Here is a 72,089-nt window from a genome sequence, read left to right as displayed (position 1 = left end):
TGCTTGGAAGTGTGGCAAATCGGTTTCAAGGTTGTAAGTGTGATAGAGAACTTACAAAGCAAGGATGTCCACATACTTTGAACACGTGATGTGATTGTTTATTTCTTTAATTGTTCAAAGTTATTCCTTAATACCTAAAGGAAGAAAATCCCAGGATCGAAACACAAGTAAGTTAAAAATATTTTAAGTAAGGTTATTAATATCATTTTGTAGGGAAATATAAGAATTAGTAATGTGCATTTACTAATTAGATCTTCCGAGAGATTTTAATCATTATTTTTGGACATAGCATTTCCAGGAATTATGGAAACCGAATTTGTGCTTTAATGAATATCTTGAGAATATTTTCGGTTTTGGAAATTCCTTGGTGTCCAAACTTCCTTGTCTATAAATACTTGAAGTTTGCATTTCTAGCAAACTAATCCTTTGTAACAACAGACTTCCTCTTTTGTTGTTGTTACTGATGTAGCCGCCTATTCGGAGAGGAGAGTAACCTAATTTGGCGAAATCTCTTACGGTCGCTCAGTTTAAAGTCTTCTTTGAGATTGAGAAGCTCTAGCGTGTACCGTTGGTGGGAAACTAGATAATTGCGGTTTATCTTTTATTTTCGATTGATTTGATTGATTAGCGGTGGTTGAAATCTAATTGCACCTAGTTTTTTTATGCTTGAGGATCTTCTCTTCTGATATAACTCTCACTCAAACTAGTTTAGAGTTTCGTCTGGGATCTTTAGACTGTTGTTAGTTCTAAAGACGATCTTGTGATAATCCATTGTTAACAGACTCCGTTCTGTGCGTGATTGATCACAAGAGATTCAAGTGATTATGTGCAGGTTTTTATGGAAGATTTAAGAAGATTTGAAGACAAAGAAGATATTGAATATCTGACTTGGGTTTATAATCTTTGGTGTGCACAATACTTGTTTTGGTAAAAGAGGATCCGATTAATAATCGGTTTATCCTTGTGGTAGATTGGATTGATTAACTGAGTAGATCGACATCAACACAATTCTTTGGATTAAGAATGTTGTTGGCTTAATCTTAAACGATTACTTCAGTAATTGAACATTCGATAGATCTAAGGACCTGATGAAGGAGTTTATGTTAAAATAAACGGAAAAGCCTTTGTCCGACTCATAACACATGGTTGAACAGAGTTGATACCAAACAGATTTTTTTTTCCTTTACTGTTTGGAATACGAACCAATAGAATTGTTCCAAGTACGTGACCTATTTATAAGTTTGAGGCGTGGGAATACAGACGGAACTAGGTGAACTATAGGTTTTGTTGCTTGGTCTCAACTATACGAAGTTAGGTGTAATTTTGTGTAGCGGCTTAATCCTGAGAGTATTCAATTCATGAAAAGCGCCTGGGGTTTTTCTGCATTTGTGGTTTCCTCGTTAAAAAAATCTTGTTGTGTCCTTTACTTTATATTTTCGCATTATAATTGTTTTATTATAATTAAAGTAAATTACACAAACGTTAATTCCTATTTACTTGATAAGCAATCCTATTGTGTTTGGTTAAGTCCGAACCTTTGTATTAAGTAAACATACTTCGTTGTTGCATTGTCTCGATCTCGTATCCATAGATGGTCACACGAAGTGTGAATCGATTAGCTGTATTATTTCGACTCACTCCATAGACAATCACTTTCGGAGAAAGGACTTATAGGTATGAAAAGTTTTAGCTTGTGGTATATTTGGGTACCCTCACCTTTTCAATTGGTATCAGAGTAGGCAAACACGAAAAGATCTAACAAGCTGTGTTTGGTGCGATCCAACCTATAAGAATGAACTCGAGTTCTCATGAATCGACTTCAAATAACGTACCGCCAAGATTTGACGGAACAAACTATCTATGGTGGAAATATGCTATGAGATCTTTTCTTCAATCACGAGACTTTAATACTTGGCTATTAGTCGTCGATGGTTATATTCGTCCATAGATAGAAAATTCGGAAACTGATTTTAAACCCTTAGTAGATTTTTCGAACGAAGAAAAGGCACTCGCAAAGCAGAACTCAGATGGTTTGAATGCTATTATTTATGTTGTAAGTCGTGATTTACAACATCATGTGTCAACATGTCAAACTTCGAAAGAAGCTTGGGATAATCTTCAGATCGTATTCGAAGGAAATTCATCGGAGAAAGAAGATAGACTTCAAACTCTCACTTCTGATTAGGAAAACCTTCGAGTGGATGACAATGACACTTTTGAAGAGTTTCATATTAAACTCTCTGAGATAATCAATGCTTTTTTCTCGTTAGGAAAGACTATTTCTGAAAAAGATATAGTATGCAAAATTCTCAGATCATTGCCATCTAGATACGACTCTAAGAAGCATGCAATCATAGAAGCAAACAATCTTTCAAATCTCTCACGAATCACACTCATTGGTAAGTTAAAGATCTTTGATCATGAATCACAGTCTATTCAAGGTAAAGGAATTGCTTTTAAAGCTGCAAGAATTCTGAAAGCTCCAATGGAAAGGAATAGACAGATGGATGATTCAGATGAACAGATTGCAGAAAACTCTGATGATGAAATTGAACAATCATTATCATTGATTACTAGACAGTTTCGAGATCTCTTAAAAAAGCGAAATGAGAGATTCATTAAAGATACTCATCGATCATCTCTCCCACATGATCGAGTTCCTGTCAAAAAGGATCATGAAGATGATGATGAATATAATCCGCAGTGCTTCAAGTGTAAAGGGTTTGGCCATATTGCTAAAGACTGTCCCAATCTTAAGAAATACACCGGAAGCAAGGCATTGGTTGTAACTCTAGATGAGACCTCTGATTCATACGATTCTGAAGAAGAGGAAACATCTAATATTGCATTAGTTGTCAATCTTATTTCTTCCTCCTTCATTAGTGATTTATGCATTTTAAAAATGGACATATCTTCCAATGTTATTAAATCATCTAATGGAAAAAGGAAAAATAAGACAAGATGCAAAAACTGTCTTAAAAACATAATTGCTAAAAGTTGCACATGTAATTCCAGTCTATCCCAAGATACTTCGCTAGTTCGAGGTAACAAAAGGAGATCTTTTCATACTATACTAGATCAAGAACACTCTGGTTGTTCAAAATTCCATAATGAGAGAAAATCTCATACTAATGCCACTTGATCGGTATTAGAATTCTTTCCTCACCTTGTGTGCCAAATCTTTGAGTGAGGAAGAAGAAAAATCAAGGCGCCTTGTGTAGATTATGGAAATAATATCTAGTATTTGAAGATATTTGATATATTCATATTTTTAGGAATATTATATTTTCGGTAGTATGAAAAATATAAAAAGATTCTTCTCCTATTTTGATCATTCCTTGTCCGAACTATGGGTCTGGATCAAATGGTTTCCCTGGAGAAGATACAAGATCAGAAAGATCATCTTAAGACTAAGTCTGGATTGTTTCTTGATATTAATGGTAAAATCAGAAATGGAGTTTGGCTTAGCAAGAAGGAAAGAGCGAATACTCTGAAGAAAGATCAGTGTATTGAGGCATTGAAACACTTTTGTATTCAATCAAAGACATAATTACATGCTCTTGCAGAATCCTTCACAAAAAATTTCTCATCTGCAAGAGATTCTGGTCAAGCAACAAGGTTTTCTACTTGAATAAATTCAAAAGCTGAAGAGTAGTAATCCACCTTCATTCAGCTTTGACATGAAGGACTAGGTTGCAAGAAGAATAGACATCAATTTTTGATTTCTTTCATTGATTGTATTGGTCTATTACGAATAAAACTATTATGAATAAAATTATTTGATTGGTAATTTTTCTTGTGATAGTTTTCGGTTTACATAGCCTGTGCTTGAATGTTTTTATCTTATTGCTATGTATGTTTATGGGATGTTTGATTTCGGTTTTACTACCTTAATATTCGATCTCATATTTTGTGAACCCTTGTGGTTTGGGTGACTTTATGATTTAGCAGGATTAAGTTCTATCCCATGTTGGTAGGCTTTATCAAATAATCATGAGGGGTTCTGGTAGAAATAATATGTGAAAAAGTCACAATATGTTGAATCAGTTTTGGTTTAGCATAAAAGCATATGTGTTTCGACGGTTTTCAGCTTTTGCTTGCAATTGTTAAAACCGATTTTCAACCTTTCTATGATAAAGATTGGTTGTTTTTGTTCTTTTGTTTATGCATAAGGATGGCAACATGATGATATTTCGATATCAATTCTCCCTGGACGAAGATACAAACATATTGGAGAAGTGGATGCGAAATTTGAGGTAACAATCTTGTTAGTTAATTGTTTTCCTGTTTAAGAAAATCCTGAGTTTATATCATATATATTTATTGCTTTTGCTTAAAAAAAATTCGGTACAATTGATGTTTATCCCGTGATGTGTGTGTGGATGTGTGTGATTCAATTGGTTCTGGTTAAGGAAAACTATTGTTATCTTGCTTTATTGTGTGGTATCAATTGTTTAGGCTTACAAAATTTCGGTACAATTGATGTTGTGTGTGATTCAATTGGTTCCGGTTAAGAAAAACTATTGTTATATTGCACTTGTATGGTATCAATTGTTTAGGCTTACGAAATATCGGTGCAATTGCGGTGCTTTTAGTGTCTATGTTGTTTCAATTGCTTCCGGTTGAGGTGAATAATTATGCAAGTTGATTTACGTTAGTTTGTATGAATTATTTATGGCTTAACGAAATAAAAGGTGTACGGGATGAGTTGTTTAGTCCAATTCGATTCCGGATAAGAGAAACTAAGTTAATTCTGATCTTAGTTAGACTTATCGAAGTGAGGTTTCGGTTATTCAAGTCTAATCGAATGCCTTAACAATAAATTCTAGTTAACTAACCTAGTACTTGTCTTGTTTAAAATTGAAAGGTATAAGTTTATGGATAATTAGAACCTGATGAGAAAAATAGAGTTATCTTTATTTTGGTGTTATCGAATTAAGCGGTTGTTTTTGAACAATCGGTTTAATAAAGGGACTAAGGTGCTTAATTGATTTGTGTTTTGCTAAACTAAAGTGGAAAAATTGTTTCGGACAATTGTTTCCTTGGTAACATATCAAAATAAAACTACTTGTAGTTTCGGTTTTGATATTGGTTATCAGAACATGATGTGTGGAACCCTCGTGCCTAATTCTACAGGTTCCAAGTCTATTGAGATTTGTAAGATTCTTTTCGTGTTGTCCTTTATTTTTCGTTTATTTGTCATTTTTGTGACAAAAACGGGGAGAAATATATGGAGTAAACAGGTGATACTGACATTGATTTTATATTGATTGGTATCGCTAAGGAAAAGAACATTGGTGCTTAAACATTTATCTTACGAAAGAGTGGAAGCACAGACTAAGGGGGAGTAACATGTCATATTAATTGGTATAACAAAGACGTGCGGATTGAATATCTACCTATCTTACTTAGGGGGAGTAATAGCTTTGTTATTATAATGCCAACGACGACATTTTCAAGGATAGAATGTAAGCAGTTTTACTGTGCTGTTGAATCGGCAATCAAGCGTATGTGTATTGAATTCTTGTAATTTGTTTATCCATATGATGTAAGATTTTTGTCACTAAAATTGACAAAGGGGGAGATTGTTAGAGCATTGCTCGGTTGAACCCACCAAGCGTTGGTATGTCAAGTTTGTTTGTCATATTTTAGTGAATCAAAACTCATGTTAAGAGTCGCTTGATTATGTACTAGAGTCAACTTCGTATAGGTTAGCTTGAAAGTATTAGGATATGAGACATTACAAGTATTGCGAAGACTTGAAGATGTGAAGAAGCAAGGAGCTACAACGACAACAATCATCCTTCCACTTGAGGTTAGTGATATTTGACTTGAACTGTTTCGTTCCCTAACGTATCGTTCAAGTCGTGCATGTTGAAAACATAACTGCGAAGCATATTTGAACTCTAGATAGACATAGTATTAAGGAATACAATACGAGGTTTATTGCTTAACCATTAAACTTTGTAGATAAGACATCGTCATAATCATTTGAATGCTATTGTGATTATGTATGGGTATGAGGTGAGGATTTCATCCTGGGTAACAATGTTTTACATGTGTTCTAAGGAAGTAATTTCATAAACTTGTTTTTGAACAGAAAAGGAAATTTCCAGGTGCTATTGGTTTTCTTATTCATTGCATATCTTATCAACAACCAATAAGTGTGATTGAGTATAACCGCTCACAACTTGTTTGTGTTCTTGGTAGAACTATTCACAAAGGCCTGACTTATGTATTGGTATGACTTTTATTAGTGAAACCGATCTTAAGTAATCACCTGATATGGTACGATCGGGTTTGTGTTATGTCTGACCAAATTTGGGAAAGGGGAACCGATCCTAGTAAGAGCTGCAGTACATCACAAAGGAGAACCGATCCTTGTATGAGGTGCAGCAAGGTTTATAGTAGAAAGGGGAACCAATCCTATGGACATGTGCAACATGTTTTTAGGCAAAGGGGAAACGATCCTATGGATATGTGCAACACATATAAGTTAGATACCATATATATGTGGGGAACCGATCCTATTACCTAGTCAACCGAATTTTTGGAAAACTAGTGTGACTATGCACAATACTCACATGGAGGTAGAACCGAAACTTGTTTTGGTAGAACCGTTAAACCGATGATTGTGATTGAATGTTTGTTTGATCAATCACATAGTTCTTGAAAGTCAGATGAACCAATTCTAAACTTGTTTGGAAGTGTGGAAAATCGGTTTCAAGGTTGTAAGTGTGAAAGAGAACTTACAAAGTAAGGATGTTGACATACTTTGAACACGTGCTGTGAATGTTTATTTCTTTAATTGTTCAAAGTTATTCCTTAATAGATAAAGGAAGAAAATCTCAGGATCGAAACATAAGTAAGTTAAGAACCTTTTAATTAAGGTTATTAATTTCATTTTGTAGGGAAATATAAGAATTAGTAATATGCATTTACTAATTAGATTTTCCGAGATATTTCGATCATTATTTTTGGACAGAGCATTTCCAGGAATTATGGAAACCGAATTTTTGCTTTAATGAATATCTTGAGAATATTTTCGGTTTTGGAAATTCCTTGGTGCCCAAACTTCCTTGTCTATAAATACTTGAAATTTTCCTTTCTAGCAAACTAATCCTTCGTAACAACAGACTTCCTATTTTGTTGTTGTTACTGGTGTAGTCGCTTATTCGGAAAGGAGAGTAACCTAATTAGGCGAACTCTCTTACGGCCGCTCAGTTTAAAGTCTTCTTTGGGATTGAGAAGCTATAACGTGTATCGTTGGTGGGAAACTAGATAATTGCGGTTTATATTTTGTTTTCGATTGATTTGATTGACTAACGGTGGTTGAAATCTGATTGCACCTAGTTTGTTTATGCTTGAGGATCTTCTCTTTAGACTGTTGTTAGTTATAAAGACGATCTTGTGATAATTCATTGTTAACCGACTCCGTTCTGTGCGTCATTGATCACAAGAGATTCAAGTGATTGTGTGCAGGTTTTTATTGAAGATTTGAAGAAAAAGAAGATGTTGAAGATCTGACTTGGGTTTATAATCTTTGGTGTGCACAATACTTGTTTTGTTAAAAGAGGATCCGATTAATAATCGGTTTATCCGTATGGTAGATTGAATTGATTAATTGAGTAGATCGGCATCAACGCAATTCTTTGGATTAAGAGTGTTGTTGTCTTAATCTTAAACAATTACTTCGGTAATTGAACATAAGATAGATCTAAGGACTTGACAAAGGAGTTTATGTTAAGATAAACGGAAGATCCTTTGTCCGACTCATACCACTTGGTTGAATAGAGTTGATACCAAACAGATTTGTTGTTCCTTTACTGTTTGGAATACGAACCAAAGGAATTGTTCCAAGTACGTGACTTATTTATAAGTTGGAGGCGTTGGGAATACAGACGGAACTAGGTGAACTATAGGTTTAGTTTCTTGGTCTCAACTATACGAAGTTAGGTGTAATTTTGTGTAGCGGCTTAATCCTGAGAGTATTCAATTCTGGACAAGGTATCGATGTTTTTCTGCATTTGTTATTTCCTCGTTAAAAAAAATCTTGTTAATTCCTATTTACTTGATAAGCAATCCTATTGTGTTTGGTTAAGTCTGAACTTTTGTATCAAGTAAACATACTTCATTGTTTCATTGTCTCGCTCGTATCCATAGACGATCACACGAAGTCTGAACCGATTAGTTTTGTTGTCTCGACTCAGTCCATAGACAACCACTTTCGGAGAAAGGACTTATAGGTAGGAAAAGTTATAGCTTGTGGTATATTTGGGTACCCTCGCCTTTTCACTATATAAAGGAGAACTTTAGCAACTGGGAAACCTAATCCCCACACCTTCTGTGTGTTACTAGTTTCATAGCTAGAGTCGATTCTCCTTTAACCTTAGGTTTCTATCGAGACCCTGTAGGTTAACGACTTCAAAGACTTCATTGGGATTGTGAAGCCAGACCCAACCATTTTCTTTGTAGTTGTGTGTTCTGATCTTGCCCGATTCTATCGTATTGAGTACAATTGAAATAATTGACTCGAGATTAATTTCTCCGATAGGAAAGATAAAAGTAATCACAAACATCTTCGTCCCATCGTTTGTGATTCCACAATATCTTGTTTCGCTAGTCGATTAAGATTATTGTGAGGTGATTCATAATACTAGGTTGTTCTTCGGGAATATAAGACTGGTTTATCAATTGGTTTATGTTTACCTTGATTTATCAAAAGAAGGAACAAAAACTCTTGGGTATTTCTGTGGGAGACAGATTTTTTCAAACTATAGACTTTTCTGCTTGAGATAGATTTTTTTTATCATGTCTTCGACTTTGGGTCGTAGTAACTCTTGGTTGTGGGTGAGATCAACTAAGGGAATCAAGTGCGTAGTATCCTGCTAGGTTCAGAGACGTAAGGAACGCAATTGTACCTTGAATCAGTGTAATATTGATTAGGATTCAATTACAGTCTAGTCTGAAGTTAATTGGTAGAAGGCTATAGCCTTTAGCGGCTTAATACAGTGTGGTGTTCAATCTGGACTAGGTCCCGGGGTTTTCTGCATTTGCGGTTTCCTCGTTAACAAAATTCTGGTGTCTGTGTTATTTCTTTTCCGCATTATATTTTGTTATATAATTGAAATATCACAGTTTGTGCGTTAATATCAATCAATTAGAATATCCAACCTTTGGTTGTTGGTTTACATTGATTGACACTTGAACATTGGTCTTTGGTACAGTTCAAGTAACTCCTCTTATATTCAATCAGGCTCGCATATTTCTATTTGTTGATTACGGATTGAATTAAGAGTTATAGATATTAAACTCTTTGATATACTTTACTCTAGATTGAGTCTGAATGTCTAGTTGATTCTCCAGAAAGTGTATTGAAGTAATTCTTCTCAGATTTCCAAACGAATTGTTGGGTGTGGTTGTTAGACCCCCGCATTTTCAACAATGTCATAACCACCTAAAGGCATGACATGTAAATCAGCTTCAAAGGAATGGCCCTGCATTTGCCACTATAATTTGGAACAAACCCCTGAGCTTGTTGTTCTCTCACCATTTGCAATTGTGACTAGCATGTTTGATGTGTGTTGGATGTCACAACAAAGTCTTTTAGTTAAATAAGCATCAATGAAGCTATGTGTACTACCTGTGTCCACCAAAATTGCAACTGGTTGTTTCTTTAGCTTCCCTGAAATGCGTATAGAATCACCATTATGTTGGCCAGTGAGAGCATTGAGATAAATCTCCATGTCAGTCTCCACAATGGTGTTTGTTGGCTCTACCTCTGGTGAAGGTAATTGCCTCTCTTGAGAAATATCATCCTCAGCTGATACCATATATAGTTGTTGTGTTTTGCATTTATTCCCATGCACATACTTCTCATCACAGTTATAACATAAGTTTTTAGCTCTTCTTTGAGACAACTGCTCTTGTGTGAGGCGTCTAACAGGGGGAACATAAGGTGTTTTAGGTGGTGTCGGTGTTGGTGAAGGAATGATTGGAAGGGGGTTAGACTTGTGGGTGTTGGATGGTTTGGGAAAATAAGAAGAAGTGGTTGGTTGTTTAGTGAGGAGGGTTTTAGATGGTTGAGTAAGACTTTGTTCTTGTAATCTGGCTAAGAAGAAAGCCCAAGAAAGGGAGGTGGGGTTATGCATTCGAACTTAGTTACTAATTTATTGTTTGAGTCCACCGATGAAACTCATAACAAAATATTCCTCATATAGGCTAGAGTTTTTTTCAATCATGAGAGCCTTAAGTTGTTCAAATGTTTGAAAGTATTCCTCCACAATAGTAATTTAGGTGAATTTGTTAAAACAACCAACATAGTTATCATTTGCTAGAAGCAGATGCGCAACAAAAAGAAGAAAGCCCAAGAAAGGGAGGTGGGGTTAAAGCATCCATTATTTTGGTTATGCAACTACTAAAACGATGTATATATTTAAAAATAACATTCCAACAAAAAGAAGAAGATGCGCAACAAATTATGCGGCCACCACAAAGGATGTGTAGATTCTTATTCAACCATATCTTAGTTCATGCATTCACTAATTTCGTTATGGAACCACTAAATTGATGTATATGCCTAAAACATAAAATTCCATAAAAATAAAGAGGCGTAAAGAACTATACAGTCATTTTCTCGGCTTCGTTACAAGTTATGAATCCATTTTTATAGATGTTTGATTTTAGTGCTTGGAAAAAAAGTTGATGCATAATGTATACGCAACCATATTTTTCCATGCGTATCAAGTTATGCATCTATTTTCTCAGACATAAAAAAAATTATGCAACAACTTTTATATTTCAGTGCTAACAAAAAAAAAGTTAGATAATGCGTTATGCAGTTATTTTATCTAGTGCATGACAGATTATGCAGCTGTTTTTTTGGTTGTTTTCAGTGTTAACAAAAAAATTGTTTCACAACACGTTATGAAGCTATTTTCTCGGATGTATAAAAAGTTATGCTTCGATTTTATCGGATGTATAATAGGTTATGCATCGATTTTAACGAATGCTTAAACAGATTATGCATCCATTTTCATAACTGCGTAACAGGTTATGCATCCAATTTGACGACTACACATGCAGTTACATAAACACCTTAAAAACAAGATATATAAAGAAAAGAGGGAAAAAATGTAAAAAGCTTGTAGCTGCAGCAGGAATAAAATGCCAAATCTGCCTCCCTACTGAGTTAGAAAGATGATTGAAATGTTAAAGAATTTAAGAGCAGGTTGATGATGCCCAATACTAGTAACTGACTAACCTCTGTGGCATAAATGTATAAAACAATAAAAGTTCCTGAAATACAAAAAGAGCTCCAAACAGAAGAGTCGTGGTTAGATTCCCAGGCTGATGTAGCGTTAAAGGAAAGAGGAATATGCAACAAGTGAAGAACATTGTTGATAGCACGAGCTTGCGACCTATCCTATCTACAATGGCTGCCGCAAATAGAAGCCAAACTTTTGAATAAAAATCTAAGACCAAACAGTCAAAAATTAAGAAAAAGTTCAAATTTTAGTGACTATAAAGTATGGGAAACTGTCATTTCATGCTTAAATAAAGGAAAACCTAGTAGAACTTATTAAGCATCCAACATTTCAGTCCCAACATTACAAGTAAGTGAACAAAAGCACCAATAAAAAGCAAAAAGTTACAAGGCAGAGAGAGAGTAACTGAAAGTGATAATATCTACATCCTATCACATACCTTGAAAGAAGAAACCGGAAGATAGATAATCTCGTCTAAAGTAGAAACAACACAGTAGAAAATATGTAGTGAAGCTACGGGGGTTGGTTTCTAGTATCAAACACCGTGAATTGCAGTTCCCTCTCATTCGTTTGTTTTACACATGCTTTATGTGAAAGTAAAGAAAATATCTAGATATAAAGTATGAAACATATCTTTGCAACATCCATAAAGGTTCTAGAATTTACACATCGTCATATTAAAAAAATTTGTCAACAAATCAAATACATTATAATATTTCATGTCTGACAAGGTCTTTATAAAAAAGAAAAATATATTAACTAACATTTCTGACAAGGTCACAGAACAAGACTATGAAGGAAATCTCTAGCTCTGGAAAACAATGGAACATCTGGCGTTGCATCGATGAATGATATTAAGATTAGAGAAACTTGCATTAACTTGCTTGGACTACTGTTGTATTCTTGCTAATAAAGATTTTTGAGAAGTGAATAACATTAGAGAGTACAGTGGATATTATTCTATTTGTACCTTTATTATCTCTTATATAGAATCTGTGGAAAAAAAACATGAAAAATCAAAGAAAAATTGAAGAAAACCTTACTAGATCTACATCATGATGGAGATGATGTACGTGTGGATCAATGAGAATGAGGTCGATTAAGATATTTATAATTGGGGGAATGAGTCCTGACCAGTCAGCACCAACATAAACACAATGATTGTATATCGATCAATACTAATCGTTACTCTCACTTTTTAAGTTTAGATTTTGTGACTTAGAATTACAATTATGAAAGAGGATGATGATAAACATAGAAATTGCCCCTCTTTATGAAGAAGAGAAAATAAATCTCGGAGAAAAAATAATTTTAGAAAATATCGGCCTATGATGAATTTTTTTTACCAGAAGTGGGTGTGCGCGTGAACTCTTCCACCCGTGCGTTTGATGCTGAAAAAAAGTGAAAAAATAGGTCTAATAGTAGTTTCTACTTGTTATAACACTGCTCGGTCGAACTCGCAAGTGTTGCTATCTCAATCTTGTTTGTCAAGTTTAGTTGCCAAAACTATAAGTTTTGATTTCTAGTCTACTTATAGCTAAGTCTCATATTAGGATAGAAAGTATAGTTGAGCTTTAGATTTCACGACGTTCATCGAATGAAGATGAAGAACTACTCAAGGGAACTTGTGGAACTTCATCAACAAAAGGTAAGACTTGAACTCATCTATCACTCAAAAGTCTATCTACTCTATCTCCTATTTGAGACAAAAAGTCGTATTGCCATATAGACTTCAATTATACACATTTGGTATTTCGAGCTGAGTTTATCTCGCTTATCTATTTCTCGAAAGATGTGTTGGTAAGATCTCGCTTTAACCAAGTTCATCTTTTATTCTTGATGAAAGTCAAAAGATTATCACGTGAAAATCGCCTTGTAACATCTTACATGATTCATTTGAGACAGTCATTTGATGTAGACTCAGAATGTTTCGTATTGATAATTCGATCATTTGAAAATTTCTTTGAAGCTAATAGTTTGTGTGCGACAGCTACTGTCGTCTTCCAAGAATGTTTCAATGATTGAAACGAGGGTTTAGAACATGTAACCATGATTGGATATAAACATAGTGTGTATTAACATTTGTGTAAAGTACATAACCGAGAACCATGGTATGCGAACCCGTACGCGTACTGGTTGGTTGTTGGAAGTCCGGGAACTAAGTATGCGTACCCGTACGCGTACTGGCGGAAGTTTAAGTCCCGTGAATTTCTGCTAGAGTTTGGAAGTGTAAATGGTATGCCTACCCGTACGCGTACTAGCGTAACCAAACTCATTCCGGCTACTTAGGTATGCGTACCCGTTTGCATACTTAAGTAGGTTATGTTCTAAAATCGGTTTTTTCATGAACTAATACATTTATATAATAAGGAATGCAATCTTTTGCAAACCTGGCTAAAATGTTCATGAAACGATTCGATAGAATCAAAATCGATTTTGCTTCAATTGTGTCTTGTATACTTCTATGAGAATATAAACAATCGAACAACTCTCTAACTAGTTTCATTTGAGTTATTTGAACTAGTTATGATAAAGATGAATCAGGTTGATATGAAAGTGCTCATATGGATAACCATTGGTTAATTATTTTTGAACCAACTAAGTGTACACATTTAGGTACGGGTTACCTTATCTAAATGATGGTATATTTCATTTGTGTATAACAAGCTAATTTCAATATAACGGTTGAAAGATATTAGCTTGAATCTAATCAGGTTTTCATCTGACGGTGAATATGGAATGCTTTGTTAATAAGGTAGCATTGATTGCAAACCCTGATTTGGAGACTATGTAAAGGAGAACTCTAACACCTGGGAAACCTAATCCCCGCACCTCATGTGTGATACTTTTTGCGACTAGAGTCGATTCTTCTTTAATCTTAGGTTTTTCACGAAATCCTGTAGGTTAACGACTTGAAGACTTCATTGGGATTGTGAAGCCAGACCCAACTATTTTCTTTGTAGTTACGTGTTCTAATCTTGTTGTTTTCTATCATGTTGAGTACTATCTTCTTTAAGATTTGCTCGAGATTTATTCTCCGATAGGCAAGATTGAAAAGTAGTCACAAACATCTTCGTCTCATCGTTTGTGATTATGTTAGAGCATTGCTCGGTCGAACTCGCATGCGTTTCTATCTCAAGCATGTTCGTCAATGTTAGTGATCAAAACTATGAGTCTTGATTTCTAGCCTATTTAGATGTCTCAGAACTAGGACATAGATTGTGTCGTTGGCCTTTAGGCTTCACGACGTTCATCTCTTGAAGACGAAGAACTACTAAGGGGAGCTTGTGGAACTTCATCGACAAAAGGTATGTGGAGACTGAAACTTTTCTATCACTTGGAAAGTATATTCTACTCTATCTCCTATATTGAGACAAAAGTCTTATTACGATATAGTTTTCTATTATACACATTTGAGATTTCGAGATGAGTTTATCTCGCTTATATATTTCTCGGAATATGTACTGGAAAGCTTTTGCTTCGGCCGAATTCATCTAACATTCGTGACGAAATTTCGAATAAGATCATATGAAAATTTCTGAGTTACATCTTACATGGTTTGTGTGATACAACCATTTGGTGTTCTCTTGGAATATTTCATTATGAGAATTTCAATAACTTGAAAATCGCTTTGACGAAAAATAGTTTGTGAACAACAACTATATAACGTCCTTTAAGAAAGTTTCAATGATTGAAATAAAGATTTTAGAATCATGTAACCATGTTTGGATATAAACATAGTGTGTTAATCACAATAGTGTACAAGGACATAACCGGGAACCTGAAGTATGCGTATCCATACGCGTACTGGTGGTTACTGATGTCTGGGAAAGTATGCGTACCCGTACGCATACCGGCGGAAAGTTCACGTTTGTGAAAATCTGTTGGAGTTTGGAATGTGTTGAAGTATGCGCACCCGTAAGCGTACTGGCGTAAATAAACTCAAGTCTGGCTACTCAAGTATGCGTACCCGTTTGCGTACTTGAGTGGGTTAATTTTTAAAATCGGTTGTGTACATGAACTTCAAAAAATTTATAATAAGGAATGCAATATTTGCAAACCGTGGCTATAATGTTCATGAATTGATTCAAGTGAATCAAACCGAATTTTTTTCGATTCTGTTCTAGTATACTTCTATGAGAATATAGCAATTCAACGACTCTTTAACTAGTTTCATTTGAATCATTTGAACTAGTTATGGATAAGATGAATATGGTTGATATGAGAGTCATCATATAGCTAACTTCATTTGACCATTGTTGAGCCAACATGGGTGTACACGTTTGGGTACGGTTACATAAACCTAAATGAAGGTACATTTCATTTGTGTGTAACAAGCTAAGTTCGATCTAACGGTTGAAAGATATTAGCTTGGTTGAATTAGGTTTTTCATCTAACGGTGAATATCGAATGCTTTGTTACCAAGGTAACTTAGAAGAGTGCAAATCCTGATTTAAAATCTATATAAAGGAGAACTCTAGCAACTGGGAAACCTAATCTCCACACCTCCTGTGTGTTACTAGTTGCATAAGCTAGAGTCGATTCACCTTTAGCCTTTGGTTTTCCTGAACCTTGTAGGTTAACGACTTAAAATACTTCATTGGGATTGTGAAGCCACACCCAACTATTTCTCTTGTAGTTGCGTGTTCTGATCTTGCTCGATTCTATTGTTTGAGTACTATTTTCTCTAAGATTTTCTCGAGATTAATTTCTCCGACAGGCAAGATAAAACGTGATCACAAACATCTTCGTCTCATCGTTTGTGATTCCAAAATATCTAGTTTCGCCATCATACGATTTATATTATTGCGAGGTGATTGATAATACTAAGCTTTTCTTCGGGAATATAAGTCTGGTTTATCAATTGGTTCTTGTTCACCTTGATTTATCAAAATACGGAACAAAAACTCTTGGGTATTTCTGTGGGAGACATATTTATTCAATCCTATAGACTTTTCTGTGTGAGACAAATTTGTTTATCAAGTTTTCGACTTTGGGTCGTAGGTCGTAGCAACTCTGGGTTGTGGGTGAGATCAACTAAGGGAATCAAGTGCGTAGTATCCTGCTGGGATCAGAGACGTAAGGAGCGCAACTGTACCTTGAATCAGTGTGAGATTGAATAGGGTTCAACTACAGTCCAGTCCGAAGTTCATTGGTAGTAGGCTAGTGTCTGTAGCGGCTTAATACAGTGTGGTGTTCAAACTGGACTAGGTCCCGGGGTTTTTCTGTATTTGTGATTTCCTCGTTAAAAAAATTCTGGTGTCTGTGTTATTTGTTTTCGGCATTATATTTTGTTATATAATTGAAATATCATAGGTTGTGCGTTAAGATCAATCAATTAGAATACCCAACCTTTGGTTGTTGATTTATATTGATTGACACTTGAACATTGGTCTTTGGTACCATTCAAGTTTACTCTTCTTATATTCAATTGGGCTCGCAGATTTCTATTTGCTGATTGCAGATTGAATCAATAGTTAGAGATATTAAACTCTTTGATATACTTTTATCTAGATTGAGTATGACTGTCTAGTTGATTCTCTAGAAAGTATATTGGAGTAAGTCCTCTCAGATTGCCAAACGAATTGTTGAGTGTGGTTGTTATACCCCTGCATTTTCAGATTCCATAATATCTTGTTTCGTTAATCGATTAAGATTATTGTGAGGTGATTGATAATACTAGGCTGTTCTTCGGGAATATAAGTCTGGTTTATCAATTGGTTCCTGTTCACCTTGATTTATCAAAAGACGGAAAAACTCATAGGTATATCTGTGGGAGGCAGATTTATCTATACGATAGACTTTTCTAAGGGATTCAAGTGCGCAAAATCCGGCGTGGTTCAAAAGGCGTGAGGAACGCAATTGTACCTTGATCAGTGTGAGATTGATTAGGGATTAACTACATTCCATACCGAAGTTAGCTTGGTAGAAGGCTAGTGTCTGTAGCGGCTTAATACAGTATGGTGTTCAAATATGGACTAGGTCCCGGAGTTTTTCTGCATTTGCGGTTTCCTCGTTAACAAAATTTTTGGTGTCTGTGTTATTTATTTTCCGCATTATATTTTGTTATATAATATAAATATCACAGGTAGTGCGTTGTTCAATCAATTATAGAATCAAACCTTTGGTTGTTGATTTACATTGATTTACACTTGAACATTGGTCTTTGGTACCATTCAGGCTTACTCTTCTTATATTGAATTGGGCTCGCAGATTTATATATGTTGATTGCAGATTGAATTAAGAGTTAGAGATATAAACTCTTTGATATAATTTTATCTAGATTGAGTCTGAATGTCTAGTTGATTCTCTAGAAAGTATATTGGAGTAAGTCCTCTCAGATTTCCAAACGAATCGTTAGGTGTGGCTGTTAGACCCCCGCATTTTCAGTTGGTATCAGAGCAGGCAAACACGTTAAAGATGTTAGAGCACTGCTCGGTTGAACCCACCAAGCGTTGGTATGTCAAGATTGTTTGTCATATTTAGTTCCAAAACTCGAGTCGCTATTATGTAAACTACAGTCAACTTCGATAGGTTAGACTAGAAATGATAGAAGTATTGTGCTCTAGTTACTCACAAAGATCTGAAGATGGTTTGAAGACAACAAAGACATTATCCTCCAACTTGAGGTTAGTAACTATGACTTGACTTGTTCCATTTCCATCTTGTGTCTTTCAAGTCGTGTATATTGAAAACAAAACTGCGAAACATGATTACACTCTAGTTAGACATAGTATTACGAAATATAATACGAGGTTTATTGCTTAACCATTAAACTTTGTAGATAAGACATCGACATAATCGGTTGAATGCTATTGTGATATGTATGAGGATAAGGTGAGGATTTCATCCTAGGAAACAATGTTTCACATGTGTTTTAAGGAAGTAAGTTCATAAACTTGTTTATGAATCGAAAAGGAAATCGCCAGGCATTATTGGGATTTTTATTCATTGCATATCTTGTGAACATCCAATATGTGTGATTTAGTACAACCGCTCATGACTTGTTTGTTTTCTTGGTAAAACTATTCACAAAGGCCTGACTTATGTATAGGTATGAATTTTATTAGTGAAACCGATCTTAAGTAATCACCTGAGATGATATGATCGAGTTTGTGATTTTGTGTATGACCGACTCTGAGTAAAAGGGATCCGATCCTAGTAAGAGGTGCAGCACATCACAAAGGGGAATCGATCCTTGTGTGAGGTGCAGCAAAGGGGAACGATCATATGGACATGTGCAACACATACAAGTTAGATACCATAATTATGTGGGGAACCGATCCTATGGACATGTGCAACAAGAGGGAACCGATCCTCTAAACATGTGCAATCGGCCACAAAAAGTCTCAATAAAATCCGAGCACGTTTTGTGTTGTTAACATAAAAATTTATCCAAAAATATCTTTTCGAATTTTCTATTATTCTAGAAATATTAGAGATACCGAAAACATATTTGGTTAATGTGTAAAGATGTCGACATACTTTGAACATGTGTAGTAACGCTTATCTTTAATTGTTCATTATTATTCCTTAATAGCTAAAGGAAGAGAATCCCAGGATCGAAACATAAGTAAGTTAAGAATCTTTTAATTAAGGTTATTAATTTCATTTTGTAGGGAAATATAAGAATTAGTGCATTTACTAATTAGATTTTCCGAGAGATTTCGATCATTATTTTTGGACAGAGCATTTTCAGGAATTATGAAAACCGAATTTGTGCTTTAATGAATATCTTGAGAATATTTTCGGTTTTGGAAATTCCTTGGTGTCCAAACTTCCTTGTCTATAAATACTTGAAGTTTGCCTTTCTAGCAAACTAATCCTTCATAACAACAGACTTCCTCTTTTGTTGTTGTTATCGGTGTAGCCTCCTATTCGGAGAGGAGAGTAACCTAATTAGGCGAAATCTCTTACGGTCGCTCAGCTTAAAGTCTTCTTTGGGATTGAGAAGCTCTATTAGTACTGTTGGTGGGAAACTAGATATTTGTAGTTTATCTTTTGTTTTCGATTGATTTGATTAACTAACGGTTGTTGAATCTTTGTTTGCACCTAGTTTGTTTATTCTTGAGAACCTTCTCTTCTGATATAAGGCTCACTCAAACTAGATCAAAGATTTAACGTTTCTGCGGATCTAAGTTTTTTTCTAGATCCGTAAGATAGATTCATTGATTTTCCATTGTTAACAGACTCTGTTATGTGCGACAAATCAATAAGGAATCAAGTTTTTTTTTGCAGATTGTTACTTTGAAGGTTAAATCGAAGATTGAAGATTTGAAGAAGAAGTTGTTGTGAATCATTAAGAATATATATTAGATCTAGTTCTAAAGAGAACGTCTGTTCTGCTAGGATATTGGGTATCAAATATCTATTGAGAACTTCGGTTCTGCTAGATATTATCAAATCAAGAATACTGATGAAGCTGAGTAACTAGGATTTTAGTTTACTTAGTATTGTCTACACGAATTTGCAGGTTTACTTTTTATAGCGTCCTAATTCAATTGAGTATTCAAAACTAGACTAGGTCCCGGGGTTTTTCTGCATTTGCGGTTTCCTCGTTAACAAAATTCTGGTTTGTGTGCTCTACTTTATTTCCGCATTATAATTGTTTTTATATTATAATTAAAGTAAATACACTTGTACGTTAACTAGGCCCTTGATATTTATCTTTTAAGGTTTCGGTTATCAAGTGAACACTTTGTTGTAGTATTGTCTCGATTTCATATCCATAGACGATCACACAAAGTGTATTGGATTTCTCCACTTGTCTTATATAATTATTCAGGTGTTAGGCCATTCCGGACTAACCTTATTCAAGTGGACACTGTGTTGAACTATTCCTTGAGTGATTGTTGCTCCAAGAGGTTTATACACGGTAGAGATTGAATAGGTTGTGATCAAATAAAAAGATTGTGGTGTATTTGGGTATCCTCGTCTTTTCAAAAGACCTTATAAGTCTGTGTTTGTAGAGATGTGCTATCTCTATAAATGTATCACCAGTCTTTGATGACTCTAATTACTTATGGTGGAAAATTGATATGCGTGCATTTCTTCAAGCGCGTGATTTTCAATCATGGGTTTATATTGTTAATGGCTATGATGCTCCCGTTGTTGCAGTTGGAGATGTGACCGTTCCTAAGGATATTGGTACATATGACGCTGCTGAGATACTTGCTGCAAAGCAAAACTCCGACGGTTTGAATGCTATCATACATGCCATTACCCCAGATCTTCAGCACCATGTGACTACGTGTATTCGGTCTAAATATGCTTGGGATATCTTAGAAACCATATTTGAAGGTAATACCAGTGAAAAGGAAGCTAGGCTTCAAAACCTTAATTCCGATTGGGAAAACCTTCGTATGGCAGATGAAGATTCATTTGATGAGTTTAATCACAAAGTGTCTGAAATTGTTAATGCATATTTTGCATTAGGTAAGACTATTCCTGAAAAAGACATTGTGATGAAAATTCTCAGATCGCTGCCATCTAGATACGATTCTAAGAAGCATGCCATCGTTGAGGTAAATAACCTTGATGCTCTTTCCAGAAATACTCTGGTTGGGAAGCTTAAGATCTTTGATCATGAGCATACATCCAAAATCGGGAAGGATGTTTCCTTTAAAGCACAAAAGAACACTAAATTTCTTGATAAAAGTAAAAGTGTTTGTGTCTCTGAGGATGATCTTTCTGAGGCTGATTCATCAGATGAAGATCTTGATAAGTCAGTCTCTTTGATCAAAAAACAGTTTAGAGATCTTCTATTGAAGAGAAGTAAACGGTTTTCCAGAGATAAACCAGGTCATCAGTTAAACCTCACAATCGCGTTCCTCCTAAAAACAGGGATGTTGAAGAGACTGATGACGAGGATATACCTCACTGCTTTAAGTGTAAGGGTTACGGTCATTTTGCAAATGAGTGTCCAAACCGCAGAAAATACACTGGGAACAAAGGTCTAGCTGCAACCCTTGATGAAATGTCTGATCAATATGATTCCAATGAAGAAGAAAAATCAAGTGTTGCACTTCTTTGTGAAAATATTGATTTTGATAATTGTAGCAATACATACATCAATCTTGATATTCTTTCAGAAGAAGACTCAACCAGTCTGGAAGAAATAATTGACCTTTCTGTTAGAAACTCTCTGTCTGATTTTTCAGGTTCTACCATGTGTCTATCAGCTTGCACATCCCGGGCGTCTGAATCCTCATATGCGTTGACATGCTCTTATTGTTCACTCAAGGGTCATGAACTTTCAAAGTGTTTCAAGTACAAACACAAGATGAGATATGTCAACAAACTTCAAACGAAGAGCAAATCGACTAGCAAATAAGCTTAAACTCGCTTAAAAAACTACCGAGGTATGTAAGATTTTGTCTTCTTCGAAGAAGTTAGTTTCCGAAGATAAGATAAGACCATTAGAAAAGAAAGTATGGTCTAAACATTTTGATAGACAAGGTTCCATGAATTCCTTCCAAAAGGAACATGGTGGACAGAGTTGTTCACCGTAGAACAACTTGATTGTGTTGTTTAGTGTATCTTGTCTCATGTTCCTAATCAAAAGAGACAAGATTGTGCACATCTAAGGCTTTAGGAAAAGTTTGTTTTCTTCTTTTATTAGTTTTTGAAAAATTGGAATTCCCTGTCAATCAATAAAGAAGGGTTATTCTCGACAATTGTGGATTGTTCGTGTACGAACCTGTTTAAGGGTTGCGTAACCCTACATTCCGTTTTCCTTCTCTGGAACTCTTTTTATCTTAAGACTGCTTGTTGAGTTTAAATTGTGATTTCCTCTCACAAACCCGTACTCTTATGGATACTACAAGCATCATGTCTTCTGATGGAAAAGATGTTAATATGATTGTTAGGCCATCAATCATGAAGGAAAAAGAGAAATCTCCGTTGCCTCCAACTTTGAAAAGAAAAAAAGGAATGTGAGGAAGCCAAGAGATGTTCCTTCAAATTCTCAGAAGTTTTCTGGTGTTCTTGATGAGTTGAAGGATACAAGAAAGGAGATTAGAACTCTTGAATTTCAGAAGGACCTGGTTTGACATCATCAGCTTATAAGGTTTGTTGGAATTGACTCCTATCTTCACGAACCATATGTTCCCATGGTTGTTGACGGCAAGGAGTTCGGGGACGATAAAGAATTCTTTAGAGGTCTCAATGTCTAGATACTTCTTATGAGAATTTTTATTCTTGTTTTTGTTTAGAAGGATTACTAGGGTTTGGAATAGCCATTATTGTGATTACACATAGCTAGTTCCAAACGTTTTTTCATCTTCAAGGTTTTTAGATCTATTTATTTAAATTCTAAGTTATTACACAGCTAGATCCAAACGTTTTTTCATCTTCAATGTTTTTAGATTTATTTATTTAAAATATAAGTTATTTGGAAGATGATGTTTGCGATTTTAATCTTTATGGTTTTATGTATTGCAAATTTTTATCGGATATGTTGTTTACGTCCGTGAACCTTGACTGTCCCATACTTGTTCAAAAGTTATCTCTATTATATGTCGGTATGAAAATATTGATAAAAGATATAATGAACTTTTGACAAACAAAAGTTATGCCTTTTATGTCATTATGCAAATATTGATGGAAGAAAGGATGAACTTTTGTTTACAAGAATTGTCTATTTTATGTCATTGTGCAAATAGTGATGGAAAATAGAGTGAATTATTGGTTATTCCGAAGTATTGATCTTCCCGGATCCACATCTTTGTGTATTTACTGTGTTGCTCTGTAAGTTCTCTTATGTCGAGCATGTGCAATTGAATTGATCATCTTGTGTGGTTAATTCTATTGATTTTTGGATACAAATTCATGTTTTCATGTGATTTGGTTATATCCAATGAAATCCTTTTTTTCTTGTAAAAGCAAGGTCGCCTTTGTTGTTCTCTCGGGAATGACATTTTATGGGGGAGAGTTCGCTTATGAACTTGTGCTTAATCGTCATATCTTTGTGGGGAGTGCGGATGTGGAATTTTATAGGGGTTATCTTGTATCTTTATAAACTCCTTGATGAATGCATTTAGCTTTGGATTTAATTGCGTCTAAATTTGTTGGTATGTTGTTCTCTTTTGGTCATGAAGAATCTCTATGGAAATTTCATGAGGATCCCACTAGTTTTCGTACCTTTGCCAATTTTTATTGACAAAAAGGGGGAAAACTAACGTGTAGTTTCATACTACAAATACATATGGTTTATGGATCATTATGTAAGATGGAGTGGTTTTCATATTGATATGATGTATTGACTAAGGGGGAGTAATACATATCACCATAGTATTATTGTCAAAGTTGTGATGCAATTGAACTTTGATACTGTGTAATAATACTACGACATTGCATAACAATGAGTGAGAGCATTTGTTTTCTCATTGTTATCGCTACGGATCCTCAACAACGATGATACTAAACTTACAACCTTTGGAATCATTGAGTACTTGGAAGTGATGAAGATTTCGAGTAATGTTGAAGATTCCAAGGAGATCAAGCATTTGGATGAGAAGCTACAAAGTTTTTATTTATTTTGTAATCCATATTTATTGATAGTTTTGTCACTAAAATTGAAAAAACGGGAGATTGTTAGAGCATTGCTCGGTCGAACTCGCATGCGTTGCTATCTCAAGCATATTTTTCAATGTTAGTGATCAAAAATATGAGTCTTGATTCCTAACCTATTTAGATGTCTCGGAACTAGTACATAGATTGTGTAGTTGAGATTTAGACTTCACGGCGTTCATATATTGAAGACGAAGAACTACTAAGGGGAGCTTGCGGAACTTCATCGATAAATGTGGAGACTGAAACTTATCTATCACTTGGAAAGTCTATTTCTACTATATCTCCTATATTGAGACATAAGTTGTATTACGATATAGTTTTCTATTATACACATTTGAGATTTCGAGATGAGTTTATCTCGCTTATATATTTCTCGGAATATGTGTTGGCAAGCTTTCGCTTCGGCCGAATTCATCTTACATTCGTGACGAAAGTCCGAATAAGATCATATGAAAATTTCCGGGTTACATCTTACATGGTTTGTGTGATACAATCATTTGGTGTTGTCTTGGAATGTTTCATTATGATAATTTCAATAACTTGAAAATCGCTTTGACGAAAAATAGTTTGTGAACAACAACTAATAACATCATTTAAGAAAGTTTAAATGATTGAAATAAAGAGTTTAGAATCATGTAACCATGTTTGGATATAAACATAGTGTGTTAATCACATTAGTGTACAAGTCCAAAACCGGGAACCTGAAGTATGAGTACCCGTACGCGTACTGGTGGTTACTGATGTCTGGGCAAGTATGCGTACCCGTACGCATACCGGCGGAAAGTTCACGTTCGTGAAAATCTGTTGGAGTTTGGAATGTGTTGAAGTATGCGCACCCGTACGCGTACTGGCGTAACCAAACTCAAGTCTGGTTACTCAAGTATGCGTACCCATTTGCGTACTTGAGTGGGTTACTTTCTAAAATCGGTTGTATACATGAACTTAAACATTTATATAATAAGGAATGCAATCTTTGCAAACCGTGGCTATAATGTTCATGAATTGATTCGAGTGAATCAAACCGAATTTGTTTCGATTGTGTTCTTGTATACTTCTATGAGAATATAAAAATTGAACGACTCTTTAACTAGTTTCATTTGAGTCATTTGAACTAGTTATGGATAAGATGAATATGGTTGATATGAGAGTTATCATATGGCTAACTTTGGTTGACCATTGTTGAGCCAACATGGGTGTACACGTTTGGGTACGGTTACATAAACCTAAATGAGGGTACATTTCATTTGTGGGTAACAATCTAAGTTCGATCTAATGGTTGAAAGATATTAGCTTGGTTGAATCAGGTTTTTCATCTAACGGTGAATATTGAATGCTTTGTTATCAAGGTAACTTAGAGTGCAAACCCGGATTTAAAATCTATATAAAGGAGAACTCTAGTAACTGGGAAACCTAATCCACACACATCTTGTGTGTTACTAGTTGCATAAGCTAGAGTCGATTCTCCTTTAAACTTTGGTTTTCCTAAAACTTGTAGGTTAACGACTTGAAAGACTTCATTGGGATTTTGAATCCAGACCCAACTATTTCTCTTGTAGTTGTGTGTTCTGATCTTGCCCAATTATACCGTTTGAGTATTATTTTCTCTAAGATTTGCTCGAGATTAATTTCTCCGGTAGGCAAGATAAAACGTGATCACAAACATCTTCCTCTCATCGTTTTTGATTCCAAAACATCTAGTTTCGCCATCATACGATTTATATTATTGTGAGGTGATTGATAATACTAAGTTGTTCTTCGGGAATATAAGTCTGGTTTATCAATTGTTCCTGTTCACCTTGATTTATCAAAAGACGGCACAAAAACTCTTGGGTATTTCTGTGGGAGACAGATTTATTCAATCCTATAGACTTTTCTGTGTGATACAGATTTGTTTATCAAGTCTTCGACTTTGGATCATATCAACTCTTGGTTGTGGGTGAGATCAACTAAGGGAATCAAGTTCGTAGTATCCTGTTTGTATCAGAGACGTAAGGAACGCAACTGTACCTTGAATCAGTGTGAGATCGAATAGGGTTCAACTACAGTCCAGTCCGAAGTTCATTGGTAGTAGGCTAGTGTCTGTAGCGGCTTAATACAGTGTGGTGTTCAAACTGGACTAGGTCTCGGGGTTTTTCTGTATTTGCGGTTTCCTCGTTAACAAAATTTCGGTGTCTGTGTTATTTCTTTTCCGCATTGTATTTTGTTATATAATTGAAATATCACAGATTATGCGTTAAGATCAATCAATTAGAATACCCAACCTTTGGTTGTTGATTTATATTGATTGACACTTGAACATTGGTCTTTGGTACCATTCAAGTTTACTCCTCTTATATTCAATCGGGCTCGCAGATTTCTATTTGCTGATTGCAGATTGAATCAAGAGTTAGAGATATTAAACTCTTTGATATACTTTTATCTAGATTGAGTCTGACTGTCTAGTTGATTCTCTAGAAAGTGTATTGGAGTAAGTCCTCTCAGATTGCCAAACGAATTGTTGAGTATGGTTGTTATACCCCATTTTCAGATTCCACAATATCTTGTTTCGTTAATCTGATTAAGATTATTGTGAGGTGATTGATAATACTAGGTTGTTCTTCGGGAATATAAGTCCTGTTTATCAATTGGTTCCTGTTCACCTTGATTTATCAAAAGATGGAACAAAACTCATAGGTATATCTTTGGGAGACATATTTATCTATATAATAGACTTTTCTAAGGGAATCAGGTGCCCAAAATCCGGCGTGGTTCGAAAGGCATAAGGAACGCAATTGTACCTTGATCAGTGTGAGATTAATTAGGGCTTAACTACATTACATACCGAAGTTAGATTGGTAGTAGGCTAGTGTATGTAGCGGCTTAATACAGTATGGTGTTCAAATATGGACTAGGTCCCGGGGTTTTTCTGCATTTGCGGTTTCCTCGTTAACAAAATTTCTGGTGTCTGTGTTATTTCTTTTCCGCATTATATTTTGTTATATAATAGAAATATCACAGGTAGTGCGTAGTTCAATCAATTAGATAATCCAACCTTTGGTTGTTGATTATATTGATTGACACTTCAATATTGTTCTTTGGGTACCGTTCAAGTTGTTTCACATAATAATCAGGCTCACATATTTCTATCTGTTTGATTTGCTGATTACATTGTGAAACAGAGATACAACTCTTGGATATACTTTTCTTGAGATTGAGTCTGACTGTCTAGTTGATTCTCTCGAAAGTATATTGGAGTTTGCCCATACAGATTGCTAAGCGAAATATTGGGCGTGGTTGTTAGACCCCCGCTTTTTCACCACTTGTGTTAAAAATGTTTTTTAGTCCACTTATATTTATGGTTAGTCAACGTAATTTTAGCCCAAATTACTTTTAGCCCGTGATTTTGTTTATAATTTGAATTTTTCTTCATATTATCTTTTTATTTTCTCATTTTCTTCCAATCATGTGTTTATTCTTAATCTTATGCATTTTTTTTTACTTATCTATCTATCCATCTAATGTTCTACAGAAAACCCAGTTAACTACTAGATATGCAGATCTTTCCAACAAAAATTCACTGCGCCCTTCGGCCGCACTTCCCATAAGTGATATTCTAGCCCTACTCTACGAACATTTCTGGGTCCGTCCCTGAGCCAGGGCCTCTGAATCGAGCGCTGAGGAAGTCAACCCCGAGCACACCTCAATGAATGGTCTTGTATAGTAAGAAATGAATCCCATTGATTTGTCTTTCTTCTTGAATGAGGTGTTAATATTGGCAATCTAATTCATAGCGGAGGCAACAAAATTAGTGAATAAGTGGACCAGATTTTATTAGAGGTGTTATATGGGTCTCTGATGGGCGTCATTTACACAATAAATTACTTCACTTATTTCTCATTATTACTAGTGGTAGTAAGGATCGCCCTCACAAGGAGCTATGTAATTGAGATGTTTTCCGGGATATTAAAACAAGAATAAAAGCAAGTACAAAGAGGATTGATTTGTCAAAAAAAAAAGTAGAAAATATGTTTAGGGGGCCATCTCTATTACTGAATATTAACTCAATTAGCATATCAGTAGAATAACAATAAGTTTTGCTATCCCCAAAACTATGTGTCACTGTATATGGAAGCGATTGACTACAAAATTTTATCCACCTAAGCCATTAACAATAAGCTTTGAAGATGTAACTCACTATAATGTTGTAAGGTTTGTGAATTTAGGTTGACTCTAACATCAAGAACATAAGCTCAGTTTTCATACTAGTGTTGTTTTCACACACAATTGCTCCACAAAATCCCTCTGCAAGGTCTCACATTTTCGATTTGTGTAAAGAGGTTTTCGAAAATTATACGTATCTCCAAACTCTCTACTAGCATTAACATAATCAATAAATTAATTTAGCGCGCATCTCAAACTATATAAGAATCACTCTTAAAGATCAGGTATGATGAAAACAACCGATAAGATGACTAAAACTCCAAATAAATCGTATAACTAATTAATCTTCACACTCATAACATTGAATTCATCCTTAATCGATAAAAGATTACATACTCATGTTACAAAGAAAAAAAAAAGAATAGGTATCAAGGTTTTTTCTTAAAGGGGAAAACCTAGAAATAAAGAGGTGTTCGACAATTACACGTATCTCCCACTCCTCTATTAGCATTAACATAACCGATTGGATTAGTTAATCATGCATTCTAAACAATCTAAGAATAACTCTTTAACATTAGATATGATAAAAACAAGCGCCAAGTATTAAACTTCACATTACATTGAATTCATCCTTCATCGATAAAAGATTAAATATTGATGATATAAAGAAAGAAAACGAAGAATAGGGATCATGGTTTCCTCCTAAAAGGTAAAGGGAAAACCCTGGAAATAAAGAGGTGTTCGACAATTACACGTGTCTCCCAACTCTTTACTAGCGTTAGCATAATCAATAGATTAATTTAGCGTGCTTCCCAAACAATCTAAGAATTACTCATACATTAGATATGACTTTTTTCTTAAAAAAAGAAAGGTAAGTTGATTAAAACTCCAATTAAACCCCTATAACTAATTAAGCTTCACTCTCTGAACATTGAATTCGTCCTTGATCGATAAATGATTAGATATTAATGATATAAACAAAGAAGAAAAAGAATAGGTATCATGGTTTCATCTTAAAAGGGAAAAGGAAACCCTATAAATGAAGAGGCGTTCGACAATTACATGTATCTCCTAACTCTTTACTAGCATTAGCATAATCAACAAATTAATTTAGCTTGCATTTCAAACAATCTACGAATCACTCATAAACATTGGATATGATAAAATAAAAAATTAAAAAAAAAAGCTACAAATTAATTGAAACTCCAAATAAACTCGTATAATTAGTTAATTCATCCTCAACCAATAAAATTAGATACCCATGATATAAAAGGAGAAGAAGAAAAAGAACAAGCATCGAAGATTCCTCTTAAAGGGGAAAGCCTTAGAAATCAGAATTTAGAATGTATTATAAGAAATAAGGAAGATATCTTATTTGAATACTAGAGGTCCTCTTATAAATCTTTCACAAACTGGGATTTGGAATCCTTCGGAAATCCTCAAAATAGCGTCGGGTTCGTCTAGCTCCTTGGGTGACTTCCTATCACTCAGTTCTTGTTAGAGCATTGCTCTGTTGAACCCACTAGCATTGATATGTCAAGTTAGTTGTAAATTTTAGTTTCCAAAATGCATTCTTGATTTAGTATACTATATATAGTTTCGGACTAGATTAGGTCTAAGAAGAGCTACTCTTGAAGGATGAAGGCTGAAGATTACAAGAAGACATCAACAAGGACTTCATCAACAAAGGTATGTGGTGATTGATTTAATTTGGATTCTTGTTCAATTCTACCTTTCTAATCTATCGAAACAAATGCTCACTCTATGGAACAATTCCTATGACGGTTAATATACATTTATGTATATATACTTGAGGTTATTTGATCCACGACTTTTGTGACAATAACCTTTATCCTTGGAAAGGTTCTCATGTTATAGTGAATGATCTCACGAATTCAAAGAGCCAAGAATCACTCAATTCTGAGTTATAATGATGGAGTTATGAGTGATTTATTAAAGTAACAATTATAAGTGTTGCTGCAATTGTTACAGTTCGTTAGTAGGAAACAATCCATGGACTGTTTGTAACGGTTCACGGACTTGGGCCCGATTACGTGACTAAAAGGCATTTTTGGTCAAGTTGGTGATCTTTCCTTATCTAGGCAAGATGGCTATTAATCCAAACATATTTGATTACCATATTAAAGTGTTTGTGATAACTTTTAATTCCTGCCTAAGTTAAAATGTGATTTATTCACATAAATACAATATTTGCTAATTAATTATTTATTTAATTATTTTGGCAAGAGTTGTAACTTAGGAAAGACTCCATAAATTAGGAGAGTCTTGTAAAAGTAAAATAGCTATGCTTAGCTTTTAAGCTACCTTTCACTATAAATAAAGGGTTCGTGAGTGCTACACGTTTTCATCCCTTTGGGAAAATTGGTGTAAGCTCATAAGGTTGTTTTCCATGTCTTCTGTTCTTCGTGAACGAGAGTGAGATAAAAGTCTTTGTATTGGGGATCACAAAGCCGATTTGGATTAATCTTCGTGATTGATTATACAACTTGTAATCTAGGTTTTTCACCTCTTGTCTATTCTAAGGTTTTCTCTTCTGATATAAAACCATTCAAGATTTGTTGATCATAAACCCTAGGTTTTGATAGATTTCAGTTTCCGATCGTATACCAACACTTGTTAGTCGAAATAGGAAGCTATAAATAAAAGTTCGATTAAGGTATCTCGTAAAAATCCTTAAGAAGTTTTAAACAAGATATCTCTAGATTTATTCTAGTTGTTCTTGTTTTAGAATAATTAGGTTTCTCTTCCATTATTGAAGAGTATAATAATCCCTAATCTACAAGTTTGTTTTGATATTACTTTTACCTTGTAATTGTTTTTATCAAAATAAATACAATATTTCCAAAACCTTGATTCACATCTAAAGGGAAATCAAACCGGTGTTTTGTGCAAACAAAATATCGAATCGTATCAATCGTGTTGTTGTACCTTCTAAAGAGAGCCTTGGGTTCTGCTAGAATATTTACGAGAAGAATTCCTAAAGATAACCGGTGTTATGCTAAGAGTTCTATAAGTGCTGAAGCAGGTATTACATCTAGTCCGAATAGGTAGTAGGAAATTGGTGTAACAACTTATAACCAGTGTGTGTTTATTCTGGACTAGGTCCTGGGGTTTTTCTGCATTTTCGGTTTCCTCGTTAACAAAATTTCTGGTGTCTGTGTTATTTCTTTTCCGCATTATATTATTTATCTTTATAATTGAAATATCACAGGTTGTGCGTAAGTTCGATTAATTGGAACCCAACCTTTGGTTGTTGATTAAATTGATTGACACTTGGATATTGGTTTTTGTTACCGTCCAAGTTATTTCTTATAGTCAATCGGGCTCGCAAATTCCTATTTATTTGATTGCGGATTGAATTGAGAAATAGAGATATAACTCTTTGATATACTTTTCTTAAGATTGAGTCTGACTGTCTAGTTGATTCTCTTGAAAGTATATTAGAGTAAGTCCTCTCATATTTACAAAATGAATTATTGGGTGTGGTTGTTGTACCCCCGCTTTTTCAATTGGTATCAGAGCAGGCAAACATGCTAAGACCTCATAAGTCTGTGTTTGTAGCAATCTGATTCTATGGACAAAAGTGTGATATCTATACACGTACCACTAGTCTTCGATGGCACAAACTATTTATGGTGGAAAATTGCTATGCGTGCTTTTATACAAGCGCGAGATTTTCAATCATGGGTTCGTATTGTTAATGGCTATGATCCTCCTGGTAGGTTGGGAAACCTACAATAAAATACTGCAAGTGCACAGTGTCTAACTAGCAGAACAATGGAAAGTACAGGTCGTTCCCACGAGGAGTTTGAAATACTACTACTAATTAATATCAAAACTAACTAATCGACAAGATGATGTTTGAATGATTTTCAGAAATTTGGAACAAAATGAAATAGTAATAATTCTAACAGTAAACAAAATGAGAGCGGGTTATTAGGATTTTCGGTTTCCACCAATTAATTATGCAAATTCTAGTAGTCATTAAAAATATATTCCATGCATTTTCAAATATTGTTTCTCCGTTGTAATTTTCTTCGCTTCATGGGTAGTGATTATAAAGCATTACCTATCAATTCTAAAGCATATCACGTCAAGGAACTTAACCAAAGCACGCCATATCAATTGCAAAGCATAAATAATTAAGAAAATCACATGAATAATAAAATACCAAGCCATATGAAGAAAAACTACTAGTCATTCAAATCATTATTGAGCATATAAATGTAGAGTTTACACAATTAAATTGGTTTCTACCTAAACCCTAACATGACTCTAGCTAGACATGGCTTTCTCAAAAGCCATAAACATATTAAAATCAAATTCTAGCTAATGAAGAATCGAAAATAAAACTTCAAAATCCTTCTCTACTGACGGCCCTGTGGCCGGGGTCTCCTCTCAAATAGCCGACCCCCTTCTTATAACCTTCCCTTTCTTTTATTTCATTAATCAAAGAATCAAAATAAATTATTCTATGAAAATATCTTGCATGCAAGTTGATGTCGTTATCAGTATCTTTCCCCAAATAGTATTGCCACCTCGTTCTTCCAATGAAATAATAATCTCTCCTTATTTCCAAAATCTCTCAAATGAAGAAAGAGTTACTTTATTTACAAAATAATCTCACGTGTAAATATTCCTCAATTAATTCTTCACATGGCAAATAAATTATCTTTCCCGGTGGAATATATTTGTAATAAAGTAAGAAAGATAAAATTCCCCCATTTTCAGTTTTCATGTGCCAACCCCACTTTGATTTCAATTCATTTGTTGCGTTTGTGCCTCGCCTATGAAACAATTTTATGCTGCTGATATATATGGAGATACCAATCCAGCTATATTTTGTCATTTTTTTCATTGTGGTTGCTGATATATGGAAATACCAGGCCAACGAATCCCCTGTCAGCGGGTTTACTAGATAATTTTGTATGCATATATATTGAGGACCTGAAATCGGATTTAATTTTCTAGTAAATGGAAAGGCCTGGCCAAATCAAGATAAGGACTCGGATTTCATCACTGTTTCCTTCTTGCCCGCCTTAGGAACACGTAACCTACGCGAACCTAAGCCTTAAAATTTGGACTAGAACGAGACCGATAGGGTAACGAGCTTATTAGGAAAGTCGTTCGAAAAATATTGGTTACTCTTTTGAGCATACTTTGAAGTTCATGATGGTTTCTGTGAGTTGAATACGCCGCTTTGTAACGCCGGTGAGGCCTTGGGTATCAAAGCTCCACTGAGCTTCCCTCGTCTCTATTCAACTTACTTTAACTCGGATTGATTCCAGAGAGGTTTGCTCAGATTGTAACAAATTCCTTTTCGAAAGAATTGAAGTTGGTCTAGAAAAAATCTAAGTGGAGCCATCATGATTTTTGTTTGCTAGATAAAATATGCTTGTTGTGGTCGAGTCATCCTTGTTTGTGCTTGTTTAGAATTCCCTTGCAGTTAGGATGTCGAACTAGTATAGCCAATATAATGATTATCCAACTGAACAACATGGACATTACTCTTTTTATGATCACAGTGTGAATAGTGGTTGGGCACGCCAACCTTTTCAAGGTTTTGGGTCATACCATGGTGAGCCCAATTACTATCCACAAGCGCATCGGTCATACGGGTAAGAAGATTATAATACTAGTTCTCCGTATTTAAAGGATACAATCAAACTATTTAAAAGTAGTCCTTTTTATGATCCTTCAGTTCCTATTCCTTTTCTAGAAGAGTCTCTCAGGAATTTAGCTGAGTCATCACGTAAGTTAGCTGAATCGACATACAAGTTAGATGAGGTGAACAACGTAGTTATGGACGAAAGAACTGCAACAACTACTGAATCTTCTTTGGAACATATCCTCAATAGGTTAAGTGGAAACTTAGATCTAACACTTAGGGAGATTTCTTTAGAAGATACCCTTGAGAGGATAGTTGAGTCAACACGTAGACTTGAGTTAGAGACGAACGAAAGTATTGCTCGAAATGACTTGAATTTCCAATATAGTGTATCCAATAATACTCTTGAAAATGAGGATAGTTATTTGCATAATCAAGATATCGAGGTTAGAATTGGTGACACTCCTTGTGTAGATGAGGTTCAGCCATTTCCATGTTATGATAATGATGAGTATGATGTGGACAATGTTGATGAAGAATCTGAAGTATTTAGACATGGTGATCAGGAATTTGTTACTCCTATTGAGCTTGATAATGATAATGATATTTCTGGTTCAAATACCGATAATTTTTATTATTATCCACCTATTCAAAAGGACGGGGATTTGACTACAGATAATACCGTTTTAGACGAAGTTGTACTTCCTTTTGATTACGAAGCCAATGATGGTTTAGAGGAACTAGTTTATCCTGAGAATATTGTTTTCGAGTCTAGAAATTTAGAAACTCTACTCTTAGAAGAAAATGTACTCGTAGAGATGAGTGAGGATGAACCTGACTTAGAAGAATCAATTGACTATTTCCAGGAATCTGATGACCTAGAAATTAGGGAAGTTGTGACTAGTCTATCTAGAGACACTGAAAACTCTAAGTTTGGGGGTGATCATCATTCTCCATGTGCTTTAACTCTTAGAAAGGTCCCTCACTTGGGACTTGACATATGTGCCTCAACAATTTTACTAGATTATCTTCATACGCGTTTTCCCGAACCTAATAATGTCCAGGAAGAAGTTCAGTTATTAGAAACCCATCCTATGGTTGATGTGGTTTACCCAGGATATGATACCCAGATTGATTTTTTTTTCCCACCAAAAACTTTTATTCCAATTGTGGGAACGTTTGAAATTGAAATGTGTCAGTTATTGAGTTTTGAGACTAAACCTAATTACTTTAGGAGATTAGGGTCGACACATTTTTTTAAGGAACACCACCACTCTCATTGTGGTCAGATGTGTGAATCAAATCTGATTGACTTAGAGGATCCCCAGTTATTCAGGCTATTACTATGTGCTTCTAAGTTTGTATTTGAGAACCTAAACATTCGGATCTAACTTATGAAGAAATGAAACCCATGGAAATATTTTATCTAGACCCTGTTATAGAACCTGAACCTGAACCACAGCTAGATGTAGTTGTCTTAAACAGGAAACTAGACAAGGTTGTGCTTTATTTGTTAATTTTCTTGGCATGTTGCAGCTTCCTTTTACTTGTGATAGCTCTATTTGGTTTTGGTGATCCGCAGTTATTCCGGCTATTACTTTATGATTCTATGAGGTGATTAATTCCTTCCGGTGTCTGGCTGAAGACTTTAAACTTAGCACTTCTTGGGAGGTAACCCAATCTTATGCAACACGGTAATATCTTTCCTTCACTTTTTTGCTTCGAGTGGTAACAATTTTTCCTTGTTCATGCTTTTAATTTTATCTTTAGAACATTGAGGACAATGTTAGATTTAAGTTTGGGGGTATGGGAGAAACTTTTTAGTTGCAATAAATAAACTCCAAAGCCTAGAAATTTATGCTTATTAAGGTTGGTACTAACCAATCTAAGTGGATGGGAACATCTTGGTTGTAGGAGTTGAGGAACCAATCTGATTAGATGGAAACATCTAAAGAGTCTATTCATAAAAGCACAGATCTCAGGTGTTAGAATTTTTTAAAAAAAAAACATGGTAGTTTCGCCATATCTCGTTGAATCCTAATCCTTCTGTTTTTATTTTTTAAGTGATTTGATGGGTCACACGATTCAAGTTGTTACCATTGCTAGGGTGAAATAGAGTGATTGAGATATCACACAAAAAAAAAAATCAATTGCATAATATCTCTGTTTTGCTCGAGGACTAGCAAAATATAATGGGCAGGGAGTTACATTAGAGCAAAAAGCTATTTTTACTGGAAAGGTTTAAAGAAGGAAACGCTCCTATTGGTCAGTCAGTGTGATATCTGTCAAAGAAATAAGGGTGAACACACACTGCCTGTTGGTCTCTTACAACCACTTCCAGTTCATACTCAATCTTGGAAGCATATTACAATGGATTTCATTGAAGGTTTACCTCTATCCAACAAAAAAGATGCCATTCTTGTGGTAGTTGACAGGTTTACCAAATACATCCACTTCACTGCACTCGCTCACTCATTTACATCTACTATTGTGGCTCAAGAGCTTCTCTCACATGTCTTTAAGCTTCATGGCCTTACCTCCTCTATTGTGTAAGATAGGGACAAGATATTTACAAGAAATTTTTGGCAAGAGATTTTCAAGGCAATGGGTACCAGCTTACACATGAGTTCTGCTTATCACCCTCAGTCTGATGGGCAAACTGAAAGGGTGAATGCCTGTTTGGATAACTACCTCAGATGTATGACATGACATCATCCAAAGAATTGGTTCAAGTGGCTGCCACTAGCACTAGCCTAAACATGACCCCTTTTAAAGATCTATATGGTTATTCCCCACCTCATATTGCTTTCCCAAATGAGGTACTCACTTCAGTAGCCGATGTGGAAGATTACATTCAACAAAGGGATGCCATGCTGGAACTTTTACAAGATTCTCTCCATAAGGCCCAAGAAATGATGAAGTTATATGCAGATAAGAAGAGAATTGATAGGACTTTTGAAGTTGGTGATTTGGTCTTTCTCAAACTCCAACCTTACAGGCAATCTTCTATTGCCCTGCCGCATAAATTTTAAGCTCTCAGCTCTCTACTACGACCCATTTCCTGTGCTTGCTAAGGTTGGTATTGTCGCATACAAACCCCAACTTCCCTCTTCTTCTCAGATACATCCTGTCTTCCACGTATCCCAGCTGAAGAAGCGCATTGGTGATGCTGCTATTACTGCGTCAACACTGCCACAGACTGATGTTGTTGGTGAAATAATGCTCAAACCTATAGCCATGTTGGGCACTAGAGAAATCTCTTGAGGTCGCCTCACTATCCCTCAAATGCTAATTCAGTGGTCTCACACTACAGCAGCTGATGCTACATGGGAGGACGTCGCAAATGTAAAGGCTCATTTCCCTAAATTCCATCCTTGAGGACAATGATGATCTGCAGATGAGGGTATTGTCACATGCCTGTGAACTGTGGCTCCCCTTATCGAAATAGAGACTGCATGGTCATTAAATTACAACAGTTATTAGTTTGAATTATGTTAATCTGTTTACTTTAGGCTTAAGTTAATTAGAAATCAGTGGCTCTGTTAAACCCACGTGTAAGGAGACGATGTATAGTCTCTTTCTACTAGTGTTTGAATACTATTTATTATCTCTTTATCCTTGTAATGATAAAAGAAAGAAAATATAGAGAAGCTCAGTCCAGTGTGGCTGCAGTATTTAGCGTATGAATCTTCACTATCAGTTGTACTTCCTTCAGAAATCATAACACACGGAAGCTTAAAAATTTCCTGACCTGACAATAAGAATAATATACTTTTTGGGCTTTAGCTTAATTTCCCCTTGCTAGGATCGTGCCTGGCTCTACATATATCATATATGTATGCATGTGGTATCAGTGAGCACCTTTACTATGCTCATACCCGATACAGTGGACCTAGGTGGTCGTCGTCCCTAGTAGAGCTGTATGAATGTAGCATTTTCATGTTTTTCTAACAGAATATCCAATATTTTCCGGACGCATCTAGGTGCGGGCCAAAAACGTAGACCAACTGTACAACAATTTCCTGGACCGTTGAGATCTATGGGGTGGGGCCTATAAAATTGGTTTAAATGGTTGGATTTCACTGGTCCACAATTGGATTATGAAATTTGTTATACCTTTAGCTTTTTCGTTATTTTCCCATATTAGCCAAGTCGGAATTGTCACCAGTCGAAAAAAACAATTTTTGTTCTACATTTTGAATTTTTCAATCTTGGGAACCCTTTTCTCTTTCCCACGACGAGCCGGTTTTTTCGATTTTACCTTCTTTTTTCAACTTCTCCTTCTGGTTTCCCTACCGCCATGAGCGGCTAAGAATCCGTTCATAGGCTCTGATGGGGGTTAAGCACATATTTTTTAGGGTTTCTGCTCACCGGGGTCTTATTGGTTGTTTAGTGGAGTTAATTTTTATTAGAATCAAGGTTAGTGGAGGTGACAGTCTGATAATTCGGATGTAGCAGCTACCAGTGCACGCTTGACTTTTAATCGATAAATAACTTGTCAGGTAATGATTTCCCTTAATTCCATCGATTTTGATACTATTTCTTCATCGATTCCGCTTTATGTTTGCCTTTACTCTTCCCCAATATTTAATCCTTTGCCATTTGTTGAATTTCTTCTCAATTCGTTACACTTGGAGATTTCCCTCAAAAACCCTAATTTTTAATTTAATTTTGAGCTGAGAAATTTGTGATTTCTTACAAATCCTTGGGATTCCATTTTTTAATACCTAATTCTCATCGCTTTCCCAAACCCTAATTTCTCCCTTTATAAACACTGTAAGATGAAGTGGTTTCTTTACTTGTTATTCTCTCCCCTCTCTGCAAATCCTTATAGGTTTTCTCAGTTTATTTCACAATCCTCAATACCCTTCAGTGTAGCTTTTCAGCTGAGTTTCTGTATCACCATGTATGTTGTTTGGCATGGTGATGTATCTCAATTAACAAACCAACTTGAAATCTCTTTGAATCTGAGTCAAGGTAGACAGTTTGATGTTAGTGAAATAATACCATCAAGGTACCTGCGTAATGAAGACTTGTGGACAAGCTGTTTGTTGAGAAGGTTTGCTGAACCTGTAGCAAGGAATAGTTGGGATGTATGAAATTCCTTGCTTTTCCAGTGGAAGATTCAAGGAGGTCTCTATGTGAAGATGGTGAGTGACTGGGTTCTTCTAGTGAGATTTGAAAGGGAAGATGACATGCATAGAGTTTTGGCAGTTGCAACCAGAGTGGTTTATGGTGACTTATTCTGCATCAAAATCTGGGAAAGAACTGAGAATTTAACTACTTGGAGTCCTCCAACTGAGATGTTCTTCATAACCATTCACAACTTTACTCATGCTCAGTTAAACAGTGATAACTTGAGAAGATATTTAGCCTGTATGGGTGATATTTCATCCTTCTCATACCATGTTAGGAAGGCAAATGGAAGTTACTCCATAACTGTGAGGGCTAGCATCAGATACAAGCAAAGACTGTGCTTTAGTGTGATGGCTGAAAATGAGATGGGGTTTACTAATGAGATCAGGTTTCAATTTCATCATTTTCCAAACAAATTTTGTGACTACTGCAAATTGATTGGCCATAAATTTCAGAATTGTTTATTTGATCAGCAGCAGGCTGAACAACAACAAGCAGCAGCTGATGCTATTATGGCTGAAATGCAACATTGATGCACAGCAGCATGAAGCGATGGTGAAACAGCAACCAAATATCCCAGTGATGCAGCAGCAGGGGTTGAATTATCATGAAGATAGTCTAGGCAGTGCAGAATCAGGCCAAGCTTTGTCTGAGGTTACTTGCACTGAGTACCTCAAGAATTTGGAGGAAGAATCTGCTAGCCAGAACAGTGACAAAGGCATCATATTGGGCAATACTAGTGCAGGTACTTCTAGTAACCAACCTCTGAGGGCTGATGTACCTCCATTTTACCACAATACAGACTGGAACAAGGATTCTTATATGTGGAAGGTAGTCCAAAAAAGGGATAAACCTGGTCAAGGGCTGAATTTGAATTCTTGAAGTGAATCCAGTTCCTCTCAGCATTCTTCACTTAACAACACAACCTATTATAGGAACTGGACTCTAATGCAGTCTTATTTTCACTGGGATACTCCACTACCTGCTATGAAGAAGCAAAGAACTGCTGAGGTTACTGAGATAACTGAAATCACTGATCCTCATTGTCAGCTGAAGATTGAACAAGTTAAGGATATTCCAATGGTTGAGGGAAATAACAAAGTAATAGCTTTTCCCCACCAATGGTTCAAAGGAGAAGCCTCCTTTGCAAATGCTGACAACAGTGATGGTGATTCTAAGGGAAAGGGAATTGCTCACATGGACTGAACCAATATGACCCCAAGGCAGAAACCTATGTTTAATTGTGCAGGACCCCGTCAGAGTCTATGGTTCTTTTCTTGGTTTTTTTTGCTAGTTCTGCTTATCTGTTTAGTTTCTGATCTTGTCTTAGTTCCTGCTTTGTTGTCTAATTTTCTTTCTTTTCTGCATTTTGTAAATCGTCCTTTCATGTTTAGTAAATTAGGTCCTGTAATATATCCTTTGTATTTATTTTGTGCTTTGTACCTAGCATCTGTGTTTGTTTAATTTATATGTACCTTGAAACTTTTTTAGGTCTTAAACCAAACTTTTGATTTGCTGGCTCCTTTTTCCTCATCTGGTATTGGTCTTCTTTTCTTTGCTCCCCATATCAACCCTTCCTTTCTCTGCTCAACAAGCCTTTTCTTCCTGTTCTTTGTTGCACAGTGCTTTATTTTATCTTTTCTTTGACATTGAGTTCAACTTTGTCCAAGTTCATTTTAATCCTCCCCTCCCTGCCTAAGTGTTTTTTTTTTGTTTTGGTTCCCTCAGTTGTTAGAATTAATGAGGTTACTCTCTTGGAATGTCCAGGGTATTGGTAACCCTCTAACTAAGGATCATCTAGACTATCTCTGCCAATATTACAAACCTGATGTTGTATTCTTAGCCGAGACAAAATCCCCCTTGTCTCGGATGGAGCTGCATTTAAAAAAACCTCTCTTCCATGACTGGTTTATTGTGTCGTCGGTGGGAATAGCGAAGGGACTAGCAATAGCGTGGTATAATAATGTTGAAATGAAACTAGTTTCATCAAAATTCAATGTGTGTCATTTCGAATTAAAAATAGGAGAACTCGAAACATTGGTTACATGTGTTTATGGTGCTATTGATGCTAATGATAGAATAAATCAGTGGACTCATATTGCAGAACTAGCGAAACTCATTTCCAAACCGTGGATTCTAATTAGAGATCTAAATGTAATTTTGGACCCGAAGGAAAAACAAGGTGGCAATCAGACAAGCTCAAGCAGTAAATCCTTTATTATTCAAACCATAGACTCTATGGGATTACAAGACGCGAGATATGAGGGAGCGCCATTCACGTGGTCTAACAACCGAAAAGGGGAAGCAAACATTTGCGAAAGAATTGACAGAGCGTTAACTTCCGTCAGGTGGGCACAAAGTTTTTCGGATACTAAAGTAACTCATTTACCGAGAGTTGGTTCAGACCATATGCCTATCTTATTAGATTCGAGCCCACAAAATTATAGGATTCAGAAACCATTTAGGTGCCTTCGGTCCTGGTTAACTCACTCTACACTCCCTACGGTAGTTGAAGCCTCATGGAAATTACACTCTGCCATCTCCGGTGAGACATCTCTCTCTGGTCTCTTAAAGTTACTATCTTCTGATTTAGCTCATTGGAACACAAATGTTTTTGGGAACATACATAAGAATATTAGGACCATAAACAATAGAATCGATAGCATCCATCGATCCGGGAACATCGCTAAAGAAATTGATAAAATAAAAAATCTGCAAGCGGAGCTAGGAAATTGGTATAAAATCAAAAATGATTACTATCACCAGCTTTCAAGGGATAAATTTTTCAAAGAATACGATCAAAATACAGAATATTTTCATGCCTCTGCCTCGAATAGAAAAAGAATCAATGCGATTAATTCCCTTAGAGAACCTTCTGGGCTTTGGCTTTCGGATAGAGATCAAATCAACTCTTTGTTTCTTAAACATTTCCAACAAATAGGCACATCCCAAAACAGTAACTTTGATTTTGAGCTTTCTACCATCATAAACCCTTGTATCAGTTCCGAAGAAAATGCCTCTTTGACAGCTATCCCCACAAAAGATGAAATCTGGAAAACCATCTCTAATATGAATCAATGGGGAGCACCTGGACCAGATGGTTTTCAGCCAGGCTTCCTTAAAGCAAACTGGGATTTTTTGGGAAAAGATACAATTAACAAAATCCAGGATTTCTTTCGATCCGCCATCCTCGACAAAGATCTCAATCATTCTTTCATTACTCTCATTTCCAAAATCTCCATTCCCAAACCCCAAGGGACTTCAGACCTATTAGCCTAAGTAATTCCATTTACAAAATCATCTCAAAAATCTTAGCTAATAGAATAAAACCTATCCTTGGAAAAATAATCTCCCCAGATCAATCGGCCTTTCTCCCTGGTCGACAAATCACTGATAACATTATCATTGCTCACGAACTTATTCATTCGATGAAAACATCCAAGAAAAAAAAAAGGCTTCCTTGCACTGAAGCTAGACCTATCAAAAGCTTTTGATAGGGTTGAATGGAATTTTATTGAGAAAGTTTTACTGTCTTTTGGTTTCTCTGGTTTCTGCTCGAAACTTGTTATGCAATGCATCTCAAGAACCTCGTTTTCAATCCTTCTAAACGGATCCCCGGGTCCATCTTTCAACACTTCTAGGGGTCTAAGACAAGGTGATCCTCTATCACCATATCTTTTCCTAATATGCATGGAAATTCTGTCTAGACTCCTTGGAAAGGCAATAGAAGACAAGAACTTATCGGGTCTCCAGATAAACAAAGATGCTCCAAACATCTCTCATCTATTTTTTTCGGACGACTGCTTTTTATTCACAAAAGCGGACATGGGGGAAGCAAAAAGCTTACTAGAGATTTTACAACTTTTCGGAAACATCACGGGACAAATGGTTAATCTTCAAAAATCTAGTGTCTATTTCAGCCCAAAAATTCACCCAAAACATGCAAAGATCCTAGCAAAAATACTTAAGGTCCCACTGATGACAAAAAATGATAGGTATTTGGGAACTCCGCTTTTCTTTGTTAAAAACAGGAAAGCAAATTTTGAGCCTTTGTTACAAAGGTACTATTCTACGCTACAAGGCTGGAAATCAAAACTGTTAACCCAAGCGGGGCTAACGGTTTTGATAAAATCTATTCTTCAATCCTACCCAACATACCAAATGCAAGCTCTTGCTATGCCGAAGGAAACTCTTGATCAACTAGACCGTATACAGAGAAATTTCTAGTGGAAGAAAGATGGGCATAAGAGGCAATGAGGTTTTATAAGGGCGTGGAAAAGTATATGCAAACCAATTTCTCAAGGGGGGGTTAGGAATAAAAAAACCCCATCAATTCAACTTGGCTCTTCTCACTAAACTTGCAAGCAGGCTGGTAACAGAACACAACCAATTATGGGTCAAACTCTTGAAAGCTAAATATTTCCCAAACTCACACCCTCTTGAAAAGTCCAAAATTTCTAATCTTTCGTGGATTTGGACAAGCATAAAAAAGGTTTGGAGATAATAAAAGGCAACTTTATTTGGCAAGTCAAAAATGGAGCCTCGGTGAAAATATGGGAAGACGTATGGATTCCAAATGTGGATAGAATCCAAAGAATTCCAAACTCTCAAGATCAGGCACCAACAAGGGTTTAAGAACTAATAACGGAACAAAATAAATGGGATCAGGAAAAGCTAAACAATTTTTTTGACCCAGCGGACAAGGAAAAAATTCAAGCTTTAAATCCAAGAAACCATGAACAAGACGTGATCAGATGGAGACATCATCATTCGGGAAAATTTTCAGCCAAAAACGTCTACACTTATTTAGCCAAACAAGATATAGATGATACTGTTCCAATTGATTTCCCATGGAACAAGATTTGGAGTATTCAAGTTATACCAAGGATCAGACTGTTAATCTGGAAATTAGCTCAAAAAGTGCTACCAACTTCGGCGAGATTAGGTGCTCACAACAAGGAAATCAATCTGTTTTGCCATTTATGTAACAACCAAATGCTGGAAACGGAAACCCATCTCTTTTGTGGGTGTCCATTTACAAGAGCCGTCTGGTTTGGTCTCTCCCTTCATAACATCTTACCCCAAAACAATCACAATTCCATTATTGATTGGATCAAATGGTGGATTACAGAAGACAACTTGAGACATAATCAGGCAAAAATATCCACCACAATTTGGTTCATTTGGAAATTTAGATGCTCGGTAGTTTTTGAGAGAATCCATCCTGACCCAGCCAACTTGATAGGACAAATCAATAGCTTCTTAAACTCTAGCCCTATAGTTACGATTCAAAGCTTTAAGAGGACGCAAAATGAATTATCTATCAACACCACTGGTCCAATCTAAGTTCGGATTGGATAATATTCATTGATGCCTCTTACAAGAAGGAAGACTGCTCAACGGGATATGCATTCATCCTATATTCTATTGATGAGAAAGCTTTCATGCATCTTTCGGCGGGTTCGGAGTGGGCAACATCAGCAATCCATGCAGAAGTTAAGGTCTTGCTAAAGACTCTTATGTGGCTTAAGGAAAATATCATTTCAAGCGTATTCATCGTTTCAGACTGTAAAGTTTTGGTAGATAATATAAACAGGGTCAATTCTGAATTTTCTTGGGCGGCAGAAAATACCTTACAGGAAATTAGGAGCTTATTGGGAGAACTACCTCAAGCAAAAGTGAGATATATAAAGAGAAAAAATAACAACGCCGCGGACTACGTAGCTAAAGAAGCAAGGATTAAAAGACTACAACACATGTCAGAGAACCTCAATCAAAAAGTTCATAGATCTAGCATTGATTCTAATACTTTTGATAAAGATGATTTTGTAAACCTCTTGTACTACATTTGCTAGTTTTTATATATGAACTTTTCCATAAAAAAAAAAAAGAAAAGAATTGTCACCAGTCTACTAGCTTGTAAGTTACTTAAGATATTTGTGGAAGAAAATGCTCTAACATCGATTTATTTTCGGTTATTCATTTTCTGCCTATTTACCTCCTAATCCTCAAAGCAGATGAAGAGTAGTCCAGCACCAAAATATACGGAAACCCAAAATTTATCAGGTAACGTACTGAAGCCTAATAAATCACTAAACACTGAATAAAGATCGTATTAAGAGCTAGCTAGCAGGAGGGTTGCTCACATAAAGATCATGTTGTCATATAAACCTAATTACCACTTTGTAAACAATAAAGTATTGCATGGACATACAAATGTATAAAGTGAAAGGGCAGAGAGAAATTTAACAGCACAATTTATGCATTTTCATCATCCATAAAAGTACACCAAGAAGCAAAGTCTAAGAAGAAAACAAGAATGGCTGCGAATTTTGATCTTCAACATATGACTCTCCTAATCATGTTTGTTGTTTTCATTTCCATTTTCCATTCTCATACCAGCGCAGCAGCCAGGTTCGACTCAGAGGAGTTGCAGGGTGGGGATCTCTTACAGGATACCTGCAATCACACTCTGTTTTATGACATTTGCATCTCTTCATTAGAATCCGATTCTCGGAGCTCTGAAGCAAATACTGATTTGAAATGTTTACTGAGAATCTCGATCGATATTGCTAAGACCAACGCATCGAACATTCTGGTTTACACTGAAGGTTGGATTGCCAATAATACTAGCACCAACGACACAAAAGTGAACCTTACTCGCAGCATGAGAACATGTGAAGAGTATATCAATGGTTCAATCAGTTCTCTACAACATGCAATTCAAGATGTTGATACAGAGGATTACGATGGAGTTAATATGTATTTAAATGAAGCTATTATTGGTCCTGACTTTTGCGATATAGCTATCCATGATTCTGCATACGTAATGGTAGAAGATGTTCTTTATGATAATGACGAAGATGATGAGGACGATGATGGAGTCTCCACTTTTACAATAGATCCCACATTATCAAATATGAATCTGATGATGTCTAATCTTCTCCAAATTTCAATAGACGTGCTTTGTTATTTGTCACCAAATACAACAGGTTGTAGCTAATTATCAAATGTAGCTTTTCTCAACAAGGCTGAGTCTAGCTATATATGCATATTTGGTGCAAATGTAATACAGTAAGTTAAGAATCGCATGAATGAAACTAAAATTACCTCCACGAGTAATCTTAAGAAACAGTTTATCTAGTAATCTTAAGAAATAGTCTTAATTTGAATTTTGAACTCCAAGGTTGATTTGACATTTAAGCTTTCTGAATTCATCAATTATGACGAGATCAGACCTCTTAAAAATCAAACAATAAAGATCAAAATTAGTTTTTAATCACGGCATATAGACACTAAAGTTCAGGTAATGCAGAGGTTACAGTAACTAAAATAGCATAAGCGATCAAAGCACGGACATCAAGCGACACACAAAGACACACAGTAACAACCTAAGTTCATGAAGTGTTGGCAATCAAAAACTAATATCCTCATTGCTTTCATCTCCTTCGTTTATCATTCATTAAACGTGATCCTCAAAAATTGCAAGGGAGGTCGGTCTGATCAACAGGTTTGAAATTTCATTAACAAACTGTAGTCTTAAATTGGATATAAATGAGAAGAATAAAGCATAATTTGTCAGTTGCAGAATTCATATAGAAAGAGAGCAGAGATCATATACAAAGACCAACTCTTAGATGAAAATTTAATTTTACTGCTAGTAAACCGGAGTCTCGACTATTTCACCATATAAACTAGTTTCTCAAGTTTGGTTTCAAATGATTCCTACCGACCGCTTATTGGGATTGGCTTAGGGGACTAAAAGATCAAATAATCAACTTTCACATTTTATATATGGAGAAAAACTACTTTGTTCTTACTCACCTCCAAAAAACAAAAAACAAAATTAAACAGGAGGGGCATCAATAGCTGCATGGATATTACAAAATAATACTTAAGTTTTTAAAGATCAAGAACCCACACCAAAGTTAACATCCTAATTAAAGATCATGACACTAATCGATAACCTAAAAGTAGAGTTCATGCAACAAGGGCAAGGGTTAGTTATTACTCACATAAAGATCCAGTACCTATCTAACTACTTGGATTGTTAATCCTACAAATAAGCAAGCATGAACCAAACAGATAGAGAAACTGAAGAGAGCAAGAGATATTTAAAAGAAAATCTTACTCAATCTCGTCATAAAGCAAGACACAATAGCAGAGAAGGCAATTATGGCTACTAAAATCCGCAATCAAAAAATACTTCTACTCTTGCTGCTTCTTGTTTTCATTTCCATCTTCCAAAACCAATCTTATGTGAAGGCCAAAATTATATCCGAGTCTGGATCAGATTCCGATGATCCTGAATCTGGGTCTGATGATCCCGAACCTGATCCTGGAACAGAGGATCCTGGGTCAGAAGATCAGGGTACACCAGAGGATCCGGGTGCGCCAGAGGATCCGGGTACCCCAGAGGATCAGGGTGCGCCAGAGGATCAGGGTGTGCCACCTATGGAAGATACCTGCGGTCACACTCAATTTTATGACCTCTGCATCTCCTCATTAGAATCTGATGCTCGAAGTTATGATGCAGAGGATGTCTCAACCTTACTGAAGATATCAATCGACCTTGCGAGGACAAATGCATCTAATGTTTTGGATTACATACAAAATTGGATGAGCAACAACACATCTCTGACCAACATGAGCATGTATATGTCAAGCATGCAAACATGTTCAGACTACTATAACAGTACTATCACTTCTCTTCAATATGCAATGGAAGATGTTGATGATGAAGAATATGATGGAGTTAATATGTACGTAGACGAAGCAATGACCAATACAGATTTTTGCAACATAGAGATTGTTAATAATGCAGCTGCGGCTACAGTAGCTTATGACGAAGACGAGGGTGATGGTCATGGAGGTGTCGATGGTGAGGGTGACGGTGAAGGCGAGAGTGAAGGTGGAGGTGGATATGAAGATGAAGGTGAAGGTGATACTTATGGTGATGGTGATAATGATGTTGATGAAGACTATCAGATTCCTACATTATTACCCCTGCTAACAAATATGAATGAGATGATGTACAATCTCCTTCAAATTTCAATGGGCATGCTATGCTATTTGTCACCAGAAACACTAGGTTGTACCCACTGATCAGATGTGACAACCCTAACTAGCTAGCATTCTCATACGTTCTAATGTCAAGACCGATACCAGAGAAATCTGACATATCTGTTATCAGATTAGTATTTTACATGTTAATATTTACAAGTAATACATTATTTTATAAAAACATCGTATTCTTGAATCTGTTAGTGATATTGATTGCATGCTTAATCTCATCTTTATTGACAAAAATTGTAGGAAATGTACAAATTAAAATATTCAGATCATGAAAACAAAAGATAGACTGGGTTTAAAATTTGCTTCACGAAGTTTGAAAAGAATACCGCATGAATCATATGCATCCAATATTAATTTCAAAGAAGGCTGTAGTTTAAATTTACCGCATTTGAGTCGAAATCTTACATGGGGTAACAGCACTAGATGGAAGGGCCTCCTATTTTTACTTCAATCCAACCTTCGTAACAAGTAAGCAATCTGAACTTCCTTTGTCAATGGCATGATCCAATCTCCATAAAGATCAGCAACCAAGCTAGGCCTAATTTTGTAAACAGGATCAGCTCCATCGTTCTCTTCAATAAAACTTTTTTCCTGCCCATAGGTTCTGGTTTTCATCTCTACTCTTTTCTTGATAGCTGCTTCCACTGACTCGTAAGTCAGCAATTCCATCAGTCTTGCTGGATCCTACAAGTTCACCAAATTAATACAAGAAGAATAACCAAAGAATCTTAACAAAAATCTTAAGCATTAGACAACAGAAATGTGAATTGAGAATTATCCATGGAGGTAGATGTTGTACTTGTTCTCTAATGGCAGGAACATATAAGTCGGAGGAGGCTCGAAATTTCGCCTCAGCTACAAATTTTCCATAGTGGATTCTCTTTGAAAGTACCTGCAAATACAATGTAAAAAAACTCAGAACTCAGTAGGGAATCCCAAAGTTTACCTGCTTAACTCTAATTAGAATTGATTGACAAGGTGTTTATCAAAGCTGATCAAAATGCAGACCTGCAAGCATAGTGTATCGCAAAGGGCAGATGACCCAGAATTACCATCATCTCCTTTCTTAACCAATCTTGGAAGAAGATTGGTAAAATACATATCCCAAACTTTTCGATTGATGTTTATAGAGTCAGCAATAGGGTGCAATACCTTAATAAGTGAAAGAAATCCAAGACCAAGTTAGAACAAATTCCCCTCAATGCTAAAACTTAGAATAGGCAATATCTAGGCAAATCTGACATCACTTGACCAATTTTAGATTCTTTTAGACTTTGCGCATTTGCACGTATAAGCCGAGTTCACCCGGCCAATTTTCAAAGGGTATTCACAACTTATATACCTAAAAGGCTACAACAATCCCAAACATTGTATAACAAATGCTAGTAACATTCCAGCTCTATATACACCTCGAGCATACCTGTGGATATTGCATTGGAGGTAATAAAGGCTCAGGTAAGGCTTCCGGAAAGAATGGGTGCTCATCTGGACTTTTGTATCTCCCCACCTAATGTCAAACAAAACATAAATAAACATCTCCATCAAAAAAGCTATCTAAACCTTGTTCTGTCAGAATTTTACCTGCGCATGAAGTTTCTCAGTTTCCATGACCATGTACTCAACCAAAGAACCATGGAAACCATCCATATCAAATGCATCATAGTCATATGTATCGCCATTGTAACAATACTGAGCCCTCTCCAAAAGACTAAATATTATACTTTCTTCTTGATGAATCAATGAGTATCTTATACTATCCAATGTCAAGCTTTCACTCTCATCAACCCTTTTCTTTTTGTCCATGCTATACAAAAACAGTAAGTCCTAGTGTCAAAACATGTGGAACAAAGATTGCAAAATAAGACAAACTGCAGTGAAATTGCATACATTACATATTACAAGGAAGCAAAATTTTCTCAAAATGGGCTAAAAATGGGCCATATAGGGGAAAAAAACCAATTAATCTATCAAAATGGGCTAAAAATAATCCATTTTCCTTCTAAATTCAGACCTAATGTATGCAGAAAAACTTATAGTCAATTATTATCAACATAGTCAAAATACCCAAGACAAGAAGGAGGATTTCAGAAAGAAAGAAATGAAAGAGTGGTTGAGTTTACCAGGTAGAAGAAGCTGCACTGGCTTGGATTGTTAGAGATGTTTTTCTTGATGAAACTGAAGGGTTTAATCTAAACCCATGATGTTGCTTGGTGTTAAAAGTGAAAGAAGAAATGGGTTTTGAAAAAGATTCGAATCCATTAGGTTTTGTAATGGTTGGTGAGATTGTTTTCAACAGCTTTACCTCCATTGAAGATTAAGAAAGAGATCAAAGAAAATGACAACAAAAAAAAAAAGAACAGAGAAGGCAGAGAGAGAGACCGAGTGAGAGTGAGCCAGGGGACCAAAAAGTTGGTAAACCCTTATTAATACACACGAGACCCACGAGTGTAGTCATCATATATGCAATTACAATAATGCCCCTAACTGCTTCCAATAGCATGCACAGTAAAACATCTACTCCCTCCGTTCCTTTTTAATATGCTGGTTTTGTTTTTAGGGAAAATTAAGGAAATTAAGAGAACCAATCATTGAAAGTGGTCCCCATGACACTTGTCAATAAAAGAAGTGAATTGAAATGGTCCCCATGACACTTGTCAGCAAAAAAAGCAAAGTGAAATGGTCCATATGACACTTGTCATCAAAAGAAGTAAAGAGAAAAGTGGTCTCACAAAACAAAGTAACATTTGACTTTCCTAATTAGGAAACCATCCTATTTTTTTGAAACATCTATTTATAGAAACCAGCCTACTAAAAAGGAACAGAGGGAGTACAAAATAATAGGCTTGGGACCACCCGAATCCTATTATTTTAAAGAGATATTACTTAATCGATAATATAATAATTTATTACAGTCGATCCTCGATAAATGAATGCTCTCGGGACAACGAAAAAATATTTGTTTAGCAGGGTTATTTATTTATCGATGAATGAATAAAATATTCATCTATCGATAAACGAATATTTATTCATTTAGATAATATTTTCTCAATTAAGAAGTTAAATTGTATAGGAGAAAATGTACAAGTATACCAGAAAATGGTCAATTAGAAGAAGAAATCCAAAGATTAATTGGTGTCATTCTAATTTACGTTATAGAAATATGATCTTTTGAACTATCCTAACGAGAATGATGTAGTTATGGAGTCTCCAACAGACGAAGAAATTATTGAGTCAGTAATGAATAATGAGAATGATCCTGAACCAGATGATAGTAGCATCGTACCAAATGTGTCATCTAAAGATGTTTTTAAAACGATGGTCACTTTAAAAAATTACTTGCTACAACACGAGCAAAATATTCCAGAAATTGTGCAAGCATTGCATAAAATTAAGGATACGGTGCATTTTGGATTGGGTGGAAAAAAAGGACAATCAACCATAAATGATTTTTTTTAGTTCACTCCTACATATATTTTTATGTAAAATTTTCTGATTATGTATTTTGGTTTATATATATATATATATATATATATAATTCAGTGATTATTCGTTTATATTTCTATAGGGCCTTTAAGGATCCAACTTTTTTTATTCATTAATGCATTAAGCGAGATTATTCATTTATCACCTTGGCCCAAGTCGGGACCGGATAAAATTATTCATTTGCGGAGGTTATTCACTTATCGAACATTCGTTTATCGAGGTTCAACTGTAATTTATAAATTTTATAAATATAACAATAATATGTTAATTTAAAGAATAATTTTTCATTTTTGGGAATTTGAATTTGAAGATTTGTAGTTTGATAAAACTACTTATAATGTGCAACCATTGACTAAATCGATAGAAGTTACTAGATGATGAACCATTGGAAATAGTAGAAACATAAATACTGTAGTAGATACAATGCATTACAAACCCTAAGAAAATTTTATGAAAATTAATTTTTATTTTTCTAATGGAATTATTATTTTATATAATATTTGGGGCCTATTAATGTTCAAGGGGAACTTTTGAAATGTATTATATTATAATATTATCGAATTTATTATTTTAGCACTATGTACCCGCGTCGGGACTGGAAAATTTTATTATTTTAGCGAGACTATTATATTATCGAGTATTGTATTAAAAAAGTTTTACTGTATACAACTCTTTTAACTCTCGAACCTTAATAGCATGTTTGGATAGCACAACCTCGGTCTTGTTCTAATTTAACAGAGTCAATCAAAGTCAATGTTAGGTTCGGATACCAGGCCCTAAACTAGAGAAAATGTAAGTATCAAACACCAGTTAACCATATATTAATTTAACTATAAAGAAATTATACGTGGATATGTTATCCTGACACTCATCGGGTCATCAATAACCTATTGTCTTAAAAAGCACATACTATATATTCGTAAAAGGTGGTTTCCAAATATCCACACTGACTTATGTCTAACGCCCAATTTTTTGTCACGCCTAGCTGGCCTCTTTATAAACGTAGTGGATTGTACGATGAAAAAATGATTGCATGTAGCGCCTCCTAAGCTAGCAGCTGACTAATCCAAGAGATTAACTTAAAAAAAAGACACTAATAAATTTAAATCATTTACTTAAACATTCAATTAAGAAATCTGCTATAAAACTTTGCCCAAAACTAGCCCCGCTCTGAAACAGATATACAAGAATTCCTCTCAGATGATACATATACAATAGTTATTTGGTTTACAAATACAATATGCAACATAATAAACATATCCGAAGTTAACCAACTAACGGACTCAACTCCTCGAAGCTTTCGCTGCGCAACTCTGATCTGTCTCTGAAACTGAAAGTGGGAATGGGTGAGCACATCATCCCTAAAAGGGGTGCCCAGTAGGAATAACATTTAACTTTCAAGTAATCATGACAAGATTTGGAAAACAATAATGTTTTCCCAAACATTACAAAGTAACCAAGTCACTGAAATAAACAAAAATGTATTGGACAAACTCCTTCTTCAAACAATGTATAATATTCGTTCTAACCACACTCATTAGCTATTGATATCACCAAGACCATGATGACCACTCTAAGCAATAAATGTTGAATTCATGTAGATAAATGTGAAGGAGCGTATCCTATATACCACAAGTGAAAATTCGTATTTCCCATAAAAATTCATATGACAAATAAACATTAAAAGTCATTTCCAAACCATGGAAAGATTAACAAAATCAACGGAAGTATAGTAAAGCAATTTAAACAAAGCATGGAATGAACACTAGACAATGCATGAGTTTCTTAAGCATAAACTTTTGTAAAAGAAACATCAATGGTTACAAAAGAGTCAAATGTATTCCCACCTCTTTTGATGACAAGCCACGCCTACCCCGAGATCCACGATCCACTGGTTCATCCTTTGAATCGATCATTATTAATATAGACTAACTATTAATCACACAAAAAGTCTAAGAATCTAGCCAAAAGGCTCACACAAGAATCATACAAGTCTTTCTAATGATTCTAGACCCATTTAACGTTCTACATCTTTTATTCTCTATCTTTAGCATAGATAAGGTTTACTAATTCAATTAGATTGGTTTTATAGTACATTAGACAAGTCTTGTGAATATATACAACTTTGTAGAAGGAACCAAATACTAATTCGGACAATAAGAGGTTCAAACAACAAAATATGAAAACTATGCCTAATCCCAAGTCCACTAAATCAAACCATTAATCTAAGGCTTGGTCTAATTTGTCAACTAACGATCACTAACGGTCAGAGTGTCAGAGTCCAGGGTTAATGGTCAAATAAGTCAACCAGGAAGTAGTCAACGATCCAACTCAGGTCAAGATAGGGAACTCAGTGAGTTAACTCGGTCAGATTGACAGAGTCATAACTACTAGGTCAAGTCATCTAAGAACACAATCAGACAGATAATCTGACTAGGTTGACTAACAGGCCTGAGTTTCAAGATCAGAAGTTCATACAATCAAAATACATTTCATTCATTCAAGACAACTTCAAATTTCATTTACAATAACCAAGCTTACCTGCAATTGCAGTAGCTGCAAATTTCCAATAGAGACTCAACCCAGCACATTCACTTAATTCTCATTTCAACATCACTGCCATTTCAGCTTCAACTGCGACACACCCATGCTAAATAGAACTTCCATTAGTTCAACTGAACCAAACTCAATTCCACATTTAAACCTCAAACTCAATCTCAGTATTACTAGAACAACCTGGGATCTCCATTCCTAAGTCACCAAGTCAATTACAACTACATATCTATTAACATCTACAATTACCAGTTTCCAATCCATCTTCCTATCTACAATACATACACTAACACCACCCGCCAACAATCTGCAACATATTCACTAAACTGGATCACCACCAGTTTTAGATTAACTACAACTTCAATTTAATACCGTCATTACTTGTAATTCAGTACAATCATCTACAACTGCTATTACACTTCAACTGTGTTACTTCAATCCTACATTAAAGTTATGTAAGCTTCATAACCAATTCACAACCATAAACTAGGCTTACCTGCAATAGTAGTGGCAAGCCCCAAATGAAACATTAGTAAACCTCATCACCCCATTCACAGTTCAGCAGTATCAACACAACTACAATCTTATCATCTGCATTTTATTTATTCAAGATATCACTAACAACCAATTGCTTCATCTCAAGTAACCCTATATAACCCAACTGAGTCTCTACCAGTTAATTTAACTTCAACTGCATCTCAATACAGCCACCTGAAATTCCATTACACAGTTAATTCAGTTCCGCAACCTCTCTACGGATACTACCAACACCAGTCACTCTTATCAATCCTGTAACTCAAGTTCACCCATATCAAGATTGTTCCATTTGCAATAACAATTCAGTCCTACCTTTAAACATATTCTCTTCATAGTCACCACCTTCATCATCTCTGTAACATCCTAACATTCATCCAATCTAATCACACACAACCAGAACCTCCATTAGCTCAATTAAACTTATCCAATCTCAATTCTTATTCATAAATCCAATAACTTATAAACTCAATAATGGAATTAAATCTCCTTACTATGTTTACTGAGAAAAGAATTTACCTCAATTCATTAGCACGTTCAGCTTCTACCAGTCAAATTCTTCTTCAATCCACGCCTTACAGTCTTCATCAGCTTCAATTTCTTCTTCTAACACTTCTTTGAACATTTACACAAAAACCTAATTTGCAGAATCTTCAACAGAACTGCCTCACCTCACCAATTCAATAATAACCCATTTATCCTTCATCTATGAACAACTCAATCAACTGAATAATTTCATTCAAACTTCGATTCAATAAGAAACTCTAATTTTCGATTTCATCTCAGAATCCCTAAGTCAAAACTCAATCTTCAAATCAATCGAAAACCCATCTCTAATCTGTCACTTAAACCTTCAATTTCATCTTCCTTGATTCAATTCAACAGATAACTCAATTAAATCCATGAAACCTAATTCGTATCCATATTGTTTATTTAATTAACATCATCATGCAGAATTCATTCTCTTGCTCACCGTTATCAACATCAACTTCTTCTCATCCTGAATCAATAAACATCAACAGTACCACCACAATCAACTCATATTGATTTCCCCTAAGTTTCTGATCTCGAAATCATATAATCTTCCCATAAAATCACGAGCTGAGAAGAACAAAGAGAGAGAAGGAAAGAAGAATAAATAATAAGAAAGAATAAGTAAGATACGATTTATCTTCTCGGTTTGGTGTCGATAAGACCAAGCCAAATTTACTGATACGCCCAACGATTCAGATATGGCCGCCACCTGGTGCTTTGACAAAAAGATAATTCTACCCTTCAAACAAATTTATTATTATATTCTTCGTCCGGTATCCGAATGACGCGTTCGAGTAGTCCATTCCGCATAACTTTTCCAGATATGTCCAAGGGTACTAGTTTCATATCTAGATCGTTGTTAGATTAATTTATAATAATTAACGTTCGAGTTACACTAATCAAGTAATTAGTGGCTAAGACGTCTCTTGACTAGTCTAATAGCGTTGACGAGCTTGAGGGTCTTTACATTCTCCCCACCTTATTCATTTTTGTCCTCGAAAATCAACCATTCTTCTGGTCTTCAAAAACTCCCCACCTTATAGAGAAACACCATCTTTTGTCTAAACGCAAACAACATAAAACAAAGCACAAACCTATATGGCTTTCTACAACTAAAATTTGTGGCTCTAGGTTCAACTATGTTGATTTAAATTCTACTCAAGAAGGAAGTCTAAGTTTCTTACACTAATAATCTCTATAAGTGAAAACTATAAATTATAGTCTTTAAGGTTTTACACTAACTTCCATCTATATGATGATTGTCTCTAATTACAAGAGAGATTCCTACGAATCATCCTGGGTGAACTTAAACTTATTTTTTTTCTAAATTAAATTACATCATATTTCTATGATTCGTCATCTCTGAATGCAGTTTCCCTGTCAAGGTTGGCCAATCCCAACAATGCTTTCCTACGAACAGAGAAAACCTTCACTATTCTCCAGTGCTAGATTAACTAAATATTAATTTATTAAGATTAATTAATCTCTAAAATTTTATCGTAATTTGTGTAACTCTGATAAATTTACTTCGTAAAATATATAAATAGTTTACATCATTTTAAACAATTTAGTCATCTGAATTTCATTTATTTATTTTTCCAATATAAGTAATGCAAATTCGATTTTATGTCAATTTATAATATTTCTTAATTTTAACTTTATTAGAATATCATATATAAAATTTCCCAATTTATAAGATAAATTTACTACCAGCCTAATTATTCACATACTATTATCAACTATATTATTATTCTCATTTTTGATAGTCCGGCTGATACACTAAGCCTTAATCTTGTAAATATAATTCTACTTTCACGTAAAGATTGATATAACATATTTTATGTTTATTCATATCGAATGTGCATACTATATCTTGTTAATTTTTGACGTTGGTAATCTAATATGACTTAAATTTGAGTTTGCATAAAATTTTACTATACCCTAATAGTCTTTATATTTTTCTATTAACGTAAAGTATCCTATTAGTATATATAAATTTATTATATTTTAATTCTAATATTACACTAAACATCTGAATACTATTATTACTACTTCATGTATATTTGTTTCATTTCAAAAATTTACTGAATCATTTGTTAGACTAAAGATAATTTCAGTACATGACTATTAACAAGTTGAGTCTTTTTATTTCATACATCCTCATCTTTTTATGTCTAACGCCTAATAAGTATTATATTAACTATCTAGTTTAATCTCAAAACATACATATCCTAATTTGTCATTAGTTTAATTAACAAAATTTAACCACAAATAAGCGTTACTATTAACCATAATTATTATTTTTATCGTTATATATCTTTAATGAAATTTTGGTTAAATTAAGTTCAATATGATACTAATTGACAAATGCTAATGTTACTTATTAAAATTATAACTACTATCATCATCATCTATAAGTACTATTATAATATTTTTATGTAGGAATTACTGTTTAGTCCAGTTTTCATGACCCAGTTAATGGCTAGTCCACCCGTGAAAAACATTTACTCCCTAGTCCAAAAACTTCGTGGAGATTATTTACTCTCTAGTCCAAAAACTTCGTGGAGATTATAAAGTGTATTTTCTAAATGCCTAAAATACCCTTTCAGGTCTAATTAGTATCAACACATGTAAATGTTACTAGTAGTATGTTTCTACATACTAGTAATATTAATACGGTGATACTACATATTAATATGTACTATACTAGCAGTAACAAAAATATCTTACTAATTTGTTACTAATAAATTAGGTAACTACTTTACTATACTGATAGTAACTAGTATACTAGTTACTACTACTAGTAGTATACACTCTACTAGATAGTATACTAGTAGTAACATATGTAGTATCAATACACAAATATTTTTTGATATCTAGTATCAATACATAACGTACTACATATCAATATATAACATACTACATATCAATATGTAGTATCAATATATAACATACTACATATTAAACATACTACATACCAATATATAACATACTACATACCAATATGTAGTATCAATAGTACTATCATTATATACATAACATGATAGTGTTGAACATAACATATTGATACGACATATTAATATGTAGTATCAATATATAACATACTACATATCAATATGTAGTATCAATATTAATATGTAGTATTAATATATAACATATAACATATTAATATGTAGTATCAATATATAACATATTACTACTAGTACTAGTATATTACATACTACATATGTTATTACTACATACTACATATTGACGATATATAACATATTACTACTAGTACTAGTTACTACTAGTATACTACATACTACATATGTAGTAACATATGTATTAATATATGTAATATTATATGTTAGGATTTGTGGAGTAATTTTTACTCTTTTCAAAACTTTTTTGGACTAGGGAGTAAATATATTTTGCCGCTGGACTAGCCAGTAACCCGGGTCGGGTTTACTGGACTAAACAGCAAAGTCTTCTATTTTTATTGTTAACAGTGATGGTCGAACTATTATTCTAACTACTCTTACAAATATTATTAAGTCCCGAAAATATTTATTAAAATTTATGTATTTATAAACCGTTGATTCTACATATAAGTCAAAGTGCTTAATAAATTTCTATGTGACTTTCAAGATCTATCAATAATACTAATCACATTATTTTTATAGTATTAGATTGTCTATTATTTATAATAAGTTTCATACTTTTTAGCTTAATTATTCTCAAATCCTTATTAGCTAAATTTATTGGTGTATCCTACAATTTTTATTTCATTACCTGTACAACCAACCAACCAAACAAACCAATCAATCAAATAATTATTTTAATTATTGATGGTTATTAATGAATTAAGATTTATCTCACAAACCCAACCAAGTTCTAAACTAATCTATTTCACTAACTTGCACTGGCTAATTCTATCTTTTCCCATATAAGATCTAATAGTGAGCTCTGGTACCAACACGGTAGCGCCCCCTAAGCTAGCAGCTGACTAATCCAAGAGATTAACTAAAAAAAAGAGGCACTAAGAATTCAAATCATTTACTTAAACATTCAATTAAGAAATCTGTTATAAAACTTTGCCCAAAACTAGCCCCGTTCTGAAACAGATATACAAGAATTCCTCTCAGATGATACATATACAATAGTTATTTTGTTTACAAACACAATATGCAACATAATAAACATATCCAAAAGTTAACCAACTAACATACTCAACTCCTCGAAGCTTTCGCTGTGCAACTGTGATCTGTCTCTGAAACTGAAAGTGAGAATGGGTGAGCACATCATCCCTAAAAGGGGTGCCCAATAGGAATAACATTTAACTTTCAAGTAATTATGGCAAGATTTGGAAAACAATAATGTTTTCCCAAACATTAAAAAGTGACAAAGTCACTGAAACAAACAAACATGTATATGGACAAACTCCTTCTTCAGACAATGTATAATATTCGTGCTAACCACACTCATTAGCTATTGATATCACCAAGACCATGATGACCCACTCTAAAAAAAAAAGCCTCATGTAGATATAAATGTGAAGGAGCGTATCCTATATACCACAAGTGGAAATTCGTATTTCCCATAACAATTCATATGACAAACAAACATTACAAGTCCTTTCCAAACCATGGATAGATTAACAAAATTAACAGAATTATAATAAAGCAATTTAAACAAAGCATGGAATACACACTAGACAATGCATGAGTTTGTTAAGCATAAACCTTATGTAAAAGAAACAATAATGGTTACAAAAGAGTCAAATGTATTCTCACCTCTTTTGATGACAAGTCACGCCTACCTCGAGATCCACGATCCACTGGTTCATCCTTTGAATCGATCGTTGTTAATATAGACTAATTGTTAATCACACAAGAAGTCTAAGAATCTATCCAAAAGTCTAAGAATCTATCCAAAAGGCTCACACAAGAATCATACAAGTCTTTCTAATGATTCTAGGCCCATTTAAGGTTCTACATCTTTTATTCTCTATCTTTTGCATAGATAAGGTTTACTAATTCAATTAGATTTGTTCTATAGTCTATTAGATAAGCCTTGTGAATATCTACAACTTTGTAGAAGGAACCGAATACTAATTCGGACTATAAGGGTCCAAACAACAAAATATGGAAACTATGCCTAACCCCTAGTCCACTAAATCTAACCATTAATCTAAGGCCTGATCTAATTTGTCAACTAACGGTCAGAGTGTCAAATAACAGTCCACGTCAAGTCAGAGTCCAGGGTTAATGGTCAAATAAGTCAACCAGGAAGTGGTCAACGATCCAACTCAGGTCAAGATAGGGAACTCAGTGAGTTAACTCGGTCAGATTGACAGAGTCATAACTACTAGGTCAAGTCATCTAAGAACATAATCAGACAGATAATCTGACTGGGTTGACTAACAGGCCTAAGTTTCAAGATCAAAAGTTCATACAATCAAAATACATTTCATTCATTCAAAACAACTTCAAATTTCATTTACAATAACCAAGCTTACCTGCAATTGCAGTAGATGCAAACTTCCGATAGAGACTCAACCCAACACATTCACTTAATTCTCATTTCAACAACACTGTCATTTCAGCTTCAACTACGACACACCCATGCTAAAAAGAACTTCCATTAGTTCAACTGAACCAAACTCAATTCCACATTTAAACCTCAAACTCAATCTCAGTATTACTAGAACAACCTGGGAACTCCATTCCTAAGTCACCAAGTCAATTACAACTACAGCTCCATTAACATCTACAATTATCAGTTTCCAGTCCATATTCCTATCTATAGTACATCCACTAACACCACCCGCCAACAATCTGCAACATATTCACTAAACTGGATCACCACCAGTTTTAGATTAACTACAACTTCAATTTAATACCGTCATTACTTGTAATTCAGTACAATCATCTACAACTGCTATTACACTTCAACTGTGTTACTTCAATCCTACATTAAAGTTATGTAAGCTTCATAACCAATTCACAACCATAAACTAGGCTTACCTGCAATAGTAGTGGCAAGCCCCAAATGAAACATTAGTAAACCCCATCACCCCATTCATTTCATACCCCATTCACAGTTCAGCAGTATCAACACAACTACAATCTTATCATCTGCATTTCATTTGTTCAAGATATCACTAACAACCAATTGATTCATCTCAAGTAATCCTATATAACCCAACTGAGTCTCTACCAGTTAATTTAACTTCAACTGCATCTCAATACAGCCACCTGAAATTCCATTACACGGTTAATTCAGTTCCATAACCTCTTTGCGGATACTACCAACACCAGTCACTCTTATCCTAACATTCATCCAATCTAATCACACACAACCAGAACCTCCATTAGCTCAATTAAACTTATCCAATCTCAATTCTTATTCATATATCCAATAACTTATAAACTCAATAATGGAATTAAATCTCGTTACTATGTTTACTGAGAAAAGCAGTTACCTCAATTCATTAGCACGTTCAGCTTCTACCAGTCAAATTCTTCTTCAATCCACGCCTTACAGTCTTCATCAGCTTCAATTTCTTCTTCTAACACATCCCTGAACATTTACATAAAAACCTAATTTGCAGAATCTTCAACAGAACTGCCTCACCTCACCAATTCAACAATAACCCATTTATCCTTCATCTATGAACAACTCAATCAACTGAATAATTTCATTCAAACTTCGATTCAATAAGAAACCCTAATTTTCGATTTCATCTCAGAATCCTAAGTCAAAACTCAATCTTCAAATCAATCGAAAACCCATCTCTAATCTGTCACTTAAACCTTCAATTTCATCTTCCTTGATTCAATTCAACAGATAACTAAATTAAATCCATGAACCCTAAATCGTATCTCTATTGTTTCTTTAATCAACATCATCATGCAAAATTCATTCTCTTGCTCACCGTCATCAACATCAACTTCTTCTCCTCCTGAATCAATAAACATCAACAGTACCACCACAATCAACTCATATTGATTTCCCCTAAGTTCTGATCTCGAAATCATATAATCTTCCCACAAAATCACTAGATGAGAAGAACAGAGAGAGAGAAGGAAAGAAGAAGAAAGAATAAGAAAGAATAAATGAAAAAGAAGAAGAAATAAGATACGATTTATCTTCTCGGTTTGGTGTCGATAAGACCAAGCCAAATTTACTGATACACCCAACGATTCAGATATGGCCGCCATCTGGTGCTTTGACAAAAAGATAATTCTACCCTTCAAACAAATTTATAAATATCTTCTTCGTCCAGTATTTGAATGACACGTTCGAGTATTCCATTCCGTATAATTTTTCGAGATCTATCCAAGGGTACTAGTTTCGTATCTAGATCGTCGTTAGATTAATTCCTAATAATTAACGTTCGAGTTACACTAATCGATTAATTAGCGGCTAAGACGTCTCTTGACTAGTCTAATAGCGTTGACGAGCTTGAGGGTCTTTACATTGCAGTAGATCTGTCATTTTTATCGTATGCCACAAACAACTTGGTATATCGATCTTTCTGGCGATGAAATTGACTAGGTTTTGTGAGTCAGACTTTTGTTTATTGTATGTTTATTGTTGTTCTGACCGCCATAAGCATGCCCCATATTTCGCCATTAGAACCGTGGATGTTCCAAGAGGTTGTGCAATTGCTACTATCGTGGTAGTTGAGCAAAACCTGCAGAAAATTCTCACTATTAGTTTGATGTTACAATTAATGGGAAAAATAAGTATATTACAACAAAAAATTATCAAATTGGAAAGACCGAATATCAAGCATCAACCATTTGGAATCAAGATCTTTTTCACATTAATGAAAATATTATTGAACCAGGTCATCCATTTAGATCAAAATTATTTTGTGATGGGTATCAACGAGAAGCAACCAAGAGGAAATTGAAGATGTAGTTTTGTGCTTATTTGATTTGATTTTAATGGTTAGAGATAAACTCAATGTTATTACAAAGTTCTTAGTAAATAAGAGACCAATCCATCAAGTTCTGGATGAATCAATTATTTTAATTGAGATTTAGGGATTGTTTTTGATGAGTAAGACGAACATAAGGAGAACTCAAGGATTTTTGTGAAGTATGGGAAGCAGAGAAGTTGTATATCTGTAAAAGAATAAAAAAGGCTTTTTATACGAAATATTTGGAGTATTAAGGGGAAAGCGGAAACGAAATGCTACTTGATATTCAATACTGGGATATTGATTATGCATTGTCTAGATAGAGGAAGTGCTTAAAACAAACATCTTGTTAAATATCCATCCGTACCGATGTTTATAAATTTAGGCTTGAGCCACTATTCATGCCATAATTGATATGAATGAAAAGTGAATCGATATAAAAATATGAATTGATATTGGTTTAGATTTCGGCTTTATTTTATTTCTCATTCTTCTTGCATGAACAAATATAAATATGACACCGTTTACACTCTTTTATGAATCTATTTGTGAAATTATCGAATGAAGGATTTTTTGTAGTTTGGTACCTAGATTTTGTCAAGAACTTACACTTGGTACCAGAATTGTTTTAGATAGAAGTTTGGTGCTTGAATCGTACATGACTATCATCGGCGTAGTCAATGAAACACATTCACTAAGAACTCTGATTGAATGAAATTGTTACGTTGAAGGTTCCAGGTAGGAGTTTTGGTACTTGAACCGTACATTGACCATCTTTATCTTAGTCAATGGAACGCATTGACGATACACTCAATGAAGTTGCCTAATATTTTCATTAGAGGTAAAATAACTGTATAATGAATACATTAATTTACTGTAATGTATTTTTTATCGTCACGTGAACCTTGAGGTAATCTTTAGCGAGCGATAGAAATTTGAAAATGGGAGAGTACCAAGTACACCACCAAATTTTCCGTTTCAAAACCTAATAGACAATTCCTTTTGTAAACTTTAATTGATTTTAAAAGCAAACAAGGAATATCCTTGGGTAATCTCTAATTGAGATCCTTAAATCACAAGGATGATTAACGTACAACTTGCTTGTACTTCAATTATAATGAGGAATAAATCAATATAATAATGCCAGAACAAATAAAAGCAAGACACCAGAATGAGGACAACTGCAATAACAAAAAATCCCAGAATATCGTGCAGTTTAAACACATATGTATTAAGACGCTATGAGGACTAGCCTATTATAATGCTTCGTTATGAAATATATTTGAGACATAGTAAACCGTTCAGGTTGCTATACTCCAGTTGCTATACTCCGTTCATGATTATGACAAGAACTTACATATTTGATTCACCTGGTGTATATGGGGAAAAACGGTTTGCTGGTTTTCTAGGAAAGTGGAGAGTCGAGCGTGTTGTCGAGACTCCTCAACCGAGCGAACTGTTGAACCTCACACAGATGCACCGCTGCAAAGGGGGTGCTTAGATTCTGTAAATCAATTTGTATGACTCCGGCCTAAACCAAGACAATGGTCGTTCCAGAGTCAATTCCGTCGCAAAGAGGGAGATGGGTTGATCTGTAGGAGGGAAGATGAGATTTGTGTGGGATCAGTGATGATCAAGGATTGTGGGTGTGTTGAAGGTTTCTGCAATATTGCTGAACTGCTGAAGTTGAGTTCTGTGAATAAGTTTATATCGATTTGTTGACGGATAATGATGATAATCGATGATTGATGATATCCTAATGTCCTCGATTTAGACTTATTTTTATTGCATGAATGATATACCATTGATCCTTGTAAGTGTGACGGTTTCTTGAGTGAAAGAGTGGGAAAGTGGGAGATCGTGGTAAAGTCAGTTCCATGTCGTGCAGAGACTTGACTGATCGTGAACCCACTACTTTGCTAACTCCTTCAACCGTTTACACGACTTACACACATTTCTCATTGTGGATGAATCCACGTGCCGTAGACCGCCAGACCAAAACTCTAAGTGATATCCCCCCATTTGTGACGTGATTGATATTTCACGAATCGTGGAGTCTGCAAGGCAGACGTGTATTATTTAGTCAGTTGTTGACTGATTTAGACTGTGAGTCTAGTTTTGTTGAATCAAGCATAAGTGGTGAATGCTCAGTGATTCATGGATTGAACATGTAGTTCTCTGAGATGTCAATGAATTACTGACTAGAGCGACTGAGCAAGTATTGCTTAACTCGACGAATTGCTGAATATTGAGAGTTTGTCGAGCAATTGAGCAAGTATTGCTCAATTCAACGAATTTGATAACTTTGGCGTGCAACTGAGCAAGTGTTGCTCAATTCAACAAAATACTGAATATTGATAATTTGACGTGCAATTGATCAAGTGTTGCTCAATTCGACAAACTACTAATGAATTACTAAACATTGATGGTTGGATCAATATTCGAGCAACTGAGCAAGTATTGCTCAATTCGACGAATTATTTACTGGTGTCGTGACCCAATAAAATATTAATCAAAAATATTGGTGAATTACCGAATATTATTAATTTGGATATTGATTGCTGAATCAACATTATTTTGTGTTCGAACTTGCTCAGAATGGTGATTCGTGGAGCGTTTGTTCGAAACTCTAATTTTATCAATCCTTCATCAATTGGTGAATTGCTGAAAATTGGTCATGAGTGAGGAGGGACCAACCACATGGAATGATGAGCGTCCATGGGTGCCCAGTGCTCGAGTGAGCAGGCACCAGGGTTCTCAGTTTGAGAGTTGGTGAAAAAACGATGATTAAATGAAGGATTCATTATTTATTGAAATATTGCTGGATTCAGCATTAGGTAATAAAACCTAGGTATGAGAGATGAGGACCGACCAAGAGAGCATGGAACCGACTCTTGGTGGTCACGGGACCAGTTGTTGGTCATTTGGAGAATCCCCCAGTTGGTTGGAGAGAGTTCGGGCCCAGTATGAGCAATTGAGCAAATTAGGTCAGAATTATGAAAATGTGTGGGACCGGCCTTGTGCAAGCCCTAGGAATGACCCTGGTCGGTCATGAAGGCGTGCACGTGTTTTCGCGGTGTCCGTGTTTCCATACTGAGGGTTTCAGTATTTTCTGATGCGCGTTCGAGCAATATCGTGAATTTTCAGAAGAGTTTCATCTTGACTGGGAATTCTCGATTTTTGTTGGAATGAGCATGTATGCTCAATTCATCAATATTTTGAAAATATTAAAATAAAAATGTTTTAATATTTAAAATTGTCGTGAGAGGCTAGCCAGTCGTGTGACTATGTTGGCTTTTGGTTTTTCGTGATTTGAGCAATATTTGAGAAAATATGGAGAAATCATGAATTTTGCTCAAACCCAGGAGTTTCATGGATTGAGGAAAATAATAATTATGCAAGATTAGGGATTGAAAGGTGTGGGATCGACCATGGATAGGGCATGGTTGGGCGGCTAGGTTGCCCGGTCCCGTACACCTTTCCTTATTTTATTATTTTTCATGAATCCTTGAAGTTATGGAGAATCCACGAGTTTTTGTTGAAATGGAGGAGTTTCGTGAGATTAGGGAATAATAATTATAAAAAGCTAAGGATTGTGAGGTGTGGGACCGGCCACGGCTTAGGCATGGCCGGCCGGTTAGGTTTCTCGGTCCCGCACACCTCTCATTATTTTATAATATTATTTCGTGAATCCACCAAGTTATGGAGAACTCACGAATTTTGAAAAACTAGGAAAGTTGCTAAAACCAAGGAGTTTTCGTGAGTTCACGAAATAACAAAAAATAAGGAAAATAATGAGAGAGGCACGGACCGACCATGGCTAGGGAACGGCCGGTCGGCTGGTGTGCCCGGCCCTGGGCGACTCTTATTATTTTATTAATATTATTGTTTTCTCCTGTTTTCAAAGGATTCCTCATTATTTCATATTTTTGGACACTCGTTCGTGCTTCAGGGTGCCCAGTCGTGCATCATTGTCGAGTACACTCGCACCATTTTTGTGGGGCTTACTCAGTGATGGTCCAGATGCCCGGTTGTTGAGTATCTATTACTAATCTATGAATTCAGTGGAGAATAATCCATGAAACTGAGTAATAAAATTGAATAGTTGTTCGTTATTAATTCGCAGGATCAGCTGTGGATTCGACTACGAATTCAGAATAATAAAACAAGCATTACCATCCTATGGGATCGTGGATTCAACCATAGTATCGGAGTAATTAAGACTATCTATTACCATTTCATGAGATCAGTGGATTCGATCATGAAATTGGAGTAATGAGATAGAACAGTATCAGAGTAATTAAGATTATCTATTACCATTTCATGAGATCAGTGGATTCGACCATGGAATAGGAGAAATTGTTATTGCCATTCCATGGGATCAGGCCGTGGATTCGACCATGGAATAAGATCAATTGTTATTGCCATTCCATGGGATCAGGCCGTGGATTCGACCATGGAATAAGAGCAATTGTTATTGCCATTCCATAGGATCAGGCTGTGGATTCGACCATGGAATAGGAGCAATAATAGATTATTCTGGGAATTCAGTAGTGAATGTCACGGAAGGATTAATCTATTGCAGAAAAGATATTAGCCAGTTAAAGCGTCACATCTATTCTGAATGGTGCGTAGTCAGGGAGTCACAATGTTGTTTACGACCTGAAGGCGTTAGTGTTCTCAATCTACAGAGAACTTCCTGAATTTATGCATAGTCTCTCCACATAATCAGGGAACGGTGAGTGTCACTGACGTCCTGAAGGGGTCCGCCGCCCAACTGTTCTTCTATGTGGAGGTGGGTCTCTCTTTTGCAGTCAGAGAACAATGAGTATCACCGACGTCCTAAAGGCGTTAAACTCTCAATCTACGGAGAACCGCCCCAATATTTTATTCTGCATAGAGGTCACGAAGAAATGCCAGGGATCGAACGCTCAGCTGGTGGAGGCTTTTCGAAAACATATTCATCATGACTTCGTAAAATATGAATCGTTGAATGCCTGAAATCCGTGTCAAAAACATGCCTCATGATTTTATGGTTTTTTCCCTTTGTTGAAAATCCACCATCTACATTAACTCCCCTGCTTAGTGAGGAACAATCATGTTCCGCAGTAAGCATTAAATGGTGATTTTCAGTCAGTGGTTGAACTCGGTCTACAAAGGTATCGTCAGAATCCTCGATTTGCTCCAATGGTGTCATGTACGAGCAAATGTTTGGGTGAGGACCCTGATGATATGATAGAGTGTGATTCAGTGAGCACGGAGATGAAGCATCGCTGATTTGGTCTGTTGAAAGTCCAGTTTTGGTCAATTTAGCATTTATGGGCTCGGCCAAAAAAAGGAATTCCTTGTTTTAGGAACAAACGTTCGTTAGTTAGTTTAAGAAACAAACAAAATAGACCTGAGTCTAATGACATAAAATTTTGTATATGAGATTTCATGAAAATTTTTATTTTTGAAAATATGCTTTTGTTTCATAGACGGATGCTCGCACAAGGGAGCAAAATATATATTTTCAAATTTACGTGAGTTCCACGTTAAAAGTATTTTCTGTAAAATCAATGTTTTGAATTTGAACAGCTGTTGAAAGTAGAGAATCATACATGGTGAAATAATGTCTGAGTTTTCACAATTATAGAATGGATGTTTGTCCAATTTTGGAAAATCAGTGGATGTTCACACAGTAAAATTTACGTGGGTTGTTCACGGTTTTATGAAAATCAATTTATGATTTTTGAGCAATTGCTGAAAGCAAACAATTGTATATGTGATGAAATAATGTATGTATGAGTTTGGTGATTTTATAGTGTATGCACACATGTAGAAAATCAGCGAATGTTCACATGAAAGGTTATGTGAACTATTCATAGTTTTGTGAAAAGTCAGTGTTGACTCTAGAATGATAAGTTTTGCTCATCTTCGCAGGTTTGAAGGAGTGAGCAAGTTTTCGAAGTTTTGTGTGATCACTAAAGTCTAGTAAAATCGTAAAATAGGTAAGAGTTGGGGATTGCCATTTTTGCAGACGCTGATGTGAGCATCTCTATTCCATGATTCATTGTTTTGTTGAATCCTGCGCTTTGTATGAATGATGCGCTGAATGTTATGCATCTATCACAGCCACTTTGCAAGAATGACTAACTCCCATGATGACACTTTCAAAGATGACGTTTCCAGGGATGACATTTCTACGGATGAAACTTTAAGAAATGGTACTCCTGGGACCTCTGAGTGATGGTGAGAGATCCTTCATACCGAGTTGTACTTCTGGTTATTTTATTAGCTTTACCGCAGGATGATCGTATAGTGAAATCCCGGATCAATGTAGACTCCACAGAAATGGAAGAAAGTCTACGGGAGCGGAGAACCCAGAAGTAAGGACTACAATGGTTAGTAAATGACGTGCAGTCCCCAGCCGTTTCTTTGGTGAGTTGTTAGCGCTCCTTGTGTCATGAATTTGACCGTGCAATTAGGATCACGATACCAAGGTTTGTTATTTCTTTTCAGACTTTTGCTCCATCGATTGACGGTCTTCAACTTGTTCCCGGGCAAAAATCAGGAATCCATCACTGATGAAGAAGTCGATGTAAGTATCTTTTTTGTGCGCATCTCCTTGAATGAAATAATAATAATTGTTGTTGATGAATCCAGGAAGAAATCATTTTAGATAAGCAGCATGTTGATGAAGCGTGCTCTTCTTTGGGACATGGGAATATGGAGAATTTCCGAAATCCCGAACCGAATGGAGATAACGGCGTTGCCAATGGAGATCCCGGTATTGCCGAGCCTTCAAATGATTTAGAGACTCCCTTAGTAAGTATATCTCCTGTAATTTCTTCATAGAAGTATGAAATTGTTGATTTGTGAATGAATGAATGAGAATCCATGTAAATTTATGGATAACTTTGCCGAAATACGTCACCAGAAAATTCCAGACTTCAGATTTTACTAGAAACGCTGTAGAATCCTCGTCCGAAGTCATATTTTCGCGGTCTGTGTATGTATCTTCAAGCCCAGGAAATTTCCAAGCTTTATCAATGAAGCTTTTTGAATTTTGAGCATTTTTAGGGCCTGAAAAAGGCGAAATAGTGAAATTCCAGGAGATCTTCAGAACTTTTCCAAGTTGCATGTTGTCCGATGTTTTGGCCACATCTGTTAGCTCGTTCATCCAATTGCTATGAAATTTTTATATGTTGTAGACAACATCCATACGAAGAGAATGGTATATGATCCAACCTTAAAATCCTTACCAATTGCTCCCAGTTCGTCGTTTAATATAGGGAAGTGTAGAATCTTTTCAGATGAGCTTGTCTGAAAAACGTGTTTCATGGCTTCTACACTATTTGATCATGTTTTAGATGCATAGTAAAGAATTTAGATGATGTTAGTTCACTTACATGCTGGATTTTATGGTTGTGTTGGGTTTCCACGCTTGAATCATTCTAATCCCATGTAATCTCAAGGTCATGTAACACTTGTTGTTGATGCCGTGGAGGTGACTGAAACTCCAATTGTGCGTGAGATGGTGGAACCCGAATCGAGAATGGAAGAAGCTGCTCCAACCGAAGATGTTCCTATGAATGCTGGCGCTGTTCCAGCGACTGAGAACCGGATAATAGTGCATGAGTATCCCAACACAGGGACTGCTTTTACTCCTCCATTTGGTGAGATACTCTCATATCACAGGTTTCTTGGTGGATTTAGCGTTCCCATTGGATATGATGCTATGTACAAGAAACCGTGGAAGATGTATGGGAACATCGTCGTTACCAAGGATCCGGAGCTATTTCTTGACGAGGCAAGTAGAAGTCATCTTGTGTGTTATAAATGATATCCGTATCACAGCTAGAAATATTGTCACCCGGGATGTACTCTTTGATTGGGAGAACAACTTGAAGAAAGCTGAAGAACTTGGCTTCAATCTGAAGTGGCTTCGTCAAAAGATTGATGCTATCAGGAAAGAAGTGGAAGGTGAGACTTCTTTCACCACCAGTGATGCCGTGTTGAAGAAGATGGATGAAGCTGCTGAGCTGACCAAGAATCTGGAGGCGGAGAAAGATGCTTTGCAAGTCTTGGAGGATGCAGAAAAGCAGAAATCTTATTTTGCTGACTTTCTTTAGTTTTCTTTCCATGATATCTTGAACCTTGGACTTATGAGATATGCGAGGTTTTATTTTGGTTTTGATTTATTGATTGGTTTTGGATTGTGAAATCGATCGTCTTGACCAGTGGACCGTTGTTATAGTTTTGAAAGTGGTAGTAAAAGTTCGTTGCTCGGACTTGTAAGGATTTAAAAATAAAAATATATATAAAAAATATTAACACTGGTGCGAGAAACTGGGGCTTAGGATTCGGCCAAATTCATTTCTTAAATGGTTCAGAAATTAATTCTAGGAAATTATAATTCAAAACAAAATGAATATTAACTCTATTCTTTGCCAAAGTAGATTTTATAAAATATTACTTGTATTTCTTAAGCATGGCATATCAAAAATCCCTAGGACTAAGCATAAACCATCAAATGAAATCACAAATAATTAATTAAAATCTTAATTCAATTAAAATTGGTGCAAAAAGTAAATAGAGAATTAAATAAAATTACCACGTGGATGAATTAAGGCTTCCTCCGTCGGCCCAGTGTTGAGGTTTAGCTCCTCATATTAATCATAATCTCAAAATACATGTATAAAGCTCAAAAGTTGATTAAAGGGAGTAAAACAATTGAGCAGAAAAATTGCAACAGAAATAACTGTTGCAAAGGCGCTGTTCAACTGTTACAAGAAGAACGATACAAATGTTATGTTGTTGCAAGACCCAAACTACGACCCACTAACCTGCGTCGTAAACACTGTTGGAGAACGACTGTCTATGCAAGTCCGTTCTTCGTGTTCTTGGCCTTCATCAATGGCAGCAGCAGCAGAAACTCAACTCGTGATTTCTGCTTCCTGCGCTCTCCTCTCTTATCCCAACTCTCGACAGCCCCTCTGTAGCACATTAGGAACATATTTATACGTAATTGAACCATTGAATCTCCTCCATTAACTCCAAATAATCTTCATTTACTCGGTCATTGAAGAAAAATATTTCAGAATATTTTCTTCCCTGAATTATCTCTATACGCGTCTGGAGCTGTAAATGGTGAGTAGATTTTCTTTGTTTATCTCAAACACACTTCAGAATATAGCCAAGCCCCATCCAAACACGAGCAACACACTTCCAACTCATCAAAACCCCGTGAAATATTTTCCATGCACGCGTC

At 35.4% G+C, this 72,089-nt stretch overlaps 3 protein-coding genes across 3 annotated transcripts; 2 read left to right on the top strand and 1 right to left on the bottom strand.

Moving 5' to 3' along the window:
* Nucleotides 1-35,979: 35,979 nt before the first annotated feature.
* On the top strand, nucleotides 35,980-36,873 carry LOC113272680. The gene is made up of 3 exons (XM_026522485.1): nucleotides 35,980-36,123; nucleotides 36,306-36,581; nucleotides 36,643-36,873. Exons 1-3 carry the CDS (start codon nucleotides 35,980-35,982, stop codon nucleotides 36,871-36,873), a joined length of 651 nt encoding a protein of 216 aa, XP_026378270.1.
* A 3,612-nt stretch (nucleotides 36,874-40,485) lies between these two features.
* LOC113272679 lies at nucleotides 40,486-42,024 on the top strand. Its single transcript, XM_026522484.1, has one exon. It carries the CDS (start codon nucleotides 40,486-40,488, stop codon nucleotides 42,022-42,024), a length of 1,539 nt encoding a protein of 512 aa, XP_026378269.1.
* A 5,993-nt stretch (nucleotides 42,025-48,017) lies between these two features.
* LOC113273978 (chorismate mutase 3, chloroplastic-like) lies at nucleotides 48,018-50,197 on the bottom strand. The gene is made up of 6 exons (XM_026523534.1): nucleotides 49,941-50,197; nucleotides 49,402-49,624; nucleotides 49,241-49,327; nucleotides 48,829-48,972; nucleotides 48,620-48,712; nucleotides 48,018-48,504 (listed from the first exon to the last, which is right to left on the bottom strand). The coding sequence occupies exons 1-6, from the start codon at nucleotides 50,126-50,128 to the stop codon at nucleotides 48,268-48,270; spliced, it is 972 nt and encodes a 323-aa protein (XP_026379319.1). The 5' UTR covers nucleotides 50,129-50,197; the 3' UTR covers nucleotides 48,018-48,267.
* Nucleotides 50,198-72,089: the final 21,892 nt, after the last annotated feature.

The sequence above is a fragment of the Papaver somniferum genome, chromosome 4 (genome assembly GCF_003573695.1).
Source record: "Papaver somniferum cultivar HN1 chromosome 4, ASM357369v1, whole genome shotgun sequence".
In the NCBI taxonomy this organism is placed as follows: Eukaryota; Viridiplantae; Streptophyta; class Magnoliopsida; order Ranunculales; family Papaveraceae; genus Papaver; species Papaver somniferum.
Note: the sequence above shows the minus strand (reverse complement) of the source record. Positions and strands in the feature narration are given on the sequence as shown.

Excerpts from the sequence above, each read along its gene's own strand:
- LOC113272680 (XM_026522485.1), top strand. The coding sequence starts at position 35,980 with ATGGATTTCATTGAAGGTTTACCTCTATCCAACAAAAAAGATGCCATT. Across the intron at positions 36,124-36,305 it reads CTCAAGAGCTTCTCTCACAT|ATGTATGACATGACATCATC; the intron begins GTCTTTAAGCTT and ends TAACTACCTCAG. Across the intron at positions 36,582-36,642 it reads CTTTTGAAGTTGGTGATTTG|CTCTCAGCTCTCTACTACGA; the intron begins GTCTTTCTCAAA and ends ATAAATTTTAAG.
- LOC113272679 (XM_026522484.1), top strand. The coding sequence starts at position 40,486 with ATGAGGTTACTCTCTTGGAATGTCCAGGGTATTGGTAACCCTCTAACT.
- LOC113273978 (XM_026523534.1), bottom strand. The coding sequence starts at position 50,128 with ATGGAGGTAAAGCTGTTGAAAACAATCTCACCAACCATTACAAAACCT. Across the intron at positions 49,625-49,940 it reads AGTGCAGCTTCTTCTACCTG|CATGGACAAAAAGAAAAGGG; the intron begins GTAAACTCAACC and ends GTTTTTGTATAG. Across the intron at positions 49,328-49,401 it reads CTGAGAAACTTCATGCGCAG|GTGGGGAGATACAAAAGTCC; the intron begins GTAAAATTCTGA and ends GTTTGACATTAG.